The 72089-nt window shown below is 42.4% G+C and overlaps 3 protein-coding genes and 1 long non-coding RNA gene across 4 annotated transcripts in view; all 4 read right to left on the bottom strand.

Moving 5' to 3' along the window:
• Nucleotides 1-9756, bottom strand: part of capn9 (calpain 9) — a 13002-nt gene extending 3246 nt beyond the window's left edge. Inside the window, exons 1-13 of the mRNA XM_072703854.1 lie at nucleotides 9437-9756; nucleotides 8217-8286; nucleotides 5705-5823; nucleotides 5347-5480; nucleotides 4648-4816; nucleotides 4028-4111; nucleotides 3314-3399; nucleotides 3151-3228; nucleotides 2606-2766; nucleotides 2044-2207; nucleotides 1656-1864; nucleotides 1079-1115; nucleotides 39-119 (exon numbers count right to left, since the gene is read on the bottom strand). Of these exons, the coding sequence (XP_072559955.1) occupies nucleotides 39-119; nucleotides 1079-1115; nucleotides 1656-1864; nucleotides 2044-2207; nucleotides 2606-2766; nucleotides 3151-3228; nucleotides 3314-3399; nucleotides 4028-4111; nucleotides 4648-4816; nucleotides 5347-5480; nucleotides 5705-5823; nucleotides 8217-8286; nucleotides 9437-9634 (1590 nt within the window). The 5' untranslated portion in view covers nucleotides 9635-9756. The remainder of the gene's footprint in view (nucleotides 1-38; nucleotides 120-1078; nucleotides 1116-1655; nucleotides 1865-2043; nucleotides 2208-2605; nucleotides 2767-3150; nucleotides 3229-3313; nucleotides 3400-4027; nucleotides 4112-4647; nucleotides 4817-5346; nucleotides 5481-5704; nucleotides 5824-8216; nucleotides 8287-9436) is intronic.
• Nucleotides 9757-16181: 6425 nt separating this feature from the next.
• LOC111850749 (uncharacterized) lies at nucleotides 16182-18275 on the bottom strand. Its single transcript, XR_002839872.2, has 2 exons — nucleotides 17955-18275; nucleotides 16182-17485 (listed from the first exon to the last, which is right to left on the bottom strand). It is a non-coding gene; the product is annotated as an uncharacterized lncRNA (long non-coding RNA).
• Nucleotides 18276-21685: 3410 nt separating this feature from the next.
• LOC140577543 (proteinase-activated receptor 2) lies at nucleotides 21686-29218 on the bottom strand. Its single transcript, XM_072703864.1, has 3 exons — nucleotides 28491-29218; nucleotides 23486-24993; nucleotides 21686-23009 (listed from the first exon to the last, which is right to left on the bottom strand). The coding sequence occupies exon 3, from the start codon at nucleotides 22852-22854 to the stop codon at nucleotides 21946-21948; it is 909 nt and encodes a 302-aa protein (XP_072559965.1). The 5' UTR covers nucleotides 22855-23009; nucleotides 23486-24993; nucleotides 28491-29218; the 3' UTR covers nucleotides 21686-21945.
• Nucleotides 29219-30898: 1680 nt separating this feature from the next.
• Nucleotides 30899-51073, bottom strand: ifngr1 (interferon gamma receptor 1). The gene is made up of 7 exons (XM_023824936.2): nucleotides 50835-51073; nucleotides 38264-38384; nucleotides 37930-38108; nucleotides 36899-37077; nucleotides 34057-34213; nucleotides 33501-33634; nucleotides 30899-32077 (listed from the first exon to the last, which is right to left on the bottom strand). The coding sequence occupies exons 1-7, from the start codon at nucleotides 50914-50916 to the stop codon at nucleotides 31721-31723; spliced, it is 1209 nt and encodes a 402-aa protein (XP_023680704.2). The 5' UTR covers nucleotides 50917-51073; the 3' UTR covers nucleotides 30899-31720.
• Between the last annotated feature and the right edge of the window lie 21016 nt (nucleotides 51074-72089).

Below are 72089 nucleotides of genomic sequence, written 5' to 3'. Positions count from 1 at the left end.
TAATCACATACACAATGGCCTGTATGTGTGTGCCTTACCGATCCAGCGATCTGCTGGAAGAGCTTCCTCAGGCCCTGCTCCTCCTTGGTCTCCTCCGCAGGTGCACTTGGCTTAGGGGGCTGGAGCAACAGAGAAATAGGCAGACGTGGGACTCCTAGAAGGGTCCGCCATTATCAAAGTGGCTTAGGGGGCTGGAGCAACAGAGAAATAGGCAGACGTGGGACTCCTAGAAGGGTCTGCCATTATCAAAGTGGCTTAGGGGGCTGGAGCAACAGAGAAATAGGCAGACGTGGGACTCCTAGAAGGGTCCCCCATTATCAAAGTGGCTTAGGGGGCTGGAGCAACAGAGAAATAGGCAGACGTGGGACTCCTAGAAGGGTCCCCCATTATCAAAGTGGCTTAGGGGGCTGGAGCAACAGAGAAATAGGCAGACGTGGGACTCCTAGAAGGGTCCCCCATTATCAAAGTGGCTTAGGGGGCTGGAGCAACAGAGAAATAGGCAGACGTGGGACTCCTAGAAGGGTCCGCCATTATCAAAGTGGCTTAGGGGGCTGGAGCAACAGAGAAATAGGCAGACGTGGGACTCCTAGAAGGGTCCCCCATTATCAAAGTGGCTTAGGGGGCTGGAGCAACAGAGAAATAGGCAGACGTGGGACTCCTAGAAGGGTCCGCCATTATCAAAGTGGCTTAGGGGGCTGGAGCAACAGAGAAATAGGCAGACGTGGGACTCCTAGAAGGGTCCCCCATTATCAAAGTGGCTTAGGGGGCTGGAGCAACAGAGAAATAGGCAGACGTGGGACTCCTAGAAGGGTCCGCCATTATCAAAGTGGCTTAGGGGGCTGGAGCAACAGAGAAATAGGCAGACGTGGGACTCCTAGAAGGGTCCCCCATTATCAAAGTGGCTTAGGGGGCTGGAGCAACAGAGAAATAGGCAGACGTGGGACTCCTAGAAGGGTCCCCCATTATCAAAGTGGCTTAGGGGGCTGGAGCAACAGAGAAATAGGCAGACGTGGGACTCCTAGAAGGGTCCCCCATTATCAAAGGCTCCATGCGTTTCCTGTGGGTTTACAGTACTTACTTCTGGCAGGTTGGCCTCAATGGAGTTACCCATTTCCCTGTGGAGTGAAATTAGTATTTTTATACTGACTTTTTACCCACAATGTAATATATACTTGACCACACAGACACACAGACACATGTTTGTACTAATATCTTTGTGGGGACTGTCCATTCATTTGTATGGGCAAAACCCTAATCCCAACAATGACAAGCCTAATCCCTATGCAGCCCTAACCTAAACCATAAACAAATTGAGTTTCCCTTGTGGGGACTAAAAATGCCCCCACAATGTCAAAATAACAGGTTTTTATACCACAATGTCAAAATTACAGGTTTTTTTTCATCACATTGTGGGGACATTTGGTCTTCACAACAGATGGTATACATAACCCTCCCCCCCAACACACACCCACATACACACAGGGATGCCAGTTATCCTCTGCATGTCTTTGGAAACCAGAGCACCTGGGTTAAACCTTCATAACACAACAGAGTCAAGGTGAACCTGAAGCCCTCGACCCTGGAGAGGTGAGGTGTTGCTGCTACCCGCTAAATGAAATATGACCAGTTACTGCACTACAGCTACTGAAACGTACAGACAGTTGACTTTGGTCTCTGAGAATATCCTTATCAGGAAGTCAGCCTCGAGATGGGGCTGGAAGATGGTTGGCACAAGCAGATAATTCCCAGCGGGCAACTGGAAGCGTTGGGAGAGCTCTCGCACGTTGATGTATGACTTGCTCCGTGCTTTAGAGGCGTTATAGCGGAAGAAGTCTTTGTCAACATGATCCTTGCCATCAGGACACTGCGAATGATCCAAATTTAGCATTAAATTTCAATGAAATGCAAAACCTCTAAAAATACAACCTATCAACTAAAAATATTTTGCTCAAAGGGAAAACTTTACTTGATGGAGCATCATCCTTTGACTTCAGTCTACTACTGACAGGTCTGCAGTTTTCTGGCAGGAACAGTAGGAGGTACCTCATAAACCGCAAAGCCGATGGTCTCCAGGTCGAGTCCTTCCTTCCGTAGCTTGCGTCTGTTCTTCTGCATGACAGCGATGATGACATTGCACAGGTCTTCATTATCATCCTTATCAGGGTCCACCAGGGTCAGCTTGAACTGAGGGTTTGTCCAAAATGTGTCTGGAGCATTTAAAATGACATTATTAATTGCATATCCAAAATGCAGTTATTTCACTCATTCTTCATTTTATGCATAAGTCATGTTTGCATATATCCAGTGATCCAAAATGCGCTGTATGTGATGAGTTTAACCACTCGAACAGACAGCAATTGATGCACTTATTGTGTGAATGTAAAATTAAGTCTTTAATTTACTAATTAAGGCAAGGCTCCCCTGAGAGAAAATAATGGACAGAATAATGTTCTTTTTATTAGACAGAAAGTTCCACAGACTTCAGCAATCATAAATTATGGAAGCTGAATTGTTGATTGTTTTATTCAAATTCCCTTGTTAATAATGTAAGAATAGTACAAATTCAGTTGACATGTCAGGCTCTTTGAAAGAAGCATGACCTCACCGATGTAATTGCGGCATCCTCCAGCTGTTGATCCCCGAATCCAGTTTCCCTCAAACACCTTCACCTCCCATTTCTTCTTGGTGCTGTCAGACAGTGAATCCGGCGTCAGGTTGCAGATCTCGACTCTGTCATAATTGTTCTTGAAGTCATTAAACTCCATCCTGAAATTCAGAGACAAAAGAAAATGAAACAGTACATATAACTAAAAATACCAAATTTCTAAATGCCAGAACTGTACCAGAAGTAAATGATAAACTAATTCATCTTTTATACTGGCTTGAACAGGAAACTGTTTAAAATGTGCAGAAGTGTATAAGATACAGTATATATGGCACACTGCTATTGAATGGTGCTTATTATATAGTTTATAAACATTTATAACATTAATAACTATTAATTATAATTAATTATCATACATAATTATTTATTATTCATTGTGTATTCTTAGTAAATTGATACTTGAAGTTTTATTGATAATGATTCATGTTGAGAGCTAGTCATCTTTACGCTGTTAATAATGCTAATATGATGTTAATCTGATTTACCAGAATTCTCCATCATCCGTGGCCCTCTCCAGCAAGCGATTCTTCTCGGCCTTGTCAATTACATTCCACTCAGATGAGCTGGGAAAGTGAAACGGTGTCACATTGCGGCTGTTTCTGGTGACAAGACACGGTAAGACAAACGGAGTAGCTGAGCGCCCCCTACTTGTCACTCCATGGCCCGTTCCACTCCACCTGTCCCCAGGGGTTTCTGATTCGGATTAGCTGAACCACTCTCCCACGGAATTTTACCTGCAGTATTTACAAAACAATGTTACTTATCATCAACTTCAATGTAAAGGAGAATGTTGCACATGTTTGTTTGTGTGTGTGAAAGCTTCCTTGAGAAAAATAACCCCTTTTCCCCAATTTAAAAGTGGAATAAAAGACAATTTTATGGTCGAATGGGCATAAATGAACAAGAAAAGGTGAAATGCCCAGGCCAGATGAGTGTGCATCTGTATGGGTGCTGCTCTTTGTGAAGAAAGACTGTACAGTGCTGGCTATGGGTGCTGCTCTTTGTGAAGAAAGACCGTAGAGTGCTGGCTATGGGTGCTGCTCTTTGTGAAGAAAGACCGTAGAGTGCTGGCACATTTCATTCAGTCCATTCAATTTCTCTTAAGCTGCATTCAGATCATTGGTAGATGCTACCTTGCCACGTGTTCAGTGGTTTTTACGATTTCTTTTTCTGCTGAAATCTCAGTTTTAGACATACACTCAGTCAGCTTCCAAGCTACACCAGCTCTGCATTACAGACCCCATTGTTGCTTATATTCATACCAGAACGAAACATCGTTAATAAACCTTTAACATTTATATATATATATGATATGAATATCTGATCGCCATTTTAAACATTAAGCAGTGCAGTGTCCCATACCTCTTCGAGCCCTGTGATAGAATAGGCATGCCCCTTAACCAGGCCTGTGGATGTCTGAGCCTCGGACTCAGCAGAACTTGTGATCTAGGGTGACATTACAAGGTAGTTATTAAATGTAGCACCATTTCCTGGAGAATATAATGATGGAACGTTGAATAAACAGCGAACATATAGAGCACAGCTGTAAACAGTGAATGTATACAGCACAGCAGTGGACATATACAGTTTAGCAGTGAACAGTGAATGTATACAGCACAGCAGTGGACATATACAGTTTAGCAGTAGTAGTTTTTGCTGTCTGCTCATTTGGTTTTATGCCTTGAGAATGAGTGACTAAGTGTATTCTGGGAGGAGACGCCTGGCAGCATTACCACAGTATATAGGCTGGATCATTTTTTCATGTTAGGGTTTGCATCTACAAAGTTAAGGACAAGGTAACTATTTAGTAATATTCGATAGTATTAGACAAATTCAGTTTGGGTAATGCAGACAGTGAACTGAGGTGACTCGAAGGCGAGAGCGCCTGCCTTCAATACTCAAATGACTAGATGTTCAGCATAACTCTCCTCCCAAAGCCACGGCTCAGCTTTATCCAGCTAACATCGATATTGAAGCCTTACGTCGATTGAGCAGCCCATCATGGAGCCTCGTCGCAGGGCCTTCTGCAGGATTTGGAAGAGCTGTTCTGGGGGGCTCTTGGTCTCGTACACTTCCCCCACGCCACCGCTGAAGTCCTCCAAGGCCTCCAGAGTGCTGCCGCCCTTCAGGGCCTCATAGCTCCCATTCAGCCTGCAGGGAGCCAGAATTTATTTACATCAATTATGAAATCCTATGTTCAAATGCACTGATCCAACACAATATGAGCCTGCCTTTCCGCTAACCAACACATAGTATGAATTTTCATGTGGCTCCTTGATGGTGGAATGACCCACCCACCCACATCCCGTCATCAGAATCCCCTAATTTTAAGAAATGCCCTAAAAATAATCTGTCCCAATGACACATCAACTATTCCTCCAACCACTGATCACTGTCTTTATCTGTGATCCCTTGTCTGGTATCCATGGTGTCTTAGCTGGTGTCAGTGATCACTTAACTGGTATCTGTGATCCCTTAACTGGCATCTGTGATCCCTTAACTGGTATCTGTGATCCCTTATCTTGTATCTGTGATGCCTTAGCTTTTATCTGTGATCCCTTGGCTGGTATCTGTGATCCCTTGGCTGGTATCTGTGATCCCTTGGCTGGTATCTGTGATCCCTTAGCTGGTAAATGATTCATTTTAACATAAATGTTGTTGTCTTTGTAATTTCTACTTACTTAGCATAGGCTTTCTCCAGCAAGGCGCTCCAGAACTCATTGCTATCAGCTGAGTGAAGAAAAATCAGGCGGCTTCGAACCGTGGGTAACCTGTCATCAACGACCACGTCCAGCCATTTGTTGTGCTGCCAGAACTACATGAAGAGAAGCATCTAGGTTGGCAACTGTGTTATAAATATACTCAGTTTTTGAAAAAGCTTGTTGATATATGGAGCACAGTTACAAATACAAGCTCAAATTGATCAATAACAACACTGCTATCGACTCTGAAAGATGCAGTGTGTGAAATATGAAACAGTAATCTCAAACACCCCACTGTCCACTACAGTGATATATAAACACTGCGCAGGAGCTGGACCTGGAAGTGGAAGATGCCAGCATAGCCCTGGTCGAAGTTCTGTTCCGGAGGAACGACTCTGGTCAGTGTTTCCTTATGAAGGGTCATTGAGGCCACAGCAGCCAGCAGCCAGCAGTCACCTGCAATGCAAACGGCCCACGTTGGTCACACTCAGTGCTGCAAATCTGGCAATATGGATACTGCAGCAATTCAGCAATGCCAATAGATGATTTTTGGAGAAAAAATATGTGAAAAATGAATCGGTTACGTTTTTTCACAATTCTTGAATTCCAATTCAAGATCACAGATTTACAAATATAATGCATTCTGAAAGACATTATCTAGAATGTGACAGACATAGTGCTAAGTCAAAAGAACATAACACCAGCACTGAATCAGACTTCATTATTGTCATTTTCTATTACAAAAAGTAATTTCAAAAAACATCACTGTCCCCCAAAGTCAGAAACAAAAAAACTTTAATATAGGTTTTTTTGCAATGTCCTAGAACTGATTAATTACCTACATTATACATATTGAAGGCCATTCAAATTGAAAAAAGGAATAAAATGTATTGTTAATAATATTAAATTAGACTGCAAATTGAAACTTTTACAAAATTGTTCATTTCTTTAAGTGACATATGACATTCAGAAATGTTGACTGAAGAATCAGTTTGGCCTTACAGCAATTTTGTTTTGTTGATCACTTTTTAAAACTTCAGTGAACATGAAAAGTATGTGAGTAAAAGTTATTATTTCCATGCACGTACTATTCATGTACTATCACAGAAGATAAGCTAGATCATAGATAAGCTAACAATAGCACTGCTAGCATTCATGTCTGCACTTCCCAAATACCAAAAATTCCTAAGTCAATTTTTCACTAATTGATATTTAGATTGGCCTATATATACAGGTGTGGAAAAAATTAAGAGACCACTCTGTATTTTTAAACAAATCTGCATTTTTAAAGCCCTGTTTAATCCTGATTCTGCGACAGACAGAAGTACTCCAGAATAAGGTGATGCAGGAGACACTGGGACCAACCATAAACCAGCCAGATAAAGGGCAAAAGTGACTCTCTAATGCCAGAAATGACCTTTTCTCATGAATCAGAGGATGACAACAAGTGACCTTCAAAAGGAATGGGAAACATTAAGTTGTGTAAAGTGCACTGCTAGGAGAGTTCATGTCAGGCTCCTAGAAGCATATATATACACTCACCTAAAGGATTATTAGGAACACCATACTAATACGGTGTTTGACCCCCTTTCGCCTTCAGAACTGCCTTAATTCTATGTGGCATTGATTCAACAAGGTGCTGAAAGCATTCTTTAGAAATGTTGGCCCATATTGATAGGATAGCATCTTGCAGTTGATGGAGATTTGTGGTATGCACATCCAGGGCACGAAGCTCCCGTTCCACCACATCCCAAAGATGCTCTATTGGGTTGAGATCTGGTGACTGTGGGGGCCATTTTAGTACAGTGAACTCGTTGTCATGTTCAAGAAACCAATTTGAAATGAATCGAGCTTTGTGACATGGTGCATTACCCTGCTGGAAGTAGCCATCAGAGGATGGGTACATGGTGGTCATAAAGGGATGGACATGGTCAGAAACAATGCTCAGGTAGGCCGTGGCATTTAAACGATGCCCAATTGGCACTAAGGGGCCTAAAGTGTGCCAAGAAAACATCCCCCACACCATTACACCACCACCACCAACCTGCACAGTGGTAACAAGGCAGGATGGATCCATGTTCTCATTCTGTTTACGCCAAATTCTGACTCTACCATTTGAATGTCTCAACAGAAATCGAGACTCATCAGACCAGGCAACATTTTTCCAGTCTTCAACTGTCCAAATTTGGTGAGCTCGTGCAAATTTTTCCCTATTTGTAGTGGAGATGAGTGGTACCCGGTGGGGTCTTCTGCTGTTGTAGCCCATCCGCCTCAAGGTTGTGCGTGTTGTGGCTTCACAAATGCTTTGCTGCATACCTCGGTTGTAACGAGTGGTTATTTCAGTCAAAGTTGCTCTTCTATCAGCTTGAATCAGTCGGCCAATTCTCCTCTGACCTCTAGCATCAACAAGGCATTTTCGCCCACAGGACTGCCGCATACTGGATGTTTTTCCCTTTGCACACCATTCTTTGTAAACCCTATAAATGGTTGTGCGTGAAAATCCCAGTAACTGAGCAGATTGTGAAATACTCAGACCGGCCCGTCTGGCACCAACAGCCATGCCACGCTCAAAATTGCTTAAATCACCTTTCTTTCCCATTCTGACATTCAGTTTGGAGTTCAGGAGATTGTCTTGACCAGGACCACACCCCTAAATGCATTGAAGCAACTGCCATGTGATTGGTTGATTAGATAATTGCATTAATGAGAAATTGAACAGGTGTTCCTAATAATCCTTTAGGTGAGTGTATATACAGTATACGGTTACATTCCACCAAATTACACGAAATACATATTTTAAATTTATTCCGTGATGTTGCTTTTGTCCTTCAGACAGACGTGTCACTCACCCAGCTGTCCTTGGCAGATGTCAGTCCTGTCAGCTCCACCCAGGATGAATTTAGGGTCTTTACAGATCTCCTGAAATAAAATTAGACAACAGTGGTTTTAAACAACCTTTGGTTATGCCTTTTACTGCACATATGGAATCATTTTTATAAATGCCATGATAGCATCCATCTATCCATCCATTTTCTGAAACTGCTTATCCTGTTCAGGGTCGTGGGGGGTCTGGAGCCTATAGGCACAAGGCAGGGAACAACCATGGATGGGTCACCAACCAATCACAGGGCACAAGGCAGGGAACAACCAAGCATGGGGCACCAACCAATCACAGGGCACAAGGCAGGGAACAACCAAGGATGGGGCACCAACCAATCACAGGGCACAAGGCAGGGAACAACCAAGGATGGGGTGCCAACCCATTGCAGGGCACTCATGATAACATATTTGTGTATTTTCCCAGAACACGGAGGAATCTGAACAATCAAGTTCTGTGTAAAGCAGGTCTTTCCAAACGACTGGGAGCAGCAGAGGTATCTTTGAGGGTGTGTGAACATTCTTTGAGGTCAATCTGACAGAAATGTTGTTTGCAATGGAATGCACCGATTCAGAAGCCAACACCCCAAATGGAAAACAAAGGAACGGCCCTTGATGGAACCTCCTTAGCAACTATATGGTGAATTTGTGTGGGTTTTTCCAAAGTAACAAAATCTTACACAGGAAGTTAAGAAAAAAGTGATCTCTATGCGCCCCCTGAGGAGAGTACACAATAAACACACCATAGCTAAACCATCTTCTAACCGCTATCGGGAGCCTATCTCAGGCTGCACAGTGCTCAAAGCAGGGGGGATTTGGAATATAAAATGTATTGTTATTTAGTATGTATAAAACTATATTGCTTTACAAACAACTGTTTTAGAACAAATTGTTATAACTTGTGAATGGATGTTTACTGAAGAATTAGTGTCATGTTTTTGAAACCAGCTCTAGTTTCAGTCAGTGCCCTTTAAGTAGCACTGTACACTACTAATTCATACAAAAGGTCATAGAAATAAATCTGATTACAGAGTGAAATGGTACAGGTGAATGACATGGTTTCATTGCACATGATTAGAAACCATTGTGTCCATTCTGTAGCCTTGGCTGTATATTGTACATACTGTACAGCTGGGCACTTCCTTTCAGAATAGTATTAGTCCTATAATTAGGAATATTGTACAGTACATACCCCTGGACGCTTCCATTCAAAATTGATAGGGACTTGTTCACTGTAGAAAAGTGACGAGTCGCATGCTGGAAAGTCGGGGTCTTCAAACAACTTCTTCTTTTGCAGGCACTCCTGTCGTAGCTGTTCGAATGTCTTGCCATCCGACTGGCTGCTGATGGCTGCAGTGGGTTTAGGGCCGCCGGTGGGCTGGTAGGGCATCTTCGGAGCCCACTGGGAATGAATGTACAACCTGAGAACGTCTGGAACCCGAGGCAGACTGCTGGCAGATCGCTGGCGTCTCTGATTGCTGCCAGTCAGACAGGTCGCCACTTAGCCGTATGACTGCGCCCACATCTAGCAGAACAGGTTTTCCTTCTTGACTGAGCCATCCAGTATAACGAGGTACCTCCCACGGCATTGTCTTTAGGTTTGTGTGACGGAATCTCCACCAGATTCCTTTAGAAACTACCCTGCAGGGGTTTGTGTGCGATACCCTTCAGGATTATATTTTCAAGACAAAATTTGTGTAAATGCCTGTTAATACAGTATTTCTCCTTTAATTCAATTACCAACTAAATTAAACATCCCAAATGGGGGAAAAAAAGCACAATAGGCATATTTACCCAGATAAACAGGTTAACATTATCCACTTTTTGGATATAAAACAACAAAGACAAGTAAGATTCAACACAAAGTTACTCCTGCCCTTCCCCTAAGTGTATATACACCACAGTTTATTTAATCCACCCTTAATCATTTAACCTTACTATAGCGATCATTTGTCAAAATTATTATTTCTGCATAATTTAGTCCCCGGAGCTATAGAACTGTTGTGTGTGGGCAGGAGTATGGCTGCATCTACAGGGCAGGGAGGAGAGTGTCAGCCAATCCATGGTCCAGCTGCTTAAGATGCTTCAGGGAAAGGAGCCTGCAGCCTATCCCAGGCAGCACAGGGCATGAAGCAGGGCAGCACCTTGGGTGTGGTGCCAGTCCATCGCAGGGCACACTGTGGGTGTGGTGCCAGCCCATCGCAGGGCACACTGTGGGTGTGGTGCCAGTGTATCGCAGGGCACACTGTCGGTGTGCTGCCAGTCTATCGCAGGGCACACTGTCGGTGTGCTGCCAGTCCATCGCAGGGCACACTGTGGGTGTGCTGCCAGTCTATCACAGGGCACACTGTGGGTGTGGTGCCAGTCTATCGCAGGGCACACTGTCGGTGTGCTGCCAGTCTATCGCAGGGCACACTGTCGGTGTGCTGCCAGTCCATCGCAGGGCACACTGTGGGTGTGCTGCCAGTCTATCGCAGGGCACACTGTGGGTGTGGTGCCAGCCCATCGCAGGGCACACTGTGGGTGTGGTGCCAGCCCATCGCAGGGCACACTGTGGGTGTGGTGCCAGCCCATCGCAGGGCACACTGTGGGTGTGCTGCCAGTCTATCGCAGGGCACACTGTGGGTGTGCTGCCAGTCTATCGCAGGGCACACTGTGGGTGTGGTGCCAGCCCATCGCAGGGCACACTGTGGGTGTGGTGCCAGCCCATCGCAGGGCACACTGTCGGTGTGCTGCCAGTCTATCGCAGGGCACACTGTCGGTGTGCTGCCAGTCCATCGCAGGGCACACTGTGGGTGTGGTGCCAGTCTATCGCAGGGCACACTGTGGGTGTGCTGCCAGTCTATCGCAGGGCACACACACTGTAGGTATGCTGCCAGTCCATCGCAGTAGAATCAGTGTCATGGGGGCAGTGGGGGGACGGTTATTCACAGGCCATGCCCCCCAAAATTAACCATTGTGCCCCCCTCCCCCCCAAACACCAACCACCAATATTTTATATTCATTTTATTTTTTTGAAAATGTTTTTCCAAATACAAATAAAGCCAGGGGCGTGGCTACGGATCAGGATAGGAAACTGACTGAGGGAGGAACAGAAAAGAAACAGACATACGGAACAGGAAGGGCTCCGGGTTGCCAGGTTGGGTGTAGAAGAGGTCCAGCTTGTTTCAGTCAACTCAGCATCCCTGGATGAATGAATATATGCCATCCATTTTCTGTACCCACTTGTCCTATTCAGGGTCATGGGGGGTCTGGAGTCTATCCCAGAGGCTATGGGCACAAGGTAGGGAACAACCCAGGATGGGGTGCAGACCCATTGCAGGGCAAACTCATACCCTATTCAGTCACACAGGCACACCTACGTGCAATTTGGTAACTCCAATTAGCCTTGTTTTTGGACTGTGGGGGAAAACCGGAGTCCCCCGAGGAAACCCCATGATGAAATGGGGAGACCATGCAAATTCCACACAGAGTCACAGCAGGTACTCAAACTGTAGTCCAAGAGTGAAACATACATATTCACGCCACCTTCTGCTTTGGTTTGGTTTGTTTTATTAAAGTGAGTTATGTTCTGCACACAGTCGCCATTTCATTGTTCATTTGGTGAACACTTAGACCTGTGGTCAGGCATTTTTAGTGCCTCCTCTCCCCCCTAGTTGAGGTTACAATTAAAACAGAGAAGGCCTTGAATATGTATGTGTATGTTTGTGAAGTTATTGTATCTCTTTTTGGATTTAATGTATTATACTTTAAAAGGCAACTGAAATAATTTGTTCTTCATAGTGTCTTTTTGGAAGAACTTCACAGATTTTGTATTAGAATATCTTAGCAGAGATGCTCCAGTTGTAATGCTTGGTTCCCCTGTTTGTACTGAATGCACTTTGTAGACGGTCTCTAGCAAAGGGCTGCACTTCAACTCTGGCTTATTTGTTTCACGGAAAATGCAGCATCAGTACAATAAAAAATGAACATATCAGCCACCATACAATGTTGTAGTACAATCTGTATTTTCTCCTGAAACAGAAAATGCAACTTTAGTGATTTTTGCTGGTGTTGTTTCAAAGATATAGGGGAGGCAAAGCTGAATATCAAGCGAATATCCAATATAAAACCAACTTTACCACTGTATAAAACCAGCTTCCAGTGCCAGTTAATCCTCTTTCACATGAATTCCAGTTTGAACTGAACTGAGTCTGTCCTCTACCATTATGTTTGTATTGAATATCGCTGTCCTAAATTCAATAAGGATTTTATTGTGGATTTTATTGTTTTTTTTTCTTTTTTTTTTATCGGAGGTTACTGTAAAGTATGATCAGTTTTAAATTGCTGGTGATTTTAACATTCGTGTTAAAATTAAAATGTTTAATTTTTTGATCTTATTGCCTCTTTTAGTATTGTTCAGTCTGTGACTGGCACGACGCATGAAAAGGGCACACTTTAGACCTTGTTTTGTCATGTGGACTACCTGTAACTGTAAATGATATCTGTGATTCAGCTTGTATTTCTGATCATTTGCCTGTACTTTTCACCATTTCGATCCTTTATTTGAAAGACAAAACCTCTGTCCCTGCACATCACATTCGCATGATAACCCCTGGTACAGCACCACTGTTTTGTAACTTGTTTAATGAATTGAATGTGTGTGATGTAATGGCAGGCAATCTTGCCTTGGGTGCCGAGGAGGTTTTAAACTATTTTGATTCCGTTGTTCCCTTTAGATCTAAGCGCACTAAAGCGCTTACTGAGCCAATGCAAAATTATTCTATCCATACCCTCCAATGTGCTTGTCAAAAAAAAAAAATTGTCTTCACATTTTTAAACTAATTTTACGCGAACACCTTATATGTCTTCTCTCATTTCTAATGTTCATGAGCCTCAGGTTCTGTTTATTCATTTTAACTCCCTTGTAAACCCAGTTAATAACTCTCCTGTGGTGCCATGATCCATCCTTTGCGATTCATTTTTAAACTTTTTTATTGACAAAATCTCTTCTCTTCGGCCAAAAGCTATCATCGCTGGCTCCACTGATTTTGCGCATTCTACTCATTATCTGAGCTCTTCGGTCTTTAATCGGTTTGAGCCTGTATCCTTCTCGTCAGTTTCAGGCATAGTAAAACGGCTGCGGCCTACATACTATTCCTTTGATGGTATTCCTTCTCGCCTCCTTAAAGATGTTTTTGATACCATTGGGCCGATTGTACTTGCTTTGATAAATGCCAGTCTCAGTTCAAGGGTTGTTCCATCTGCCTTTAAACACGCTACAGTACAACCTCTTCTCAAGAAGAGAAATTTGGATCCTTCGGTTTTGTCAAACTTTAGACCAATGTCTAAGCTACCTTTCCTATCCAAGATCTTAGAGAAAGTGGTTTTTAATCAGTTACAATCATTCCTTACTGCAAATGAAATCTATGAAAAGTTTCAGTCTGGCTTTAAATCGCATCACAGTACTGAAACTGCCCTCCTGCGAGTTACTGGGCTGTATACTTTTTTTACTGTATTTATTCCCACTGGGGTCTATATTCAGAAAATATAATATTGCTTTCCACTGTTTTGCAGATGACATACATATTTATCTGCCTCTAAGTCTAAACAGGAATGATTGTATTCAGCCATTGTTCGATTGCTTGAATGAGGGTAAATCTTGGATGAGCAGTAATCTTTTCAACCTCAATGATAGTAAGACCGATATTATTATATTTGGCCATAAGCGTATTGATTGCCATTCTGGTCTTTTGGGCCCACTTTCTCCTTAGCTTTGCTCATCAGCATTGCATCAGGTTAAGAACCTAGGTGTGACCTTTGACAGCGCTTTAAAATATGATAATCAGGTGAGCTCTGTCATAAAAACAAGTTTTTACCAATTGAGACTTATTACTAAGGTTAAAAGTTCTCCCCCTTAAAGGTCTCAAGAGGGTTATCCATGCTTTTATAACCTCCCGGCTAGATTATTGCAATTCATTATATTTTGGAATTGATCATTAGCAAATTCATTGTCTGCAGTTTGTGCAAAAAGCAGCAGCTTGCCTCCTCACTGGTAAGCGTAAGCACGACCGGCCAAAGCACTTACATCATCTTGACAACTTCTGCTCAAAGTCCCAAAGACTAGGCTAAAGACCAGAGGCAACCGAGCCTTTGGGGTGGCTGCCCCTAGACGTTGGAATAGCCTACCTTGGCATGTTAGATCTGCCTCGACCCTGGAAATTTTTAAATGTTGTCTTAAGACACATCTTTTCTCTGGCATTTAATTTAGGATGAGTTGGCATAAAATGCTCGGAGTCTGTTCTTTGTTTTACGTTTCTTATTAAAAATATGTACAGTATTAGCCAAATCTTGGCCTCTGCCACGTGCCTGCGACTCACCCATGGCTCCCTGCAGGCCCCCGCCATGTTGGTCCAATATAGATTCTGTAGCATCTGAGCCAGATGATGTGAGATTCATCATTAAAGCAGTGATTGTGCTGCAGGACCCGGAGAATGTGCCTTCTGCAGTGGCAATGATGTTTGGACTCATTTATGCCCTAAACTTTCGTTATCCTATAAAGTTCCAATACACGTTTTGTTGTGCTACAAAGAAATCATAATGGAATTGAAGGGGGGCGAATTCTGCCATAATGCTCAGAGCTTGAAGACCAAGTTTCAAGACTGAACAGCACACACTACTGCTGTTTGCAGACTTGGGTTAGCTTGCACCAAGTTTGTGATCAGTCCAGCTGTATGTTTTCCTCTGGTTAAAGCTGCCTTTTTTTCTGTTTTTACCGAAGCACTTCAAAACTGCTTTTCCTTTTTTTTTAACCACTTTATGCCTGTTATGTTTTTGTCTGATTTTAGCCGCATTTAGTAACACATAATGAAAATTTGTGTAAAGATCACACTAAAATCTGTGCTTGTAATAGAGTCTTTTAGCAATTTTCTACATTTGTATGTTACTCACTTAACATTTATTAAAAATACACTCAACATCAGTAAGTTGTCTGTGGTTTGCTTTTTGAACATTCTCCTGGTTATGTGTAGAAAGTCCATTTTACCTCTTTTAGTGACTTACCAATTTTTTTCAGTTAGTAGAAAGATGCCCTTAGAGGTTTGATTTTTGTAAAAAAATAAATAAAAAAAAAAACTTGCTTTGCTGCCCTTTACGGAAAATCACTGCCACCAGTTCTTTGTTCATCTGTTCATATTGGACAAGTTATGTTTGAAATAAATATTTTGTGAAACGGAACTGTTTCTTTGATGAAAATGGCTGATTTTCACAAATAAACAGAAAAATTTTATGAAAAGTGTGATGCATCAAAAAACCAAAATGATCTGAACACGCAGCTGGACATGATACAAAAAGTAACAATGAAAAACCTCAAAAATCCCTGTATAATTTGCGTGAAAAGATTAAGTCAGGCTAACAATGTTTGAGTGTCATACTGACAGCTCTGTAGAACACTACATATTTTTTATATCTCAGTGATTTAGCAGGAATCATGGTTTGTCATCTATTACTCTAAACAAACTGAAAGTATAAATGTTCAGTTATGTTAATTTTACAATGCTTATGCAACAGTTTTACACACAAAAAGGGGCATTTATATGAAATGTTGTCTTAACATGTCAATATAGTAGAAGAACCTATTCCAGAAACTGTGGGCCCAAGGCAGAGAGTAACCCAGGATAGAGCACAAACTCATCACGGGGTACACTTTGGGATCTCCCGATAACGTCAGGGCATCTATGGACTGTGGGGGGGTGTGGGGGGTGGTTGAAGAAACCAAGAGAAAACCCCATGATTACATAAGGAAAACATGGAAACTCCACACACATGGAAACCCGGCAGAAACTGGAACCCAAGTCCCAGAGGTGTGATGTAACAGTGCTAACCACTGCAACACAGCAGTGTGACATTTTCTGACATGGACATTAAAATATACTGAAAGGAATACAACAATCTGCAAATTGTCATTCAGGTAAAAGCACATTTATTAGCTTTAACATTTCCAGCTGATCCATCCAGTATGTCTAGAAATTGTAGAAGTCGGTGAGTGTGGAAAAAGTATAGATTACAAGGGTAAAATATTACAAGAGAATGTTTTTAAAGCAATAAAGTATTATAAACTAGACAAGATAAAAGGTAAATGTAAAATTCAGATTCAACAATAGGGCATCTCAATTTGCTGATACATGTATGAATACATTTGCTTACTATGTAGTTTCTGCATCAGATCTAGTTGTGCTCCATCCAAATACCCTCCTGAAGCAGGGGAAGGCCTCCAGTGTGTCTCTGGCTCCCTTTCTCATGAAAATGTACAGGAAGGGGTCCACAAGGGGACTGAGACGCACCATGGAGCGTGCAACAGCCATAAAGCAATACACTGTGTAAGTGCGCATGTTAGATATTACCAGAAAAAATGCCATGAACGTAAAGGGCAGATATAGCACAACATAGATGCCGAAGACCAGGGCTAAAGCACCAAGGATCCGATTCTTTTCTGCAACAGAAACTGAAATAGTGCTTTTCAAGGCTCTCCTTGAGCTCACATAGAAGAAGAGAAGAAATGGAAATGGCAGCAGGAATAGGGTTGCTAGAACACTTAAGAAGGTTCTGTAGACTTCTATGTTATACTCAATCACTGCATATATCACAGAAAACAACCATATGAAAATACACGTTAACACTGTGTACTTCAGGTTGCGACGGTACCGATACCAAAGTGGATGAGCAACCACCAGGTACCTCTCCAGGGAGATGCACACCATGAAGCCAAGACTAGCAACTAAGCCAAAACGGACAATGACCTGAAAAATCAATCGAGCTTTGGTAAGTTCTGGAGAGAGGAATCCAAAATGCTTCTGAGAAACAAAGTATATTCTGCAGATGATTTGCACCAGATCTGAAAGGAGGAGGTTGATGACATATAGGGGGGCGACATGATCAGCCTTGATCAAGCGGTACAGTGCATAACAGGCCAGGCTGATTGCAGGAAGGCCAATTGATAATATGATCCATGCAACTGTTTCTTCAAAGATGTCCACATAATCAGTAGTAAAGTTCAATGAGCTGGATCCATTCATTCTGGAATCTTACACGAATCCTTTGCGGATGACACTCCCTTATGAACTCTTATGGAATCCTTATGACTTCCTTGATGGACTCTTCTGCAATTTTGATGACCGTCTTGATAGATTCTTTTCACGCACACAAATGCTTCTTTTTAGTTGTTGATTTCTCGGAGTAATGACCGATTCTTTCGATATTGATACTGAGTAATGACAGACATTGTGAAAAATTAGAATGATGAATTTCATTTTTCATAAAAGCCTTATACCATAAACATTAAGCATTACATGCAAGTTTAATTTTTATTAAACTCTTCCTCTTCAAAGTCCATGAAAAATTTATTAGGAATCATTAAAGTCTTATGGTGTGTTTTAAAATAATGATCATGTTAAAAGTAATTAGAATTATGCTTTTTAATAAATTAACATCTCTTTGAAGTGCCGTACTAACATACTCTGTGCCATGTACCGTAGTTGAAAAACGGTACTTAAAGTAAATTTGGAGCAGGACAGTACATTTTTACACAACTTTTGAGTCAAATAGCTAGCTTAAAATATCTTGCTTCAAATTGTAGTACTTGCCAAGTCCCACCTAGCAGATAAACATAAAACCTTTTTCTAAAGGCAAACTGTCCGTATCTTTATTCTTTAGAGAATGTAAGTTACAGTTACCTGGTTAGGGTGTTCCCCATTGGCTGAAAACGAAATTGGTGTGAAAAATGTATTTATAAAAACATTCACAGGAGAAAATCTCACATTTCTGCGCAGGAAATCAGAGGCTGGAGCAGTGACCAGAATGTCGAGGTATTATGACATCCTTTTTATCTTCCCCTTTTTCAGGCAGAGTTCCCCTCTACACTAAGACATTTCATCATTCACACTCAGGAAGTGTTGCCTGTAAGTCTCAGTGTTGCTTGTCATGAAAAGGCCAGTTTAGGACAGTTTGGCTTTTTTTCCCCTGACTCAAGTGCTACCTTTCAAATTTATATATATCTTGTCCATGTTGAGACTGCATTGGACTAGCTGGTATAGAAAACACCCTGAATTTCTCAACCTGAATTATCTCCACCTGAATCTCACAAATCGAATTTTCAAGGCCTGTGTTTTACATTGTTAACTTGAATTTTTATTTTTATTGAATTTTTATTACCACACAATTCAAGTTCAGGCAATAAATTCAAATTTCGTTTCTTTAATTCAAGTTTGAGTTCTTTAACAGAAGTTCAATTAAACATATTCAAATTCTGGTTCTTGTATTCACATAATTAAATTAAAGGTTCAGGTTAGGACATTAAAATCTGGGTAAATAAATTCAAATTTGGTTTTTGGTGAGTCTGGTTTGACACCATATCAAACCGCACAGGCAACAGAGTAATCATAGTATTGTTAGGCCATTGAGCAATGCCCTTAACCTCAACTGCTGTGGGGATGCTGGCTGGCCTTACTCTCTGACCCCTACTTATATTGTAGAAAATCATGTTTCCATATTTCTCTAGTTGTTCTTACCTCCTGTTTGGACCTAATTGCTGCTGCTTATTGAGTTGAACCTAATGACTTAATGGGGCAGGTTCTATATGCAACATCAGTGATATAAACACCTTGTTGTTGGAAACATGGTTGCTGCCTCAGAGTCAGCTGGATCCATCCATCACCATAACCACTTAATCCCAACCGGGGTCACAGGGGGGACTGGAGCCTATCCCAGGAACTAGGGGCGCAGGTGGGAATTAACCCTGGGCAGTTGCCAATACACCGCAGGGCGCACACACTCGCACGCACACAATTACAGGGCCAATTTAGACTCGTCAATCAACTTGCCCTGCATGCTTTTGGACCGTGGGAGGAAACCTATGGCCTGTACTACGAAGCGGGGTTACTGGCTTATCGGGGTAACTTGTCGGATTTAAGCTACCACAGTTTAAATGGACTTCATATTCGTTCACTTACATTTTGATCAGATAGGACTTGTATCTGTATTGTATCTGTGATATCTGACAGCACTGCACAATAAATACCTTGTAGCGTATTCAAAATGCAGCTGCTCAAATTGTCAGCAGGAGCAGGAAGTTTGAACATAAACCCCTGCTCTTAGTTCCCTGCATTGACTTCCTGATAGGTTTAGAGCTGACTTCAAAGTGCTCTTACTTACATATAAGGCACTGAAAGGTCTAGCTCCTGCCTACCTGACAGAATTACTTAAAGTTTACTAGCCACATTGTCCACTCAGATCACAGAATACATATTTCTTTGTGGTTCCACATATAAATAAAGTGACAGTGGGTGATAAAACAGTCTATAACAGGGCCCCTATATTGTGGAATGGTTTTCCAGCCTATGTTCGGGATATCGATTCAGTCTCAGTCTTTAAATCTCGACTGAAGACCTACTACTTAAGTTTAGATTACCCGCAACCTAACACACTGTAACTATGGCTGCTGGTGCTGCTGTACCTGCCATTTTTATCTACTATGCTTGTCCATTTATGTGCCAATGCATGTTCTTTTTTTTTTTTTTTTTTTTCCCCCCCTGTCGTGTCCGGCAGTTTAGCAAGCAGGATGTTAGTCTGGGTGCTTTATTGTGCCAACACTTTTATTTTGCCAAGTGGAGCTTCGGATTTAAGCTCCTCTTGTTACTTGAGGTATACTCTTTATTAATCGGTTATATGTCATTGCGCCACAAAGCCGGAGCTGACAGGGGGGGTTAGTGGGAAAAAAATAGAGAGAGAAAGTGAGAAAGGAGAGAAAGGGGTGAGAGACAGAGGAAGTAGAAAAATAAATAAATGCATAATAAAAATAAAATAAAGAGGGGGGTCAGAGAGAGAGAGAGACAGGGAAAGAGAAATATACATAAACAGTAGAACAAAAAAGAAAGAGTAATAAAAGGACAGCTTCTGCATCTTACTGCTGGACACTATCATCACACCAGCTGCTGTATCTGAAAGACAAGATCCAGGGACACACACAAACAGTATACACACAAAGAAACCAGTGGTACTATTATGACATGGGAATATGCTTGTGTCAGTATCTGCTCCTGGAATTAAATACGTTAATACCAGCGGGAAAAAAAAAAATATATATATATATATACACACATACATACACACACACACACACACACACATACACATATATATATGCATACATATATATGCACAAGCAGACCACCAGGAACACTGTCTAAATATTGTTGTACCCGTATCTGCATCTAAGAGGAGGGAGTGGAAGCCACACACCAACTTTCACACATACTCTCACACACACACCCATACAAGGAGAAAAAAGGGGTGAAATAGGGGATGAGAGCCCTAGGCTCTCCTGTGTGTGTGTGTGCGTTCTAAGTGTATGTGTGTTGATATGAAAGTGTGTGTATGTGTGTGCGTGTGCATATGTACGTGTATGTGTGTGTGTGTACGCATACGTGCATGTGTGCGTGTACGCATACGTGTACGTGTGTGCGTACGCATATGTGCACGCGTGTATGCCTGTGTGTTGTGAGTGCATGTATGAGTGTGCAGGTTAACATGGAATGATTCCCAGTGAGTGTGCGAGGCCACAACAACGCCGCCCCGGGGCCCCCAGACGGCCAATGCATGTTCTGACCACCCATGCTCTCTGCTTTCCCACATGTCTGGGTGGGACTTTGTCTTGATCTTTGATCACAGCTTATACTTAGCTTTTAGCAAGCAAGTCCACTCTTTTCTGTTTTCAGTAATGCTATTATGCCCAGGGGGGGGTCGGGCAGCCAGTTGATCTTGGACCCCAAGAGTAGGGTGACCACCTAATCCATGTCAGGAGGGACACTATGAGCTACAACAGGATTTGTAAACTACCATTTCATACATTTCAATTAAAAGGACCAGGATTTCACTTAAGCACTGGGTTCTTGCCGTATGCTGATTGGTCAGTCTCCTATAATCATGCATATGTGTCAGTAATGTTAATGCGAAACAGCTGGATGAGTCTTTCAATCTAGGAACTAACCAAACATTTTAGCAGAGCACAGAATCCTTTCAGCTTTAAAGTAGTTTGTAAAAGCTGAAGTAGCTCATAGTGTCCCTCCTGACATGGATTAGGTGGTCACCCTACCCAAGAGTGTTTTTTTTCTCCTTACTTGGGAGTTTTTAGTTCCTCTTCTCCATTGTCATCTGGCTCTCTCTGTTTATTTTTTTTCCTTCCCTTTTCCATTCTGTACTACTCTCTCTAACAATGTTTAATGCATCACAACACATCCAAGTAAAGCACCTTGAAACGACTCTGTTGTGAAAGGCGCTATATAAAAATAATTTGGATTGAATTGAATTAATATAACAGGAAAATAAGTAGTAGTATGATAGTATAGTTATGTGTAGTATAGTATGGTTAGTGGTATGATGTCATAGTGTAGCCAAAATGGATGGACAATGACTTTTATTTTTTATTAGAAGAAAGAAAATTGACAGAAAATTTACATCACTTCCAAAACAAGCTACACATGTCAAGCAGAATGTTTTTAAAAGAAAAAACTTAATAAACAAATGAACAAAAAACTAAACTTTAAAGACAAAGACTTTGGAGTACAATTAAAATAGAAGGGATCTCAAAATGGTAGTTTTTTGTTTGTTTCATACTAGGTTACAACAACGAAGAGGATTAAAAAGGCAGGTCAATAGTTCCTGTATTTGCTAGATTCTCATTTGGATGTCAGTCCCAGTTGAAAGTGTACTTCGAGTTTCTGCATCAGATCTAGTTGTGCTCCATCCAAATACCCTCCTGAAGCAGGGGAAGGCCTCCAGTGTGTCTCTGGCTCCCTTTCTCATGAAAATGTAGAGGAAGGGGTCCACAAGGGGACTGAGACGCACCATGGAGCGTGCAACAGCCATAAAGCAATACACTGTGTAAGTGCGTATGTTAGATATTACCAGAAAAAATGCCATGAACGTAAAGGGCAGATATAGCACAACATAGATGCCGAAGACCAGGGCTAAAGCACCAAGGATCCGATTCTTTTCTGCAACAGAAATTGAAATAGTGCTTTTCAAGGCTCTCCTTGAGCTCACATAGAAGAAGAGAAGAAATGGGAATGGCAGCAGGAATAGGGTTGCTAGAACACTTAAGAAGGTTCTGTAGACTTCTATGTTATAATCAATCACTGCATATATCACAGAAAACAACCATATGAAAATACAGGTTAACACTGTGTACTTCAGGTTGCGACGGTACCGATACCAAAGTGGATGAGCAACCACCAGGTACCTCTCCAGGGAGATGCACACCATGAAGCCAAGACTAGCAACTAAGCCAAAACGGACAATGACCAGAAAAATCAATCGAGCTTTGATAAGTTCTGGAGAGTGGACTCCAAAATGCTTCTGAGAAACAAAGTATATTCTGCAGATGATTTGCACCAGATCTGAAAGGAGGAGGTTGATGACATATAGGGGGGCGACATGATCAGCCTTGATCAAGCGGTACAGTGCATAACAGGCCAGGCTGATTGCAGGAAGGCCAATTGATAATATGATCCATGCAACTGTTTCTTCAAAGATGTCCACATAATCAGTAGTAAAGTTCAATGAGCTGGATCCATTCATTCTGGAATCTTACACGAATCCTTTGTGGATGACACTCCCTTATGAACTCTTATGGAATCCTTATGACTTCCTTGATGGACTCTTCTGGAATTCTGATGACCGTATTAATGGATTATTTTCACTCAGACAAATGCTACTTTTTTTGTTGTTGATCTCTATGAGCAAAAACAGAGATTATTAAAAATCAGAATGAATTTCCTTTTTGCAATTGAATGGAATCCTATCCTGCATGTTAATATCAAGTTAAATATCTGTATATTCTCAATATTTCTACTATAAATTGTTCAAAAATGCTACTGTTCAAAGTTTAACAGTTGTTATGAATGAGTAAAGTTGCAATGTGGGGTTTACAATTAACATTTTTATGAAGAGTTGTTGAAAAAGAACTGCTTGATATCACCAAATATTGTATCACGTACCCAATTTAAAACTGCACTTAAAATAAATCTGAAGCAAGACAGCAGAACAACTCGAGTACATAGTAAAGGTGAGTACCTAGTAAATTTCAGTATATAGTTTACTATGTTACATTTGTAATACATGCAAAGCCCTAACTAGTAGAAATACCTAAAACTTATTTTTAATGGAAGTTAACCTATTATTATCTTTATAAAAAAAAATTTAAATTTACCTGGGAAATGGCAAATTAGGGTTCAATGGTCTCCTTTTCTTGAGAAAGAAAAAATAAATAGTCCGATTGTAATAATTCTAAGAACATTTAATGAAGAACAATCTTGTGAATGACAATGCAAGAGCACAGAGTGATGAGATGCAGACTTATATATGCTCAGCTTCCTTTTTCCTCTTCCTCTACCAGGTTCCACTTTGCGCCACTCAGGCATCATCACACACGCGCAGGAAATGCTGTCGAAACATTTCATGAAAAGACCAGTTTAGGAAAGTTTGAGATTTTTATTTGAGCAAAATAAAATAATAATAAAAAAACATAGTGATCACACATTCAAAACTGAATGTTAAATGGTTGCATGTAAATGAAGGAGCTTGTCAGCCTTTTTTTCCCCACTTCGTCCTTGTGCTGTATTTGAGGAATTACGGTAAAGAGGGTAGTACGTATTAACTACAGCTGTGATTGTCTTTTCGGCTTAGGGCATTGAGTAGTAATGGCTGTGTTAGAAGTTGCAGTGTTTGTAGTTATGCGCTGTTGGATGTACAAGTAAATGTTACCCACATACATCTTTCTCCTGCATTGTCTGTTGTGATTCATGGGGATTATGACAGTAATATTTTGTTTCCAAAGTTAAAACTAGCTTTGCTCTTTACCTCACATTCGTAAGCAGGTGTGCATGCATGGGGTGCTTTATGGCTATGATTATAGCTGATACATGGTTAGAGCCATAGAAAGAGACACACATCAATGGGTGATAGAGCCAAAGGAAGAGGGCAGAGAGAGAAAGAGAATATATTTTTTTGCTTCACAAATTATCTTGTGATTAACATGATACATATTTATGCCACCTCTCCTGGAGCCGACACCTTATCGTGATGGAGGGATTTGCCAAATCCAAAGATCCCTGGAGCTAATTTGCCCGGGGCTTTATGCCCCTGGTAGGGTCACCCAAGGCAAACAGGTCCTGGGTGAGGAACCAGACGAAGTGCGGCTCACAAGACCTCTAATGAAGAAAAAAATATTGGAACCATGGTTTCGAATCCCATTGAACTTGATAGCACTACGGATTGTTTAGCGTCTACGCTTAGTTCCACCTTAGATTAAATTGTTCCTTTAAAAATAAAAAAGATAAAACTGCTCCACTTGCGTACTTTAAAACAAGAGACATGGAAATTAGAACGGAAGTGGCATCAAAATAAACTAGTGGTATTTGAACTTGTTATGGATCGGCGTCCGGAGAAGCAAAACAAATGCCGTGAAGTCGGGGGGTTTATTCAGCAAACACAGGACATGATGCAGAAACAAACATCAATGACCGGACAGGAATGAGACAGACACGGAAGCACTAAATACAAGAGCCAATTAACAATGACTATAAACAGCTGAGAACACCGGGATTTCACATGAGGTAAGAAGGGCACATAAGAGGACTGGATGAGCAGGTCATAACAGAACCTCCCCGGCGCGCCAATGGGACCAGAGGGACAGCACAGGACAGCACAGGACAGGACCTGGGGAAAAAGAAGCAAAAACATCAACAGACCATGGGAAACAGGATCGACACGCAAAACAGGGACCAAGACAACAACCAGGACAGACAGACCAAGGGGAACATCGAGAGACACAGGGATACTAAAAAGAGAAACAGAGAACCCAAGGAGGGGGACAATGGAGGGACAACAGGGGGAGTAAAAAGGGACCAGGAGGGAACAAGGGTGGCGCAAACACAGGGGACCCGGAGAAAACCCCGGCTGGCAGAAGGCGGGAACCGCAGGGGCAGCAGTCAACCACGAGGCCGGAGCAGGAGGGACCCTAGGCAACAGTGCAGAGGAAGATGGAGGGACAGACAGAGGGGATGAGAAGGGAGGCAAAGGGGACACGGGAGGCAAGAAGGGAGCAGAAGGAAACACCGCAGGAGGCAAGAAAGGAGCAAAAGTCGCAGCAGGCGAAGGCACAGCCAGTGAAGGCGCTGGCGACCGACAAGATGGAGCAGGGGGCACTGTAGGCGACCGCCGAGCTGCTGGAGGCAGGGGGACCGCAAGCGACCGCCAAGCAGGTGCCGGAGGACCCGTAGGTGACCGCCGAGCCAAAGCCAGGGGGATCAAAGGTAAGCCAGGGGGTAGGGCAGGTGGGACCCGACCCTTACGCAAGTGCCCTCTCCCCCTTCTGGACATGGAGAGTTGAGGTCCAGGCCGGGATCTGCCACACTGGGGCAATGGTGGGGGCAACCCACCAGAGGGGCTCACCGGGGCAGTCAGAGATATTCCCGAGGGATCCCACTCAAGCTCCTCCCCCCCCCGGAGATGGAGGAAGAGTGTCAGCCGAAGGTCCAGGACCTCCTCGGGGACAAGGGCAGGGGCCATGGGAATAGGGGCAGGAACAGGCTCCAGGGGATCAGGAACCACAAAGTTGTTCTGTTAACCTGCTATATGACTGTAGGGTCGTGTTTCCACAAACTGTGCTTGCTTTGCAGAACAGTATTTCCCGTTTATGGTTACTCATTTAAATCTGGTCATTGCATTTCCATAATTACATTCTGTGTGTTACTATTCCTTTATTTCGTGTTTGTTGTTTATGTTAGGTGTAATGTCTGTCTTATGTTAGTTGCAGTGTTAGTTATGAATAAATGCATGTCTTTTACACAACTACAGCCTCCATTCATTGAGTGCTCACAGTAATCTCTGCTTCTGTACGATCTGGCTACTATACTCTGAAACCTCAAACTCACCTGAAATATCGCGAGACTCACTCTCATCGGCCGTGAGGGGAGCTTCGCTACCAGTCGTTTACATTATCTGGTGATGCAGCTCGTTGGATGAGCCATCTAACCCAGGTTACTAAGCGATACTGGTAATTAGTGAATCCCTTTTAAGTCTCACATTAACAAAGTCATGGGGATACCGCAATTGAGTTTGGAGGAACCAACCATCCGGCATAACAATTAGTTAATAATCAGCATTAAATAATAATTAATTAAAATTTAATTTATTTCGAAACATATTGGTGGAGATATTAAAATTTACCTGAGCTAATAATTCCTACACCTGCGAATCAATATAAGTGGCTTTTATTACCAGCATGGACATGTGGCCACAGAAGGTGACCAAGGTGTTGATATATTTTGGGACAGCAACAATCACTTTGGGGATAGCACAGCAAATGGTGCCTTTCGTGTCCCTTCCCTGTTTGGCCAGCAGGTGTCGCTGGCCATCCTGTCTTTCCTTATCCCTTGATTGAATTATTAGTTTCATCTGTTGTCTGTTTTCCTTACCCATGTTAATTAATCTCACCTCCCCTGTGTTAGTCTTGTTAGTCTTAGAATTTAAGTTCCTGTCTCTGTTCATTTCGCTGTTGGTTTGTTGAATGTTAGTTGTTCATGTTTAGTCAAGCTTGTTGTATGTTGCCTGCCTCCCTTATCCTAGCTGTTTTTTTTTTTTGTCCTAGTCTATTTGTTATTTGGTTACTGTTATTCCCCTTTTGTTTATTGACCCCTCGTGGTCTGCTTTTGTTTTAGTGGTGTCCCTAGTGTTATTCCCTTTTTAATAAACACCAGTGTTCCCTGAGCCGCACGTGAGTCGTCCAGTATTTCTGTTCTGGCCTGCACCATGCCACGCCATCGCCCCAAATCCGCTCTGGTCCATGACAATACTCATCGAAAAGTGTGACATCAGACACCATCTAGAGAAGCCAATCTGCTACTGCAGCAGCCATCAGACTGACCAGACCAAAAGTAAGTATACCCACCTACAGAGATCTGGCCACTCCCCACTAGCTGTACCTCAGAGAGTGCCACCACCAAATTTATGAAGCTCCCCCGACAGCAGAGAAAGATTAGGAAGTTAGATCAGGTGTAAGAGTATAAGGTAAAATATAAAACTGGAAAAGAGTCATAACCTAGACCAGCACTAAGAGGAGCTGGAAACAGTTACCAGGAGAAATGCGAAATGTTAGAGTTGAGCACAGATTGTAGGACATTCAGATTGAGCAGGACTGAGCGGGAACTGAAAACCGATTCACTGGCCAGCCTCAAACCCATGAACTGAGGGTTATAGCCTTTATATCACACACTCAACCCACTGAGCTATGTGGCAGTTTAGCTAACAGGTAAAACATAATAGGGGCACACTGGAGCTCATGGGCAAGATACAGGGGGACCGGATGACCAACAACACCTGCTAGCCAAACGGGGAGGAGACACGAAGGACACTGACCCTGACACATGTTTTGTTTTGCTGGTACATGGATCGTTTGCTAGTGTTTAGAGTAAGCATTTTAACAGACTCTAGCCTAGCATTTTAGCAGCCTCTAGCCTAGCATTTTAGCAGCCTCTAGCCTAGCATTTTAGCAGCCTCTAGCCTAGCATTTTAACAGACTCTAGCCTAGCATTTTAGCAGCCTCTAGCCTAGCATTTTAGCAGCCTCTAGCCTAGCATTTTAGCAGCCTCTAGCCTAGCATTTTAACAGACTCTAGCCTAGCATTTTAGCAGACTCTAGCCTAGCATTTTAGCAGCCTGGATCCCTGTTTCATTAAGCATGTCATACTTCAATTTCCCACGTGTCGTTACAGTTGTGCACACAGACTCTTGTATACATACTGCATTTGCCTGTGGACACAGATAATCAGCACATGTATGAAGCAGTGATACTCCACCAGACCAGCAGATGGCAGATGTATTACAGCAAACACAAATACAAGCAATGTTGTGAAATGGATAAACTTTTATGAACAGTTAGACATGTTACAGTTAGACAACAGTAATGTTGGATACAAATGCACAAAAACACTAAAGTGCTTTGTATACATAATGTGGTACAGGACATATGAAACAATATATTTCTATCACTGCCTGTAGAGATTCTCATCTCATCATCATTTATTTCCAAGAATTCATGCACCGGAATACGTCTAATTGCACCTTTAGTGACGAGTTATATATATGCGGGTACCTCTGCACCTCCTCACATACTGTAGCCACTTATCAAAAGCGTCCACAGCAACAGCTACTCACCTTCTTCTGCCGCCTACTGGAAACACCCAGTCAATTTTCTTGCGTGAACCGCCATGCAAAAAATCTGTTAGACCCAAAATCTGGGCGGCACGTGAACAGACCGGCAGACACCGCTGTTGACAAAATTCATCCCACTGCACACAGAGTAAGAATTCATAACATTGCAGACTTCCATGTATTTCTGTGGCCACTTGCATAGAGCTAGGGGTGTGAGAGGTAGTGTGAGAAGGCAAGCAGAAGGCAAACCTTCAAGGGGATGGTGAGCTGGTGAAGGGGGCATTCTGAATGCATTGCAATATCCATGCATCCATCCTCCCCCCCATCCATCCAGTGCTGAGCTTCCCTCTGCTTGTTCCAGTTGCAGTTTTGGAACGAATGAGACTGTCCCAGGCAGCACAGGCCACAAGTCTGCATTACTCCTGAAATGGGATACTGTTCTGCGACAGGGCACACATTGTCTGTTTCATCTGCTGCTGTGCTACCAGAATTTCCTACTTGGTATCAATAGGTTTTTTCACACTGAAGTTCTGGAATCTGGTCCCGTTTTACAAGGTCTGGGTCTGTCTCAGCCTGGAACTTTCGTAGCTCTTCCCTACTTTTGTGTCGATTTCACATCATACCACAGGAACTGGGACCTTTATGCTAAATAAGTACGGGAAAAGCAGAAACCTCATAGGTTTAACTTCACATGTTTTCATACGAAACTAGACCACCACACCAAAACACTGGAGGATAAATAAATCATTTTGTTAGTTATTGGGGGAGATCAATTGAAAAAAAATTACACCCTTTTGCTCTGCTGCTTCCATCTCTTTTCCTGCACTTCTGCTTAACTTCCCAGTTAACACTGGTGCTTATGGACACCCAACCAACAAACCATTGCTGTAAGCACCTCCCCAGTAGTTCAAACAGAAAAGACTCAGGCTGTGTTGAAATCCAGGGGCTGCATCCATGGAGGCCAAATGCGTCAGCAGTGTGACAAGGCTGTCCCATTTCAAAGGCTCCTTCAAATGCTGTCTAGAAATGCCGAGTCACTAAGGATCCACCTAATGGATCCTTCATAGCCCAACATATCCCAAGATTCACTGCGCAGAGTGGGTATTTTCCAGCTCGGTGATTGGAGCGCTGCTTTGTGACTCAAGGGTTAGGGTGAGAACAGCCCTTATCCTTTTGACCAGACCATCCTATTTGACAATGCATTCTGTTCAGCCTTTGAAGAGTGTAACCTTTGTAAAGGCTGCATCCTTTGAAGGCCCCTGAATTCAGACACACACTTAGTCTGGAGTAGGTACTAAAAAAGGGTTCTGGAGTTTGCCTCCAACGAATTACAATCAGGCTGAGTTCCTGCGGTGTGAACACGACAAAAGTCCCTGGTCAAGTTGTTTTTATGTTTCAGCAAAATACAGTGAAACTGATTCAATAAGCAAAAGATTTTTAAGGCTGCGCTACATACAGGTCAGCTTTACAGAGATGTACTAACATCAAATAATGTAGTAACTGATAAAATAAATCACTAAAATTACACTATAAAAATGACACATAAACAGCAGTAACAACAACAAAGTGGATGGGATGGAGATCCTTAGGAAGGCAATAATGAGAATGAGAATTTAGTCTTCAATGCCAATACAGAGATAAAAATTAGCAAACCTGATATCAGGCAATATCATTTTATATGGTCAAAAATTAAACACACACCAGTAGTTTTAGTTAAACAATACTTTACTGACTGATGTGATTATGTCAATTTCTCAAATTCAAATAAACAGCAGAAACTCAATTCAAGTACAAAACAAACCATTTATAAGCAACCAGATAACTTCCTGTTAAAACAAATAACATGAGTTCATTAAATTTTTAACTCACATTAAATACATTGTTTGTGAGACTATCCCAGAAAGCACAGACACACGCACACACACACTCACATTACATGCCAGTTCAGCTTGATCACTAACTTACAGTACTGTGCAAAAGTCGTAGGCAGCCAAAGAAAACAATGTTTAAGTGATCTTCATGTCAAAGTGATCTATACCTGTCAAAGTGTGTTAGCTTAGCCATTTCAAAACTTCACCCTAGAATTTGCAGCCACCATCCAATACAGCCATATGTTTTTCTGACTCAAGCACTAGCACACCTTGCATAGCTAATCAAAATCTCACTGTCTTTTCCTAATCAATTAAATAAGTTAATTAAATGAGCTGGTGGTGAAATTTAATAAATACATGGAATGGATGAGGTGCCCCTGAGGAGAGGTTTGGGAACTGAAGCTGTGTTCATCTATCTATCTAACTATATATCAGTAACTTAGAACACATGACATTCTAGTTTTTATTGTTTTACTCTTAATTTCCATATGTTGTGTTTTTTTGTTCTGAGCAAATGTGTACTTACTACCCAGATAAATAGTCTGCCTAAGACTTTTGCACAGTTCTGTACTATGGCCAGCTATAATGCAGGAAGCTCTGCTTTCCATCCTCTCCTCCAGTAAGAGACAGATCTCCTTTACCAGTGGGTTATTCTACCAGTTCCAAATGTAGGAGCTTCACTGCATTGTCTGCAACTGTCCCGGGTTTAAATATAGAGATCAACATTCAGTGTTTATAATCTAAGAAATAAGGAAATTACAATAGAAAATGAATGAAGAGAAACATAATATATAGGAATACATGTATAAACATTGATAATGTCAGTGGAAGAGTACTTTTTAAGTGTTTTCACCTTAACGGAAATTCCACCAAGAGGTCAGACAGCATTTTATTCATCACCAGATGATGTACACATATCAAATGTAAACCGTATTACATGCACAGTGAACAGAGAACTGGTTATTTTATCGGTTTGCATTGAAAATTTAGGTATAATAATCAGCTTAAATAATCAAGCTTAGAAAGGGTGTTCACTTCTTAAAATATAATAACATAACTATATTTCTTCATGAGAGTCCCCAATAACCCCCCTCCCCCCAAAGGTTCACATCCCAGAATTGCCATGGATACCACGTAATCTCACTACTAAAATGACAGGTGCTTAGTGGCATACAGTACTGTATATCAGTATGAACTTCAGACCTGTCAAATTACATAGATCTGAGGCCATTCACATTTTCGACATAGTTAAGTGCATAGTTAAGGATTAAACTTACACTAAAGGCATCAGGCGGAGTGAGCAACTTCAGAAGGCTGAACATCACTGATTCCAGCCTAGAGGATGCTCAGAAAGCGACATCTTCACATTTCAAAGCAGCCATAACCAGTGACCTTGTCCCCCGGGCTCATTTCAACATCAAGCTGGTGCGGCCTGTCATACCCACACGCGTCCATTTCTGACTGGCAGTTACTTGATTCACTCAGCCGGTCACAGTCTTCAAGAAGGCTGTGCACATTCGCTGATTCTGCGCTCCCGGTCATCCACCCTGGGCCGATTTTGAAGCGGCCATTCCGGGGCAGGACAGTGGTCTGCAGTTGGCCGCTGTGTGTCTCCTCTGGGACGCTGATGCGGGGCTCTACAGACTGCACTTTCTGCACTGACACACTCTCCAGTTGTATGATGTTGCACTCAGGCCTTTGGTTAGACAGCACAAAGGCCTGTAGACACAATGCATTTATGATCACATTCAGAAATCAATTGAACTGTATTGGAACTATTTCATTATACTGTAGATGTCTGTTTAGACATTCAAAAAAGAAGTAAGACTTAGACATAAATAGATAATCCAATAACACTTTACTTAAGGGGGCACAAATAATGTAGTATTATGCTATTAGTTACGTATTAATTAACCATAAACTAATTCTACTACTGAAGGAACAACTAATGTATAATGTATAAGTTAAATACTGATCCAATGTTTACTCATCACTAATGATTCATGACATCTTTTAACTGAAGTAGCGAAAAGCTATGCATCTATTACAATCTCATTTGTTCAAAGTTCTCTCCTTGACTTCATCACTACTGTTCTGTCACAGTAAATTCCTTAACGCTGTCATGTTTCAGGAAGATAAAATTCCCACTGATCTGGTTTGGCAGTTTCAGCATTCTCCTGATCATAGTCTGTTGGTTTCCTCCTTTTAATATAATCTACTCCTAGTCACTGATCTTGTTTTCTACAGAGTGTGAACCTGTAGGCCTCACACAGCCTGGCCGCTAGGGTGAGCAGCATGACTCTAAAAAGAAGGACATCTGTGTCCAAAAACGAGGACTGAGGCTCGAAAGAGAGTCTCAAAAGAGGCTCAAAGCTGTTCAGTTATGGTGGTGGTTGGGGGGGTTGTGTGGGTGGGTGTTTCACATTTTTAGGGAGGGGGGAAGTAGGAAGGGAACAAGGAGGACAAGGTGGCTAGGAGAAACACACCCAACAGCAGTCTAGCAAAGAGCTGGAAAAGCAGACTGTCCAGATGAGTGGTCACCCTACAGGCCGCAGAGAAGGACATGCCACTCAGAGAGCTACACCCTAAATTCACTGATTGCCTCTATCTGTGCCTATGAAAATATTTGTGAAGCACCTTGTGCCATCTTCATCTACTCATCTGACTGCAGCTAGGAGCAGTTTTCTGCAAGCCTATGAGACAACATTCCATTAGACTCTAAGATCTGAATGGCGCATTGGCGGTTAGAGCATTTCAGGATTAAAAGGTCAGATCTAACATTAGGACTAGATAAATAACCGGGCCATGGAAAAAAGTAATGCTTTTTTCAGAAACACAGGTTAAAACATCATTTTTGAAGACCTTAAATTCACTGATAAATCTTTTAAACTCAGGTTAGAGTGGAAGAGAGCTTTATTTTTTTGTTTGTTCACTGTTGCTATAAAAATATTATTCAAACTATTTTTTTCAGTCGACATAGCAAAAGTTGACTTTAATATACAGAATGGACTACAAATCACCAATATTAATATACCTACAGTACGCTAGCATGGTTAGGCTTAAGGGGTTGTGGGGGGTCACGGTTAAATATAGCACATTCCTTGGAGCATAAATCAGTTTGATAATTGCCAAAGATACTTACAAAAATTTTCAGCTCTTCAAATTTCAGATTTGATGTAGTTTTGTTCACTTTTTTGAACATTTTTATCCCAGTCATGATGACCACAGCAAGAACCAAAGGAACCAAAAACAACAGGAGATGCCACCTGTAATAGCCTGTAAAATCAGACCAGTGGATGGCATTATAGTCAAGAGGAACATTATTAGACAACGGAACAATGATTAAGCTGTCAGTTTGAGACGCCACTATGACTGAACAACTGAAGAAATATCCTTAGCCTATGCATTGTGAGACAGAAATTAGAAAATACATATTTATAACACTGTACTGACTACACCAGATTCTGATTCGCATATATTAGAAAATATCCCAGAGGGGGGGTTATTCCACAAAACAGGATTTGCCAGATAGCTGGAAAATTTAAGACAAACATGAAAACTGTTCAACTGGAAGAGAGGTAAGTGGCATTTCTATTGAGCAGTCCTCGCATTTGCCTTAAGTTATCTGGCTAAGGAAGAAATCCTGCTTTGTGGAATACCCCCCAGGATAGGTAACATATATAAACACTAATTCTTACTAGATTCGGGTTCCTCGTGGCTACATATTGACTCTGAACTTCTGACGACAGTATTCTTCAGCAGTCCATTCAGGGTGACACAGTACATCTCTTTCTTCTCTGTTATTGGAATGATTGCATGGCATTTGTTCTCCGTACAATTATATGTAAATGTACTCTGTAGTGAAATATATCCAGATATATCCATATGTTACACTAGAGCAGACTTGATGAAATACACACAAAAAAACAAAATTTCTAAGTCTATATAGATAAATATCCAGTTATCAGTGTACAAACAGCATACACATGTTACACATGGATACCAGTTTGTAGAACATGAAAATGCACCCAGATTTTCATTGTCAAAATAAATGGGTTAATTATTTTACTTAACCATCGAATCACCCCATATGATTATTCAGTAGAAGCCAGTACTCCACAGAGTGCACTATGGAAGTAAATTAATGACAAAAGTCGTTGATGAAAAAAAAAGTCTCCAATAGCACCTAAAAAAGTCGATAGTCGCTTTTTTGAAAACGTGTCGTTAGAAGGGTCTAAAAACTCGCTAAATATAGCGACAAAGTCACTAAGTTGGCAACACTGGACACAGTTCTTGCGTGGGCGGGCTTTTTCAGGGACGCGTCCCCATTGGCTAATAAGTTTTTGACTGACAGGTCAGTGCCATGGACATTTTTAAGTTAGCTAACGTTAATTAGGTAAAAGCCAAATTACACAGCAAAGCTTAACTTTACTTCTAATTTAGCACAATAAAATGTATGGTGCAGCACAAACAACATCAACATTTACACTGTTTATCTTGCTGTCGGATCCAGTAAAAATTAGTTAGTGGGTAGTGAATGTCCAGTCCCGCTGTTAATTAAAAATGTCCGTAAATTTTACTTTTGAGATAACATTTCTTTTGCTTCAGTTAGTTTTTTTTTCTCTCGAAGTTTTGTTTTTGCTTGATGTCAAAAACGTTTTGCTTGATAATATTGGCACAAATCCGATTCCATACAAATGCTTGTGTCCAGGGGCGGATTAACGCACAGGCTAGATATGGCTTAAGCCTAGGGGCCCCACGTGTGCCAGCCTGCAAGGGGGCCCCCATTGGCGCGGAGGGGGGCGGGGTTGGGGGGCCCACAGACTACTGTAGCCTAGGGGCCTCTGTACACCTTAATCCGCCCCTGCTTGTGTCAGTAAAAGCGTTTTAAAAAGGTGTTTTATTAACTACCATTAAAAAAAATCATTTTAGCTTGATAGTATAACTAACGTTTTATTACTTCATCAATGTACATGCAGCTTGTTTTTTCAACTATGACCGTATGTTTCGCTCGTTGAGAATTCACTGAAACATTTTATTAATTAGGCCTATATATATTTTGGTCCATGTTTTATTGATTATTGCCATATATAAAATATGTGGCTTGGTTTTAAAAATTAATCTAGAAAATCATTCACATTTCCCTTGATAGTATGCCTGAGATGTTTTATTAGATTATTAATGTATAGTCAGCTCTATATCGGCACCAGACGTTTACATCAATAAAATACTTTAACGAATGTTTTGAAAAAGCTGTGATTGGATTACACGTAGTTTAGCCTAATTATTTCTACAATTAGATACATATGTCATGTCGTATTGCTTAACATATGTCAGTTATACAACCAAGCGAAAAGTTAATGATTTAATAATTGAAAACATTTGTAAACTTATTTTGTTGGTGTGAAGGCTTTGCAGCAGCAGTAAGGGTGAACTTAAAACTTGTAACTTGAAACTGCACGATTGGTTAAACAGCTGAGCGACATGTTACAGGGGAATGGAATCTGGACGGGGGACTCACAGTGATAATGTTACCATGTAAACAAATATTTATATCTTAGAAGTTAAAGCAACACAAAGATTTCAACAGCACAAATGATTGAGACCGGTTTGGTTAAAATCTGAAACATATGGGGGGGGCAATTGCATACAGGTTCACTCACACACACACACGCACGCACACACACGCACACACACACGCACACGCACACACACACACACATACACACACACATAAACATTTGCGTTGACATCTTTGTGGGAACAGTCCATTCATTTCTACAAACAAAACCTTAATCCCAAATGTAACCCCCTACCCAACCTTAACCATAAGTAACCAAACAAAAAACAACACTTTTGATTTTTAGTTTTTTGATTGCAGTTGCAGATTTTTATAAAACTGTGTTTCCCCTTGTGGGGACCAAAAAAATGGTCCCCACAATGTCAAAATAACAGGTTTTTATCACATTGTGGGGACCAATATATACATGACCCCCATACACACACACACTACAGGTAATATAGAGAGATGCTCAACTAGCCACACATTCTAGGACTTTGGGAGGAAACTACAGCACATGGACACAAGGGCAGCATGCAAAGTGGGCACAGAGCAGGGGTGGGACTCAAACCCCTAACCCCGGCCAGTCGGGGTACCACCTGAGCTACCCGGCCAATAGGGGTACCACCTGAGCTACCCGGCCAATAGGGGTACCACCTGAGCTACCCGGCCAGTCGGGGTACCACCTGAGCTACCCGGCCAGTCGGGGTACCACCTGAGCTACCCGGCCAATAGGGGTACCACCTGAGCTACCCGGCCAGTCGGGGTACCACCTGAGCTACCCGGCCAGTCGGGGTACCACCTGAGCTACCCGGCCAATAGGGGTACCACCTGAGCTACCCCCACTAAACAGGCAATGCATTAATTAGCAATTAGAATTTCTATGAATTATGAATTAATAATTTGTTAGGTACTATAACAGTATATATGTAAGATATATATATATATATATACAGTATGTTCTCATGCGGTTACGTTACCTTGTCGTTTATAACAACGTAATACACAAACTTTTTATGCTTGTTGTATTCTGCAGGTGCTGTTTTCTCCAGATGCTGCAGGACAGATGCTGTTTTGTAAAGCTGAAGCGGATGCACAAAATGCACCATGATCTTCCCACCCTTAATGGAGAGCTTGACAGCAGGGAAATCCAACACACCTGACACAAAAATGAATGTGATGTGTACTTCACAAGCCAGCTTCAGTTCAATTCAAGCTCTTTACATTACAGGCTAAAACACCAAAAGATCCAAATTAATTATTCTGCAAAAGCATTTCGAACATTCCTGCTGAAGGTGCATTCAAATTCAAACAAATTCACACCTCACTACTAATAACCATAAATCTTGCTAGACAGGTTTGACCTCAAAAAGTTTGGTGAATCAACATCCGCATTTGACACCCTCCAGAGGAACTTCTAGTGACCTTTAGACAGCAGACAATGAGAAGGATTTACTGTGATGCTGTGACTTTCCTTTGATGCCATGACGTTACTTTCCTACATTGATGCAAATACCTTACACCTGTTTTAATTGTCTTGTGATACCTTTGATACAGTGTGCTTAGATCATTATAGGCAAAGAAACTGCTTGTTTCTGGACTTTGCTTCAGGCTTGAAAGTTGCACACATTTACATTAAGAGCTGATAGTGTTAACATGGCCACTCTCACCCAGAATGGCCTGGGGGTAACTTCCTTTTACACAAACTAATATATGCCCCCAAACCTTGTGTATACAGATTTCAAGAAAGAAGTAAAAAAAAATTAAGTAATTATTATATGCATTTATCATACAGTCAAATCACAGAGACACAGACACAAATGTTACATTAATTAATTCATTTGTTCATTCATTTATCAGACATCACAAATGGCTTCTGCTAATTATTGCAGTTTTCAATATGTTGTTAGTCATAGTGTCTTATCAATCCTCTATTCACAGGATTCAAATAAGCTGTACAGCACAAAGAAACAGTTTTTATTTGGCAGGAATAATAACTTATGACACTTACACTTCACCTCTGATGGCATATACTTATCGAAGCTAAACGTCTCAGACGACTCAGCAGCAGATTCCTCAGTTCCATTTGTGGCGTTTACTTCCAGGTAGTAGCTATTCTCCACCGAGGTGATCAAGGAGGAGACGTCACAGTGATGGCGCGTAGTGTTAATTATGTTAGGGTCGCCATTCCTGCCATACAAAGAGTATCACGAGATACTGAACCAGTAAACACTGATGCTTTACTGACGTTGACATTATTTTGTGATCTGTCACATGCTAATAGAAATCGTTTATGCAGACTGAGAAGAAACAGTTGACAGTGTAGATGACAAGTGTAAACTCACTCTAGTTCCCTGTTAATTTTCACTTTGAATTGAGTCCCTGGGGACGGCTCCATGTATTTCCAGTGTGCGGTGACTGTGAAGTTGTGGCAGCTCATGGTCAAATTGAACGGAGGACTAATTGCTGGAAGAAAAAAGAAACGTTTTGTAAGCCATTTGAATGACGGATGAGTGAAGAAAATACAGTCAAAGATAAAAGTCAGTATTTAGCCTGAGGCTTCTGATTTTTTAACTTTCTATAAAGATGAAACCTTGATAAAATCACAAATCTTACAATGATGTGTACAAGTAAACTCAGCACCCCATCAGACAGGAGTGAAGTGTCCATCTCTACTAACTGCCAAAATCGAATAATTTCACAAACTGACTTGCATATTTGCATTTTTACTGCTGTCCTTCAATACAACCGACATCTGCTTCAAATTGAAGGGTTCTGAGTTAACCCTTGGAAGCCTGAAACATGCAAAATGCGTTGATTTTCGCAACAGTATTAACACTATTGTCCCCAGTAGGTTAGTTATCAAACTCCTGGAGCTGGGCCTCAGTAATCCCAGGGAGTTAGACTCGGCCTCCACCTTTCTCCAAGGCTGACCCTCAGCACCGGTGTGCCACAAGGCTGTGTGCTGAGTCCCCTTCTATACTCCCGATACACAGGGACGGATTATGGGTTGTGTGGGCCCCTGGGCAAAACGTTCGCGAGGCCCCCCCACCAGCACCACCACCACAACCACCACAATTGAAGGGCCCTTGGCAGCCAAACGCCCTCCCTCCATGTTTCCATCAGAGGCCCTATAGGGTCAGGGGCCCTTGTAGGCAGAGGATCAAAGAATGTAGGCCCTCTAAAATAGACAAACGAAAATATATTGTTGATAAGTGTTGCAAATTGTTTTGGGCTAGGGGCCCCACGGGCCCCCTGCACCCCAAGGGCCCCTGGGCAGCGGCCCCGCTGGCCCGGTCCGTAATCCGTCCCTGCCGATACACATACGACTGTGTCACCACACATTCAACAGTGGTGGGGCTGATATCAGGCGGGGACGAGACAGCATACAGAGATGAAGTCTACAAGCTGGTAGAGTGGAGCACAGCAGACAACCTGTCACTGAATACCAAAGAAATCATTATAGACTTCAGGAGACAGTGAGGAACATTCTCCTCTTAACATCAGAGGAGAGGCAGTGGAAAGGGCTTCCAGCTGCAAGTTCCTGGGAAGCCACATCACTGACGAAGTCACACGGACAACCAACTCCACTGCTTTGCCAGCTGCACAGCAGCAGACAGATGAGCGATACAGAGAGTCATCAACGCAGCCCAAAAGATCACAGGACTTCCTCTGCCCTTACTGGAGGACATCTTCAGGACATCCTGCCAATGCAAAGTCTGCAACATTCTGAGAGACACAACTCACCCCTGCCATCACCTCTTCCTGCTACCAACAGGGAAGTGCTACAAGACCCTAAATACCTGGGTTAAGAGGCGCAAAAACAGTTTGTTTTTTTTTCCACAGAGCCATTACCGAACTGAACCTCAGTCGGACTAAAACTAAATAAGACACTCTTCATTCATAATATGAAGTAATTGTGTAATATTCTGAAAAAAAAACTACAGAATAACTGGGATTACTGTGCAATAACTTGCCAAAACTATGCACATCAATTCATATGTATAAAAGATGTTCTTTTTAAAAAAAAAAAAGTGTTTTTTTTTTCATTTTTCCTATGATGGCTAGATATATCCTCCTGAGACCGAAGGAAAAAAGTGTCCTTCAGTTTTAGGTTAATTGTGCTTTTCTATGTCTTTGGAGGAAATAAGACATCTTTTTTCAAATTTATTTTAATTTTTAATTTCACAGCATGTCCTCTTTAGTGTACAACAGGAATAAATACACTTCCTTACATCACTGAAAAGATATATGCAAAAACAAAATGTCCACTGCAATGGACATAAATGAATGGGTGGGGGACTCAGAAGGATATGCACATCCTAGGGACCGCTCTGCAAATGCTGTTGTGCATGAAATGTGCAATGACAATAAAGTCATTGTATTCTATTCTGATGGCAAGTAAAGCTTCACTTCAAGACTTTGCAGTATAGTTCACATAATAGCAATAATTATTATTAAACAGGATAAGAAAAATATATCAAAAATGTTTAATAAGTATATTTCAGAGGTGCCAATCACAAATGATTTCCACATTACAAGCAAAATGCAGCTGTCTCAATTATAAACACACACAAACTGTGGAAGATGGGAACGCCATGTGAAAAGAGAACTTTAATTTTGAAGTAACTCGAACAACACAGTATTTGGTAACACTTAACATTAAATCCACCTTCATATTGCCGTTATAATGCATTTTTGGATGCCAGTCCATCACAGGGCATAAGGCAGGGGTACACCCTGGATGGAATGCCAGTTTGTTACCGGACTCTCACATGCACATGGTCATGTAGTAAGGGGAATTGAGAAATGCTAATTAGCCTAACTGCATGGAGGGTTCAGTGGAAATGAAAATGACATGCGGAGAACATGCAGACTCCACACACACAGAACAGAGGTGGGATTAAAACTCCCAACTCTGGATGTGTGAGGCCACCAGGCCCCTACTCTCCTCAGAAAGGCCTGCGTTACCATAGCTCCCCCCAAATCGCAAAACAATATTCATGTTCATGAAGGAGGGTCAGTTACAACACTACGGCCTTGTAACGTGTTTCCCTGAGGGTGATACGGTTCGCAGGATCCTCACATAGCACCTGGTTGTGGCAAATGGGTGGTCATTTCTGGAGTGTGGGACTGGACCACGTGTCTGCCTGGGGGTGGCCAGTCGGGATCCCGATGATTTTTGCCATGTGGTGGTGCGGCAACACACTGCATCAGCGCATGCTCCCAAACCTGACCTGACCTATCCACAGCTAGGTCAAGGGAGCAGCAGTCGAACCATGTATGCCCAGACCTCCCTTTCCCTAGCACCTCCTCCACCAATCCACCTGTTTATCTCCTGCTCCCTTCTTCCATGTCTCGTGAACAAGACCCTAAGATACTTAAACTGCTTCACTTGAGGCAGTAATGCATCCCCAACCTGAAGGGGGTGATCTACCCTTTTCCGGTCAAGAACCATAGCCTCAAACTTGGAGGTGCTGATCCTGATCTCAGCCTCACACTCAGCAGCATTCCACCCCAATGCATGCTGCAGGTTACAGCTTGATGAAGCTAACAGGACCACATAATCCAAAAAGCAAAGACGTGATTCTGAGGTCCCCAAACTGGAACCCCTGCGCCCCTTGGTTATGCCTAGAAATTCTGTCTGTAAAGGTTATGAACAGAATTGCTGACAAATGGCAGTTCTGGCGGAATCTAACACACAATTACCAGACTGAAACACTCTCAAATATCTATGGGAAGTTCATGTACAAAGTACATTTCCACCTCCTTCATCCATCAAACAAATGGAGGCTTTTCTTGATGAAGAATAGCTCAGTATCCTACGACACAGTACTTGTATGACAGCAGTCAAAGATACACTGAAGCTTTTCTGAAGATGTACAGTAAGGTGCCCTGACTTCTTATTAGGTCTTCGATATTAATATTTGTCTACTCTGTGTGTGTGAATCTTACGGTGATCTGCCCTTGTGTGATGTGTGGTTGGCAACTATGTCTCTATTTTGAAGATGCGTCACATAAAGAAACTTGTCTTTCTAGTTAACAACAGATTATGCAATCATTTCTGTGCCAAGGTGGATTTAATAAATGGATCGGCAAGATGAACAGTTTTGTTCTAGTGCATCTCAGTAAAACCACTGAATAGTGTAACAAATCTAAGATCTAAGAAATAGCATGAACAATAATGACCCAAGAACCCAAAACAAAATACATAGGAAAAAAAAGACAAGACCCTGTTAAGAATTAATCAACAACCACATTTTGTCCCCTCATTTACCATGTCATGAGGATTTTGCCTTTCAGAGAAAATTTGATGTTTTAGATGAAATACCTTTGTGCTCCAGATTCTTGTTAGGACTTATTCATAGGATTTAGGATATTTCATATTTTATATTCATATTCGGTGTGATCAGATTAAGATGAGTGTGTGTGTTTTTTTTAAAATATAACTTTATTGTATGATGTTACAGTATAAATACAAACTATTTTTTACTAGGAGTACATTCATAAGAATAAATATGAAAAAAATACAGTATAAGGCAAGCACTAAAGTCCATAAACAAAACAATCATCCTTGGATGAAATAAAAAAGTACAAATGAATTATTTCAAAATGAAAACCATCATAACATAACCATTTCAGTGTCTCATCAGACATTGTTAATTCCTATGTGTTTTTTGCATTTATGATTAGTAGAAAGGGGTGGCACAGTGGTGCAGTGGACTGGGACCAGGGTTCAAGTCTCCTCTAGGGTTCCGTGTGTGGAGTTTGCATGTTCTCCCTGTGTCATCATGGGGTCTCCTCTGGGTACTCCAGTTTCCCCCCACAGTCCAAAAACATGCTGAGACTAACTGGAATTACCAAATTGCTCATACAGTAGGTGTGCATGTGTGAGTGACTGGCGTGTCAGTGTGCCCTGCAATGGGTTGGTGTCCCATCCTGCGTTGTTCCCCACCTTGTGCCTGTAGCCTCTGGGATAGGCTCTAAACCTCCTGTGACCCTGAATAGGGTAAGTGGTTTCAGAAAATTGCTGGATTAGTAGTAATAATGATTGTGGTTGCACCACCTGCCCTTTCAAGTTCATTTCAAATTAAACAGACATTTGCATGGACATGTGCTCAAACGCTTTTCAAATTACAGTACTGAACTGTGTATAATTCAAAAATGCTATAATCAGTATAGTACGGTACATAAAATATAGCTTATTGTAGTTTCGCTGCTGCATCTTGGTGGCTTGTGTTTTTTGCGGTTTATCATAAGCTTTCATAAGTCTATATTTGTCATTGAGAGAAAATAACTTTTTCCCGTCATGCTTTCAGTGCCCAAGTAGCTAGCCAGCAACAGATAGCCTTACTTTGCCTTGGGGTAACTTATCAAAGTAAAGTTAAAAAATGAAATACTATCATTTTACTTTTTTCCATATGTTGTCATTAATAAATAAAAAAAAACAAAATTAATACTGCAAGCAGACTGCTTGATTGCTATAACCAAATTATTTAAACAGTATTTGTACAGGATTAATTCTGTCCCTAGATTTGTGACTATATAAGTGGTTGATCATTATAACCATGATCATTATAAACAGTTTCCATTGTATTTTGATGGTTTTTCATGGGTTGCACCAGTTAACATGGAAACTGTGCAAAATGTTTCAAACATGGAATTAGAAATGAAATTTGATTTTTTTTTTAACTTACTTAAACACCAATTTTTTTGTATTTTTCTTACTCTGGTCATTTATTCTGACAGGTGTACCAACTGACATTTTTGGACTTGTGTGATGAAAACATGGAAACTAGGCCTATGATGTTTGAAAGTTTTGAAAAAAGAGGTTTCGTTTTATTTATTAAAGGATTTTTGGATGTGGACAAAAAGAATGCATGTCCTTCACCTGCGTATCATTTCCTTAGATTCCCCGTATTCCTCCAACAACAGCTCCCGCTCTGCTGAGGGTGAAGGACTACGCTCTTGCTTTCGTCATTTTCGGCAGCCAATCATACACTTACTGATAATGGTTTCCTGTGTCGACATAATGTGTGTAGCCTAGTCAGTGTCCTTGGGAGCACACATTTAATCCATCTTGGCTAATCTGATTCTCTAATGGCTTTGAAGAACCAAAATAGCCGGATAACCATATCCACGATTAGACAATCCCGGAGGAATCCTCTGATCTTGGATGTTTTAATGCACATATGAAGAAATCCCCCAGGACCAATACTGGGTTACATTAACACTTGTCTTGTCTTGTCACTCCTTGTCAAAGCCTTGTGTGTTTCTCTTGTGTCCCTAACCACCACATACAGTACTTCAGTGGGCTGAGTGTGCAGCTCAGGCTAAACCTGCTGGTTGTGGGTTCAAGGCTGGCTTAATACTAGACACACAGCCACGAGGCAGCCCATGGAGCAGGGGAAAGCAATAAAAATTAAGATGCTCAGCCTAGGGAAACACTGAAGAAAGAACAGAATGACCTGCTAGCAAAATTGGGAAATGACAAAAATTACAGCACAAGGAAGGGACTGATCCTGACAAAACCCCAGATTATTTTAATCCTTGATTTTTCCACTGAACTCATCAACTCAGGAAAAACTAGGTGATTGATAGGAGATTCCAAGGGAACAAGTATGGAAGTCCACCCATCTTCGAATGCATGGCCATTAGAGGGTAGCCTGGAGTCTGTTTCAGGATGCATGCGGAACAAGGCAAGAGACATGTTGGTCAGGAATCTAATGCATTATAGGGCGCGCGCACACACACACACACACACACACACGGCTGCACACATTTCACTTAAGTGCATTTTTGACAATTTCAATGTAAATATAAAGAAAAAGGGCTAATTAATGTCAGGGTTTCATGTGCTGAAATTATTGCTCGAAGTAGCTGGTGCAAATGAATAATACAGTTTAGTGATAGCCACGGCATTAGGCATTGTGTGTTGTGAACATACAAAGAGCATGCAAAAAGTACAAAACAAAAATCAAATACCAGTACCACAACAGCCTTCATACAAATGCTAAGACAACTCTTGTCTTTGTTTGTCATCGTTGTCGAATGTAAACAAAAAACAATGGGAATGACTTGCTTGACTTATTGAACTCTCCCAGTCCATTTCCCAAACGAATTATGCTGTGCCGAGTTCATCAGGCACAAGGCAAATAAATCCATAATACTTACTGGGGTCAGAGTATATCCCCCTCAAACTAACACTCATGTGGCTGAGCAATTGTTAGCTGACAGGATTATAGAAGCTACTGTAAGTAGGACCATCCTGAACTAACCTTAGGACTGACATCCCCAAATAAAATCCGTCCATGAAATGCCTCTAGCACAGCTACTGCACAATGATGCATATCAGGCATATCATACCAGTGACCATCTCTCCCTGGTCACTGGGGAGCTGCAACCTTCAATGGTTCTGCTCAAAACTGCCAAGCACGTTAAAGTGCCCAAAACTGCCAAGTGCGTTAAAGTGCTCAAAACTGCCAAGCACGTTAAAGTGATGAAAACTGCTAAGCAGATGCCTAGGCACGCTGGCAATGATGTTCGCCTAGGGCGCCACATCGGCTAGAACTTGATCAACCACTTGTCTGGATTTCGTCCGGACAGTCTGGTTTTCCAGCCCTCTGTCCGTACTGCTGCTGGGTGTCCGCCTGTGAGTTCCCTATCCTTCTTTTCCCCTCCCTGCCTCCCCATCAACAACTAGCAACACTCTCCCTCAGCCCCTGTCGTGAAACACCCGCACCCACATATACATCCCCCCCAACAGCTGTCCATGGGTGTCCTGCTGTTTGAGCTTTAGTTCTCCTGCTAGTAGTCACCCAAGCCAGGACCAGTACTGCTGATGTGGCAGGATGAGAGACACTTGCGTGGCAGAGATCGCCTCACGTCTAGAACAAAACATGAGAAAAGCTCAGAATGAGGCGACGTGCCTGGTTCACAAGAAAGTCTAGCCAGCAGCTCCTCTATCTTCTCATCGATCTGCTCACATGCCTCAGTCTCAGTCGCCTCGCCCTTCTGATTACACGAAAAACCTTTGTGCTACAATGAAACAGCCTATAGATAGGACAAAAGATAAAGGCGGGTTCACCACTGTGCTCAGCAGCTTATGACATATTCAGTATGAGGTCTTCAGTAACAATGACCGAAAAAAATACGCCAGGGATGACTACCAAGTAAGCCAAGGAATCAAGTCTACCAAGTGGTAATGACTGAGCAACTTTTCAAACTTTCCTTAAGAACAAACGGACTCCTCCCAGGGCTGACATTCAGCTACCTAGCCAGCTAAAAATATGACAATTCAAAGTGTTATTTTTATGAGCTGTATTTTTTTAACTATTACAGCTACTTGACCCAACTATAGTTCATTGGACAGCTCAGACAGAGTACTGTCATTGTATGGTCAAATTTAACTTTTCCATAACTCTAAGTTTCTTTTCTCAAGGACAAAGTTCATCTCATGAACTGCATTTTTAAAACTACATTCAGTTATTAAAAAACAATGACTGGAGAAACAGGTCAGTTTTCTATGAAAAACATATATGTATAAAACCTTGACCTGTTACTTGATCCCCTCCATGAGATAAACATTTTACGTATTTAGCAGAGGCTTTTGTCCAAAGCAATGTACAAGTGAGGCAAATAGCACATTGGTCAAGGAGTCAACTAGGCACAAGTACAGGGAGGCTGAGCTTCCAATAAAGGAGCAGGTACAAATATAACCGTTATTGGAGCAGGAGCTGCACAGCAACTTTTAACAAAGTAAGAACCTAATGAAATTAATCAAGGACCAGAAGTACAACATAACAGCATCACAAAGATGTTTCTAACACCAAACATCAGTGGGACAGTTTCCTTAGGGTGCATCCACTCTGATCAAATCACCATCTCCCCAACTCACAAACTGACTCTGCACCCTCTTTCCTAGTTCTCCACTGCTGTCAGTGGCCAATTCTCAGCAAGCCTGTCCGCCAAGTCTCGTGCGAGTTGGAGGCGTGTCCAGCAATGCATCATATCCTATGATGGCAAATTGCACTGCATCGCAATAGGGGTGAATCGTATCTTATCACAATAGTAGTTGCTTCGTATGTATATTTAATGTATCGTATCATTGGCAATGCATCGAGATGTGACTCGCATCACTTCAGAGATGGAGATGCACATCCCTAACACAATCATATGGCCAACTTTTGGGGGAAAAAAATGTAGCCTGTGGGTCATGTTTGGATTGGGGGCTGGTAGTGACAGCCATTTTCCTGTCCTGTGGTTCCCTCACTCTTTTGCTTGGGCGCAGTTATGCAGTCCTGCTCTGCCGGTGTTGTTAATTGGGGATTAGGACGGGCATTGATTGGGCCACCTATATATCACGTAGTTAGGAACACGAAGGTACATGGGGTCCTCGCGGCAGCAGGGTATCTGATGCAGTTTGTGGTGTAGCAGCATTTGGGCCGTCTCTGCTTTCAGGTTTATATGGCTGTGCTGCATTGCTAGTTGCTGTTCTCTACAGTGTGAATGTGGTGCTGCTCATAGCTTATTTATATGTATTTTGTTTTCCTCTAGCCTGTGCGCTATAGCGTAAGTGTAATGGACACTATGTGAAATTGCTCTGTATGCCACAGGCTAGAGTGGGTTTATTTTTATTTGTATATTTTTCTTTTATCCTTGTCAGCTTCTCAGCCCTCTTCCTGTATCTTTAATTAACCTGGGCGTTGGTTGTACAGGGTAGCTTAATGCGTTTAAGGGAGATCACACTGGAAAGCTGGGTTCTCTAGTCTTTTGCAGTGCCACATAGTGTGAGGTTCTGTTGTCCTTACCACTTAAGGTACCTGAGTATGGTGAGGGTGGCAGGGTGTTGGATTGAAGTGTACACTAGGATAAGTGTGTTTGCACAGTCACGTACGTGTGGCATAGAATTCCCAGCCTCCCTCCAGGGTGTCCACCCTCCCTGGGTTCAATAGGCCTCTGCCCCAATGTCTTAGTGATTTTGTATTTGCTTACTGTCTTTTCCCCACTATTAAGGTAGTGACCTACTTAACTGGTGCCCAATCCAGCTACATGAGTGTTTATTAAAGATTGTATTTTTATATTTTTGTAAAACCTGTGTCTGTATTTATTTAAGCGTTGGTCCCCTTGCTCTGGCACTTTTTTAGTCAGTGAATTGCAAGGGGTGGCGTAGTCCGATACATTTAGGGGTGCCACAAAAAGTACTTGTGAAAAAGACAATTCAGTTACATAAAACGCCAATTTTTACTAAGCGAATTTGTTTAACAAAGTGTTTTATCTAAAAAGCTTATTTGTTTAAAAAATTTGATAAGGTAATTAACTCGTGCTTTTTACTACCAGCTTCACAACCAGCAGCTTAAACCCCAGAAATAAGAATCACTTCAGTGTTGAATCATGTGATGAATCAAGTGACACTAACATTGGGAGAGACTCTCAACCCACAACATATATGATACTGTCCACAAGAAACAAAATTCCTGTCATTCTGATGCAGCTTTAGGTTGATGTTTCCAAACATTTTCCTTCACAACTGAAAAGATTTGACACAGAGCTTATACAGTACATAAGGGTATCACTTATAAAGAAATAATTTATGGAACATTTATAGAGAATTTAAAGAGAATTCAAAGTCATTTTGTGATATCTAGTTCAGGCCTGTTTACTAAAGTCATTAGGGATTTTCATCATGGGGTCTGTGAAGGGCTGAGGTCCGAAAAGAGGCTGCAGATGCATTTTGTAAATTGACAAAATGTCAGCATTTGTACCACAAAATTGTACCAGGTAGGGCTTCCTTTTGTTTTCAAAACTAGGTCTACTTCAAGGGTTAACAAGTTTTAAGATTTCCCTCCACACACCGCTGTACTGAAGGAGTCTGACGTTCTCCTCCGATGTCTATCTCTGTAACAGAACTGCCACAGTATGTTTTTTTGTTTATCAGACTACCATCTGTAGTCTCTAGACACTGTAGTGTGTCAAAATCCCAGCAGGGGTGGCTGTTAGATGCTGAAACGACCATGTGTGACACAGACAATCAAGACACACTTACACTGTTTACATCATGCGGCTTAGCCATTGTAATCCTCAGTGAAAGAGTAAGCAAACCTCAATACTGCATGGTAGTCTGATAGCCAAATACAGCTCTTGGGAGGAGTTTTAGGGCCACTATTAATAAAAATTTTAATATAAAACCTCAAGAATAAAATCATAACTTTCAATATTAAAGATTAAATTTGCCAGAATAAAGGCATAATAATTAGAGAATAAAGTGAAAATAAAGTAAAAGTTACGAGAAAAAAGGCATACCTTTTGAGAATAAAGTCGTAATTTGCTAAAATAAAGTCATAATAATTCGAGAATGAAGTCATAAAGTTGCGAGAAAAAAGTCAGGCGGGGCGTTTTTAATGACAGAATTGTGAACAAGTGCATGACAGAGGGAGAAGGAACTCTAAGAACTTACGGCTGTAGTTCAGGGCAGATTCTTCTGAGCACTGGAAAAACCTGACAGCTGACAACTATCAACGTGTATAAAATGGAGTACTTGCACACTCCATAGGACATGCCTGCCACCATGTTATTACTGCTGAAAGGATATTAGCTATTAACACGTACGATTTGGCACAAATCACGAAATTGTTTGAAGCGCAAAAATAATCGGTGTGTCTGTGTACTGGACATCACAATTCTGTCATTAAAAACGCCCCAAAAGTTATTAAAGCCAGAAAACTGAATATCGAATATTGAGCGGTTTGAGACCCCCTCATTTTGTCACGCAAAGTCCTTACACGATTCTGAACCTTTTCGCATAGTTTTGAATGACTTTATTCTTGAAACATTGCAGGTTTTTTTCTCGCAACTTTATGACTTTATTCTCGAATTATTATGACTTTATTTTAGCAAATTACTACTTTATTCTTAAAAGGTATGACCTTTTTCTCGTAACTTTGACTTTATCGTCACTTCATTATATGAATGTATTCTGGCAAATTACAACTTTAATCTTGAAAGTTCTTTATTCTCGAGGTTTTATATTTTTATTTTTATTAATAGTGGCCCTAAAACTCCGTCGTAGGAAAGTGACTGCAAAATTAAATGAATAGGTTCCAGTTAACTATAGTACGTCTGTCGAGGAAATGTTGAGTAAGTGAATTCCTGTGTACAGTGATTCACAGCCAAAAGCTGCCCTTTCTGAAATTTCCCAGTTCAAGTAAAACTCGTTTCTGTTTTCATTCAGTACAACTTCCGTACCTATTAAGCAGAAATATTTATATATAGTATACTATGAGAAAAATATTAACTTTCCTCAATTAAATGTGTGTGTATATAATCTCTCAATTATATATTAAATAATGTATGAATGTAAAACATCTTATGTACATACATATAATCTAACAACGTATTGAAGTCAGCCAATTGAAATGAGCAACTTTAATCACTCTTTTATGGACATGTTTTATCGGCATGCGCTTTTATGACTTGGCGTATAAACCTTTGGACATTAGATTATATGGCCCGGGGAAACGCGTTAGTTTCATGTTAATCGAATAAAAGTTGTGAACAGAAGAATTCTGACGGATTTTACATTCGAAAACTTTAGAATGTATCTAAAATGCTCTAAAATTTTAAACATTCATATGAAATAAAATTACAAATCTTATAAATGATAACAAAAAGGTCGTTCTTACAGAAATCATAAGAGCATATTGTTGCTTACGAGATCAAAATATAATGAACTTATTTTTATAAATGAAAAGATTTGTATAGCCACAATAAATAACATTCAATAACATACTTGAATCACAGTGTTTCTAGAAACTGTACAGAATAATAAAAATATCACGGCAAGATTAACAAAAGTTTTAATGTTTAATTCCGTACCCTATAGACACCAATCTAAAACCACAAAATAGATTTACTTACCATGTGAGGTATTCTTTCCAGTCAACATAAGAAGCATAAATACGGAAGCAATGAAAGACGTTTTGATCGAACAGAGAATCATATTTATAGAATTGTATTTGTTTTTAAAAAACTGATTTAGATATCTGCTTAATTAAAATAAAGACAAAAACATATTTAAAATATTTAACTTGAGGAAATCACGTCTACAAAGGTATAAACCGGATTTCAGAGAAGTGCGTAAGTGTTAATAAACGTGAGTTACAAAGCAAGAAAAAAGTCCTCCCTCCTGTCGTCAACTCAGATGAAATTTCAAAATAAAAGTCTGACAATTCTCCTCGTACTGTATATGACATGTTTTGAAGTAGGCTATATTACTTCAAATATATGAAACGATAAAACCATGTAACGTTTTGAAAATAAAACACTCTTCTGGTTGAGATGACCCTACTGAAATGATAAACAATGAATATAAGTTAACTTAATGGAAAAAAAAATAAAATATCTTGGGAAGGTGAGAATATACAACTCCAGTGATCCGGGATTTTAAGGATCAAATTCTGTTAATTAGTAGTTGTGGCTAGTGAACTTCTCTCACCACAAATATAAACTAATAATTATATAGTGTAATCAGACTGGGGTTAGGTGGTGCAGTGGTTATTATTAATACCTCACACATCTGGGACCTGAGTGTCCACCATATAGCTCGATGTGTGTGGAGGTGGCATGTTCTCCCTGTGTCATCCTGGGGTTTGCTCCAGGTATTCTGCTTTCCCCCCACAGTCCAAAAACATGCTGAGGCTAATTGGAGTTACCAAATTGCCTGTAGGTGTGTTGGTGCCCCATCTTGGGTTGTTTCCTGCTTTGTGTCCATAGGCTGTAGACTCCCTGCAACCCTGAATAGGTACTGAGAATGGATGGATGGACATTGACTTGACATATCCTTATAATAATGCATATATAGGAGAAACCAGCCATGATTAAATAAGGGTCATGAATATTGTTTTGAGATTTGGGGGGAGCTATGGTAACGCAGGCCTTTCTGAGGAGAGTGGGGGTCTGGTGGCCTCACACCTCCAGAGTCGGGAGTTTTAATCCCACCTCTGTTCTGTGTGTGTGGAATCTGCATGTTCTCCGCATGTCATTTGCATTTCCACTGAACCCTCCATGTAGTTAGGCTAGTTAGCGTATCTCAATTCCCCTTACTAATGTGAGCGTGTGTAAGACCGCTAACAGACTGGCATTCTGTGCCCTGGGATGAGCTGGCATCCCATCCAGGACGTGCACCCCCCCTCCCCATGCCCTGTGATGGGCTGGCTGTTGTTAATGTATATTAATGCTGTTAAGGTATGTTACAATGTTAAGGCATACTTACTGTATATGCTGCTTTTGAATGTTCTATGAATGTTGTCTGTGAACCCCTCTGTCTTGTGTTCAAATCCCACTTCCTCTGTTTTTGTATTTTGTTCCTACAGTTTCTTTTATATCAGTTTAGTCCTGTGATTTTGTATTCAGTTTATGGTTTCTTGTTTTGAGCCTTAGTTTTGTTTGATCAGTTTTTATTTTCCACGTGTTTTTCTGTCAGTGTCTTAGTTTTCTCTTCCCAATCCCTTGCTTTAATTATTAGTTCCATCTTTGGCCTGTTTTCCCAGTCTTTGTTAATTAGACTCACCTGCCCTGTGTTAGTCTGGTTACCCAGTTTAGTTTCAGTATTTAAGTCCCTTCCTCAGTTCAGTTCCCCAGTGGTTCGTTGATTATGATTGTTGATGTTAGATGTATGTCTGTCCTGTCTGCCTGCCTGCACCCATCTGTAATTAAAAGTGGTTGTGGGAGGAATTTGATGAGGCTATGGAGATGGACTTTCAGTCGGCCTCAAAAAGGTTCTGGCAGGCTGTCAGGTGACTCAGGAGGGGGAAGCAGAGCTTCACCAATGCAATTTATAGCAGATGTGGAGAGCTGTTGACCTCAACTTGGGATATAGTCAGGCGGTGGAAGGAATATTTGAGGAACTTGGAGGAAGTAGATCTGAAAGACTTAGAGGAGAACTTGGCCATCTCTGGGGCTGAGACCGCTGAAGTAATGAAACAACTATTTGCTGGTAGGGCTCCGGGGCTGGATGAGATTCGCTCTGTGTTCTTGAAAGCTCTTTATGTTGTTCGTCTGTCTTGGCTGACACACCTTTTCAACATTGCATAGATGTTTGGGACAGTGCCTTTGGATTGACAAACTGGGGTGATGGTCCAAATCTTTAAGAGGAGGGACTGGAGGATGTGTTTCAACTTTAGGGAGATCACACTCCTCAGCCCCCCTGGGAATGTCAATGCCAAGGATTAGTTTGTTGATTAGTCGAACCTTGGATCCAGGAGGAAAAGTGCGGATTCCGTCCTGGTTGCGGAACACTGGACCATCTCTTTACCCTCACAAAGATACTGGAGGGTTCATGGGAGCTTGCCCAAACAGTCCACATGTGTTTTGTGGACTTGGAAAAGGCATACAACCTTGTGCTTTGGGTGGTCCTCTAGGGGATACTCCAGGTGTATGAGGTATGGGGTCTATTGTTGCAGGCCATCAGATCTCTGCATAAACAGAGTTTAGTTTGCATTGCCAGCAGTAAGTCAGGTTCATTCCCAGTGGGTGTTGTCAGGGTTGTTCTTTGTCATTGATTCTATTCACATCTCTTATGGATAGAATTTCTAGGCGTAGCCAAGGGGTGGAGGGGGTCCATTTCGGGGGTCTCAGGATTGCGTCTTTGCTTTTTGCAGTGATGTTGTCTTGTTGGCATCATTAGGCTGTGACCTGCAGCCAGCACTGGGGCGGTTTGCTGCTGAGTGTGGAGCAGGACATCCAAGTTTGAGACCATGATTCTCAACTGGAAAAGGGTAGATTGCCCTCTCCTGGTGGGGGATGTGTTACTGCCTCGAGCAGAGGAAACAAGTATCTTGGGGTCTTGTTCACAATTGAGGGGAAAAGGAAACAGAAGATCAACAGATGGATCAGTGCAGCGTTGGCAATAATATGGATGCTGTACTATTCTGTCTTGCTTAAGAGGGAGCTGACCCAGAAGGCAAAGCTCAATTTACCAGTCATTATACATTCCTACCCTCACCTATGGTCATGAGCACTGGGTAGTGACCAAAAAAATGAGATTGCGGATACAAGTGGCCAAAATGAGCTTCCTCCGTAGGGTGACTGGGCTCAACCTTAGAGACGGGCTGAGGAGCTCAGCTCAGACATTTTTGAGGGGCTCAGAATAGAACTGCAACCCCTCCGCATCGAAATTCAGGTAGTTCGGGCATCTATTTAGGATGCCTCATGGACAGCTCCCTAGGGAGGTATTTCAGGCATGTCCAACCAGAAGGAGACCCCAGGGCAGACCCAGGACATGATGGAGAGATTATGTCTCTTGGCTGGCCTGCAAATGCCTTGGTACTCCCCCAGTGGTGCTGGAGGAGGTGGCTGGTGAGAGGGAGTTCTGGGTATCCCTGCTAAGACTGCTGCCCCTGTGACCCGACCCAGATAAGCAATGGAAGATGGATGGATGAATGGATGGATGGATGGATGGATGGATGGATGGATGGGCTTTTTCTTTGCAATTCTGCTTTAAAGGCCAGCATCCTGGAGTTGCCTTTTCACTGTTGATGTTAAGACTGGTCTTTTGTCAATACTATTTAATGAAACTGCTAGTTGAAGACCTATGAGGCATCTGTTTCTCAAACTACACCTTCTAATATATTTATCCCCTGCACTGCTCTGTGAAGGGAGTAATACACAGTATTTTATGAGATTTTATGAGTCCGTTTCCTGACAGTTTCTCGCATGGAATAGCCTTCATTTCTCAGAACGAGAATAGACTGATGAGTTTCAGAGGCAAGTTCTTTGTTTCTGACCATTTTGAGCTTGTAATTGAACCCACAATTGCTGATACTCCAGCTATTCAACTAGTCCAAAGAAGTCCAGTTCTACTGCTTTTTTAATCCGCACAACAATTTCCATCCGTGCTAACATAATTGCAAAAGGGTTTTCTAATGATCGATTAACCTTTTAAAATGATAAACTTGCATTAGCAAACACAACATTCCAGTAGAACACAGGACTAAATGTTGCTGAGAAATGGGTCTCTGTACACCTATGTAGATATTCCATTAAAAAACTGCCTTTTCCAGCTATGATAGTGATTTACAATATTAACAATGTCTATACAGTATTTCTGATGAATCTGATGTTATTTTAATGGACAAAAAACTTGCTTTTTTTCAAAAGCAAGGACATTTCTATGTGAGCCCACATTTTTGAACAGTAGTGTATGTATACTCAGTGACAAAAAAAGTTAAGCACCCAGAAGTAATGGTTTGATTTGAATGTAATATGGCACAGGTACAGACCAGCGATAGGCATGTAAATGATTTGATTTGCAAGGAGCTGGCAAGTCTAGTCACCAGACACAGAGGATGCCTCGTAGGATTGTTGTATTGTGCAGCAAGTATTACAGAGCCTCCTGACATCTGCACCTGCCATCCGGACATCCTGCATCGTGTCTCGACCAAAAACGGAATACGGGTTCACCATCCCATGCGTGGGCTGCCATTAATACCAGGTATTTGAAGTGATGCCCTAACCAGGAAGCATGGACTGATGACGACTAGTGGTACCATGTTCAGTGATGAATCTCGGTTCGGCGTGTTCACATATGGCAGGGCCAAGGGGAGAGGACCAATCCTGTCAATGTTGTGGAGAGACACACTTGTGTTACTCCCCAGCATCATAGTGCGGGGGAGGTGCAGGGTATGACTTCAGGTAATCTCCGGTAGTGATGCGGGGAACCCTGACGGCACAGTGCTACATCAGTGACATCCTGCATCCGTATGTCTTACCCCTCCTGAGACAGCACCCTGGTACAGTCTTTCAACAAGACAACGCCCGTCCACTCACGGCATGTGTGTCTATGGACTGCCTGCGTCATGTTGAGGTCCTCCTGAGGCCAGCCAGGTCCTCTGATCTTTCGTACAAAATTTGGTTGACGAACAGAGTCCTCCACCAGACTCCTTTTTTTATACTAGTGTAGCACCGGCCTGGTGCATGTCCCAGCATGCTCTGCATGCAGTTGTAAATAGAATTACCACAACAGGCATCCAACGAGCACCAAACCCAAATAGATGGGAAAAACAAGGTTGTCAGATGTCGAACATGCACACATGGTAGAAGATTTACATACGCTAAATACACATGAGGATCGGACCGGGTACACACAAGACACGGGCAAACACACGCGCCACAATAGGGAAATGCAGCCATTAACATTAACAACAATAACATTACAAGGTTTAAGGACTGTTAATAAAGAGCATGATTTCCCTGCCAAGCACGTTCAGAACTCCGGATTGAATCCTAAAAAGTTCGGGTTCTGATCGAATTTTTTCCCATAAAAAAACAATTAATTGGTTCCCGGCCACAAAAAATTACACACAAATATGTTTTTTTTAGCATTTAAACACAAAATGAAGCGGATAAAACAAGAAGAGCATATACTGTACTAAACACATCTAAGCACATATATCAAAACAATAATTTGTAAAGCAAGAAAATAAATGCATCCAATGTGTAAAGTAAAAAAAAAACCAATGTGTCCTGCCCCGATCGTCCGCTCCTTCCGTGTGCCACGCCCCCTAGTTAACCCCGTGTGGAATCCCCGTGTGATCAGCTGTTTCTAGTTGTTGTCATGAGTCCTCTGTATTTCATCCGCGTTTCAGTTTGTTTTCCCAGTCCGGTCATTGTATTGTCCGTCTGCGTTTTGCCTGCCTTACCTGTAATTAAACCCCGTATTCCCCGATACCCTGACGTTTGCGCCTTTGTCTCCATTCCGTCCCCGCTCGGCATAACAATATTATTATAATTAAATGTATTAATGGTTTATTATTAATATCAAAATAATTAATAAGAAACCTTTATTTTAAAATGTATTTTATTATATAATAATAATTACTGTTACTGTCTATCATTGTCTAAATGTATTTTTACTGTCTAAATATACGTATTCAGCTTGTGTAAACATGGATGATGTTATCACAGCGAATGCGATGCAGAAACTGAAGCGTTACCCTTTGTTTCCACAGATAGACATGCTGCGTGACTCATTTCCCCGCGCATACAAGTTATCTTAGGTCGGCGTTCACGGTTTGACTTCTGAGATTCATATCGAGTACTAAGTAATTTTTTTCCGAACTGGTTGGTTCGACTTTTAAGAAATTCAAGTTCTAATGCGTTGGAGAACTGAGGCACCACTGTATTTGCTAGGCTTGTGAACAAATTAATCGAATTTCAATGCTTTCTTATGGGGAAAATTGCCTTGGTTCACGTACAAATTGGTTCATGACCACTTTCCTGGAATAGATTGTGTTTATGAATCGCAGGCACCACTGTAATTGGCTCTTTATTTTAATACTCATTTACTCCCTTGAGTCTTTTTTGTAAACACTATCTGACTATACAAGTTTAGAATGCATACAGTGCCACTGGCTTTCCTCTCTAAGATCTGATCACAATCTGGTGCCACTAACCTCAACTTGTTTGCCTATTGTCTCACGTCAACCAATGACTAAGAGAGAAATGGTTACTTGAGGCAATTGACACTTAGAAGGACTGTTTTGAGATTACAAATTGGGAGGAACTGAGTGCGCCACATGGTGAAGACATCAGCAGCATGACGGAATGTATCTTAGACTACATCACGCTCTGTGGGAACAGCTGCTTCCCAAACAACAAGGCCTGGATCACCAGCAATCTGAAAGAACTGCGGAACAGGAAGAAGGGGACCTCCAAGGCGAGGAACAGAAACCTGATAAGTGTCCGAAAGTGAAGCTGAGGAAGAACAAGAAAGCCTACAAGAGGAAGCTGGAAAATAAACTTGGACAGGACAGAGCGAGAGATGTATGGACTGCCATGAAGCAGATAACTGGCTACAGAGTCAAAGGGAAAATGACAGTCAAGAAAAGTCAGAAAATGAGGGCAGTCTGGAAAAGGCAAATGAATAAAATGTGTTTTTCTCAGGGTCAGTACAATGGCTCCCTCCACCTCCACCTGTCCGGACCTCACTCCCTCCACACCCCCACAGTCACCTCCCCTCAACACAAACTCATTACTTATCACCTGACAACTAGCCAGGTTAGAAGACAGCTGAAAAACCCCTCTATTAATTGTGGAAGCTCAGATCTTTTGATGTGTGCAACATACATCCATCCATCTATCCATCCATCCACTTTCTGAAATCGCTTATCCTATTCAGGGTCATGGAGGTCCGGAACCAATCGCGGAGGCTACACACAAGGCAGGGAACAACCCAGGATGGGGTGCCAACCCATCACAGACCTGTGTGTGCAACAAGTTGGAAATCCTTTATCAGTTTGTCTTAGCAAGTACAGTTTTCTCTGTGGTGGTTTGCTGGGGGAGCAGCACCATATAGCAAAAGACAGAAAGCGATGATAATAATAAACTAATTAGAAAGGCCAGCTCCGTTCTTGGCTCCACCTTAGACCCCTTTGAGTCAGTGGTGAAGAGGAGAATAATCAATAAACTGCTCTCCATGCTGCTTAACAATTGGAGCACCTTGAGTAGCAGGCTCATCCAGCTCCGCTAACGAGGACCACTTCAGAAAGCGCAGATTAGCAGCAACATGCAAAGACGGGTTTTTGTGAGTTCTGCAAGTTACTCATTTAACATTTACTACAAATACACTCAGTTTTCTTTGCTAGCAAATTAATTTGCAGTATGTTCACCATTTGAGTACCAATATTAGCAAGAAAATGTCATACCTTTGATTCATCACAGTAACCTCCTCTACAAGTTATAACAGTAGTGAAAATCGACGCATTCTTTCTACAAGAGACATTAAATACTGCTCTGTTTCATGTGATGAAACAGTTAACTAATGCATTTACAGTTAAAGGACAGCCTAGAATTTAACTATGCCATCACGATACAATCAGTTAGGATGTCAGACATATTACATGCTCTTTCCGTGTTACAAAGAAATCTTGTTTTATTTGACCCGTGTTTTCATTTATAGTTGTTCACTCAACATTCCTGGTAGTTGTTTGAGGACAGAGGCGAAGGCAGGTTTCGGGGGTAATCAAAGGGGCTTTATTAAAGGAAATCACAATATGGACAGGGCAAATTAAATGGTCCATGAGGGATCAAAAGATGAGGGTTAGGCAGGAACACGAGGCACAGGACATACTTATGCGCACAAGCATGTAGCAACATCAATGACCAGACTGGGGAGCACGGGACTGGGAGGCGCTCTTATACATCACTGATGAGGGGCAAATGAGAGGCATCTGGTGTGACTCAGAACGAGAGATAAGACAAACGATCAACTGGTGTGGCTCGTTAATAATACTAGGGAGATAACGAGCGGACAGGAATGCAGGACATGACAACTGGCATGGCTGCTGTAAGGCAAATGTTTACATCATACAGTACGTATGTTCTATGTATTTTATTTTTTTATTCATTTATTTTTTATTTAATACATTTGTTTTCTTATTCATTTGTTGTCTCGTTTAGGTTATTAGTAATTTTTCAGGATTTTGTGCTGTGTTCATGGGCCGTATAGGGCATATGGATTTTCTTTCCAGAATGGTACGCTCTGTTTACTGCCCACATGTTCTGTTTGTATAATTCGTGTGCAGTGATAAATAAAGTCTTAACAAAAATACAAAAACATCCTTATTAACTTCAACAAAATCCAAAGCAGGGTGCCCCAAACAATGACAGATTTTCTGCTGAGTGATCCCAGAGAGTCCTGGACTGTGCACTGCTTGACACAGCGGAACAGGGGGATTGGGTTCTGCTGACTGAATGGGCTTCGGGAGGAGGTGTAAGAGTAGAGGTGGAAAACAGGGCAGGGAAATTGGAACAGGAACCAGGAGACATCAACCAGGATACAGTTCTGAAAGATAAAAACATAAGATAACCACAATAAAATTCCGGTTCTACAGCTCCGCAGCCTCACAATATCAGCCAGCTGTAACCACAAACATGAAGGCAAGACACTTGCTGAGCACACCCATGACATCTGTGAACAAAAAAACCACAGTGCTGCTGATGGCACGAAGGAAACTATGGTCAACACCCAGAGATAAAACAGAGAGATTAAACCCAGAACCACAAACTAAGGTATGTGCTGAAGTACTTGAGATATGTCACGTTGAGAAACATCACTCTCTGTTCCTCTCTGTGTCTTCCTCTGCAGCATATTGAAATGAAATGGTGGTGCTTTGTTGATCCCTGTGGGGAAATTGTCCATTTGCCTATCTCATCTAACTCTCCATGACACATGAGAGCAAGCTTACCAGCAAAGGACAGCCATTTGCAGTGACACCCATGGAGCTGGAGGTTAAGGGCCTTGCTCAAGGGCCCACAGATGTGATTATTCTGCCCTGGCTGGAGCAGGCTGGGCGGGGCTTGAACTGACAACTTTCCAATCACAGGAACAGAGGCTTAACCCACTGAGCCCCATGCTGCCCCCTAGTGCAGAGCTCCTCGCTTCTATACCTGCCCATTCCCTCAGGTCTGCAGGTACTGGCTCTTCCAGTGGTGCCTTGCTTTAGGTTATCTTCTGTGGGTCACAGGACATTCATTGTTTTAGCTTCTAAACTTTGGAACTCACTCAAGCCTCCATGACGTATCCTCTATCTCCGTTTTTAGGCAGAACTTATATTAGTTCATGGTATACGTTTCCTATATTCTTGAGAAAGGCACTATATAAAATAAACATTATTATGATAGTTGGTATCTATGAATAAAAGAAGGTTTCAGTTAAGAAAAAAAATCCAGTCTTTGACAACACAAAGACATAAAGGTCAATTGGTCAGGAAAATATCAAGAACTTTAAAAGGTGCAAGTGAATGAATGAATGAAAGATAAAACCAGCTCTGTTGAGGACACTAATAAGAGTTGGGGGAAAGATCATGTGACTAGAGCCAGCAGCCTCAGAAACAGCCAAATAACTGCATCTCCAATTAAGGCCAAATAAAGGTATTCAAGAGGCAGACACATCTTCGTGTCAACATGTGATGTTGATTTTAATATCGCACATCGCCTTGCCCAATACTATAACAGCCCGTTTTGAATTCAGTAAAAAATGCCCCACCTTGCATTCTAATTCTGTCATTCTGCGCTCAGTTTTTCACACCAGTTGAAAATGAATACAAGAAATACCATTCACTTTGGGAAAAAAGAGGCACATCCAGCATCGACTGTTCTGAGCACACTGCATCAGTCAGGCCTCCATAGCAGCAAAAAAGGTCCTCCAATGCAGCAAAGTAATCACTACTGAAGGAGATTACTAAGAGGAGCATTCTGCAGATATACAACATACAGATACAATATATATTATATTGTAGCATCGAGCAGACCGAGGCATCGCGGGAGCAGAGAGGGACAAGAAGACTTGCTTGCTGGGGAAAACACGCTCTTTAATAGCAGATATAAAAAGGACCACAACAGGCACCCAACGAGCATCGGACCAAATGCACAGATGGGAAACACAAGGTTGTCGGATGCCGAGCTGTAAGATGCACACACGGTGGAAGATTTACACAAGCTTATAATATAATATAGTAACATTATATATATGTGTATATATGAATCTGAATTTTCTATGAAGTGTGCTAAATGTGCAGCTGTAAGTCAAAGACATGTGCAGTGTCACAAACACTTATTAAAACAGAGTGTGATCAAAACAAAATGCAAATACAGTTTGCATAATAAAAATCAGCAGAAAAACAATAGGGATCCTGCAGCTATGCTGTGTGGACCCCTAACAAATACTTTTACAATGGCTGAGTGATATGCGTGTTTTTAAAGGTTACTTAAAAATGGTTACTGAGCCCGTTGAACTATTGCTTTGAGGTACTGTTCCAAAGTCTTGGAGCCATCATGGAAAATACTTTATCAGCTTCGGTTTATAGTTTCGACTTTGGAATAGCAGGTAAGTTTTGGTCATATAAAGCCGTTTAATGGGATACGAGCATTTTAGATACAAACTCCAGAGCTAGATCATTCAAGGCCTTAAAAGTGATCAATGAATTGGAAGCCAGTGAAGTGAAGCCAAAATTAAGGTAGTATGCTCACAAACATTTGATCTTGTAAGTGGTCTGTGCAATATCTGCAAAATATGAGGACACCCTAACCTTCGCAATATTCCTCAATTATTTTTATGATGTTCACAATTTAAACTGGAATGAAAAAGCACCCCTGGTTTCCTGTACCATGGTTTAATATGATGTGCCAATGAACCTAAAGCCTGCTTCATATGAACTGTATTCCATTGTCGGGCAATGACTAAAATCTCTTTTTTTATCAGTTTTAAGATGAAGAAAGGTATAGGACAATCCAGTTTCTCACATAATTAATATAAGCTAGAAGAACTTATAAATTTGACAGAATATTTGCATCCAAAGACTGGTATAGCTGTAAATTATCAAAATAACAGTGAAAAATAATGTTATATTGCTGGATGACCTGCCCAAGAGGGAACATATATAGAGAAAACAAAGTTGGGCCTAAAATGGAGCCGTGGGGTACCCCACATGTAAGCATGGAAGGAGAGGGAACTTGCCAACAGCAACTGCAACAGATAGATATGAAGAAGACCAGGCCAGTGCAATTCCTGATATTCCCACCCACCTTTTTCAATCTACTGATCAGGATGACATGACTGATAGTGTCAAGTGCGGCACTTAAATATAGGTGAATTAGCACAGAGATATTCTCAGCATCATCATTCAGTAAAATGCCATTTGTAACCTTGAGGAGCATCATTTCAGTACTGTGTTTTTCTAAAACCAGATAAAAATTTCTCAAAAATAGTGTTGTTCTGAACTACCATTAATATCTGTATTGCAATTACCTTTTCTAATACTTTAGATTAATAGGGACAAAAATGGGAAATATGCCTATAATTACAGTATTTGAATCAAACTGGTCAAGGTTTGGTTTCCAGTGCAAAAGCTGTACCACAGCGGTTTTAAAGTCTTTAGGAACCACACCAGTGGCCGAAGAACTATTCAGAATAGATAAAAGAATTGGGGTTACTACATCACTGACATCTTTGAGCAGTCTAATGGGTATGGCATCTATAGGACTAGATGGTGATTTATGCTGAGACAATATTTCAATGAACTTTTGTTCTTAAATCAGCCTGAACTCAATAGGACCTTTTCTGTCACGTCTGAAGTAGCCAGGAAAAGTAAAAAAAACTCCAGAGGCAGCCATAGTAAAGGAAATCCCCTGACGGGTACTTTATTACGGCAATTACAGGGCAGCTCGGGCTTATGACAAGTGACAATGCTATGACTGGGGAACATGTGACGGAGGAGCACATATAAATACTGTTAGCAAGGTGTACAGTTAGATACTGGTAGATAGGTGTGGCCATAGCAATAAAAATATAACAATGGAGTAGAAATAGTTGGTCTCTCCTGGAACCGACACCTTATCGTGGTGGAGGGGTTAGCGTGTTCCAATGATCCCAGCAGCTAAGTTGCCCGGGGCTTTATGCCCCTGGTAGGGTCACCCAAGGCCAACAGGTCCTGGGTGAGGAACCAGATGAAGTGCGGCTCACAAGACCCCTAATGATGAGTAAAAACATTGATCCACGATTTCCCTTGCCCGGACGCGGGTCACCGGGGCCCCCCCCTGGAGCCAGGCCTGGGGGTGGGGCTCGATGGGGAGCGCCAGGTGGCCAGGCCTGCACCCATGGGGCCTGGTCAGTCACAGCCCGAACAAGGCACATGGGTCCCCCCTCCAATGGGCTCACCACCTGTAGGAGGGGCCATAGGGGTCGGGTGCAGTGTGACTTGGGCAGTGGCCGAAGGCGGGGACCTTGGCAGTCCGATCCTCGGCTGCAGAAGCAAGCTCTAGGGACATGGAACAGACAGACAGACAGACAGACAAACTTTAATTATTCAGAAGGAACTTTAGGTATCCAGTACCTTATACACAGTATACATACACATAGGCGCACAGACCTATGACATTCACGCACACTTACATACTGCAACAGTACAAAGGAAAATAACAGGAGGGCAGTGTGCTATACAGGCCATAATGAGTATGGGGTGCCGGACTGCCTTATAAGGGCTGTTTGGTCCCTGTACACCCGGTGTCAGAGCTTGGTCCGCATTGCCGGCAGTAAGTCGGACTCGTTCCCGGTGAGGGTTGGACTCCGCCAGGGCTGCCCTTTATTACCGATTCTGTTCATAACCTTTATGGACAGAATTTCTAGGCGCAGCCAGGGCATTGAGGGTGTCCGGTTTGGTGACCTCAGGATTAGGTCTCTGCTTTTTGCAGATGATGTGGTTCTGTTGGCCTCATCAGACCGTGACCTTCGGCTCTCACTGGAACAGTTCGCAGCTGAGTGTGAAGCGGCTGGAATGAAAATCAGCACCTCCAAATCCAAGACCATGGTCCTCAGCCGGAAAAGGGTGGAGTGCTCTCTCCGGGTCGGGGAGGAGGTACTTCCCCAAGTGGAGGAGTTTAAGTATCCCGGGGTCTTGTTCACGAGTGAGGGAAGGATGGAGCGGGAGATCGACAGGCGGATCGGTGCGGCGTCCGCAGTGATGCGGGCGCTGCATCGGTCTGTCATGGTGAAGAAGGAGCTGAGCCAAAAGGCAAAGCTCTCGATTTACCAGTCGATCTACGTTCCTACCCTCACCTAAGGTCACGAGCTGTGGATAGTGACCAAAAGAGCGAGATCGCGAGTGCAAGCGGCCAAAATGAGTTTTCTCCGCAGAATGGCTGGGCTCTCCCTTAGAGATAGGGTGAGGAGCTCGGTCATTTGGGAGAAACTCAGAGTAGAGCTGCTGCTCCTCCACATTGAGAGGAGCCAGATGAGGTGGCTCGGGCATCTGCTTAGGATGCCTCCTGAACGCCTCCCTGGTGAAGTGTTCCAGGCATGTCTCACTGGGAGGAGGCCCCGGGGAAGACCCAGGACACGCTGGAGGGACTATGTCTCTCGACTGGCCTGGGAATGCCTTGGGATTCCCCCAGAGGAGCTGGAGGAAGTGGCCGTGGAGAGGGAAGTCTGGGTTTCCCTGCTGAAACTGCTGCCCCCGCGACCCGACCTCGGATAAGCGGAAGTTAATGGATGGATGGAAATAGTTGGCGTAAACACCAAAAAATGGGCACAACAGTGACATCTGCTGGCCAAACAGAATCAGGACAGGGTTGATTGAGACAGATCATGTCACTTTCCACATGTTGCACCTCACTGTAAGGCAGAGGATGCACTATAGAAGTCATAATTTTGTTAACTTTGTCAGTGAAAAAAGGAAATTTTCCACATTTCCTATTAGTATTTTAGTATTATTATTTTGTTGCGAGAAATACACTGCCCTGGCAATCTTAACAGCTAAATTGTGCAAAATGAAAAGATCTTTCAAGATGCGTGCACAGATTAGTAGCTATTTCAGGTGCCATGTATTGTCTCCTCAGCGTATGGATATGTTCACCAATCCTAGGGGTTCTCGTATGTTTTGCCCCTTACTTACATTAAAAAGGGGCAACAGAATCTAAAACGGACAGACATAGCTTACTGAATGCATCTACCCTCTGTGTAATGTCTGCCTTATCTGCACCATCAGGCTGGAGCAAGAGGCAGAAAAGGCAGGAAAAAAATTAGCGGCAGTGTCTATTCACAAATAAAAACAATGACTGATGCTTTCAGTGTCAGGGGAGATTTCAACATAAAAGGTTGCAATGCTCAGATACACAGATATCATCAATACTTGCAAGTATACCAGATGTACTGGGGCCATCAAATGCTACAATAAGTGTCCCCCCCTGGTCTGTCTCCCCACTCAATCGCCAGCCCTCGGGAATAGTATTGTATTTAAATGTTGCACACTTTATTTTTGCACATTGCAATTTAGTTTTGTAATGTGTCTTTTGTACAGTATCATGTCTTGTGTCTTTTGTATATGTACAGTGATGTCACTTTTTGTGTGTGCTGCTGTTACTTTTGGAATTTCCATTGGGATCAATAAGGTACTACTACTAATACTACTGCAGTGGATATAATAACTGTACACGCCCCGTTAAAATGGCAGGTTTTTTGTCATGTACAAAATGAGACCACGATAAATCATTTCAAAACATTTCCGACCTTTAATGTGACCTTTAATAACCTGTACAATTTAACTAAAAAAAATAAATCTCTTAGGGGAAAAAATGTAAAAAATCAAAAAGGAACAATAGGCTGGCTGCATAAGTGTGCACACCCTTAAATTAGTACTTTTCTGCAGCTCCTTCAGTGTTGCTGTAGGCCTTTTGGCAGCCTTTTATTTTGTCTTTTCATCAATTTTGGAGGCACTCAAAACATAGCTTTTGCTGTAGGATGCAACTGAATAAATGTCAGGAAAATCCTACTAAGAGAGTTGAACTTTATTTGTGGTTAATTGAAGTCACTTTAATTGATGGCAATAATTGTGTTCTCAAAAAGACTGAATGCTGTAATTAAACCAAAAGTTGCTTCAACAAAGTATTAGTTTACGGTTGTGCACACTTATGCAACCAACTTATTGTATGATTTTGCAGCACAAAGCAGGCTTGTTGCATACTAACTGAATTGTTGAATTGCTTAACATCAACAACTAATATGAATGAAATGAACCAGTACTGTGATGGCTACAGTTGAAGGATTCCCTGTAAACCACTGCTACATTACCACCTTGGCAATTGGACGTAGGTTTGCTAAAAAACTTAAAATGGAGGGTACAAACTTCACCGAGTTGACTGAAGTCCCTAGCCTTCAACCAAGTTTCAGTAAGAGAGAAAAAAAACAAGATCACTGGAAGTGATGAAATCATTTAGAATGCAGCTCTTACTGGAACCTTAAACATCGACATCTTAGCAGTTACCATCTGCCTATGATAAGAGTTCAACAATTTTATAGGGATCAAATTATTAAAAGTGACATTCCTGTTTTTCTGGCTCTCTCTCTTTGTGTAACACATAAAGCTTGATAGGGAAAAGGATGCTGAGTGGAGAGACCGGCAGAGGGGTCATTGTTATATGTTATACACTCACCTAAAGGATTATTAGGAACACCATACTAATACGGTGTTTGACCCCCTTTCACCTTCAGAACTGCCTTAATTCTACGTGGCATTGATTCAACAAGGTGCTGAAAGCATTCTTTAGAAATGTTGGCCCATATTGATAGGATAGCATCTTGCAGTTGATGGAGATTTGTGGGATGCACATCCAGGGCACGAAGCTCCCGTTCCACCACATCCCAAAGATGCTCTATTGGGTTGAGATCTGGTGACTGTGGGGGCCATTTTAGTACAGTGAACTAAATTGTCATGTTCAAGAAACCAAATTGAAATGATTCGAGCTTTGTGACATGGTGCATTATCCTGCTGGAAGTAGCCATCAGAGGATGGGTACATGGTGGTTATAAAGGGATGGACATGGTCAGAAACAATGCTCAGGTAGGCCGTGGCATTTAAACGATGCCCAATTGGCACTAAGGGGCCTAAAGTGTGCCAAGAAAACATCCCCCACACCATTACACCACCACTACCAGCCTGCACAGTGGTAACAAGGCATGATGGATCCATGTTCTCATTCTGTTTACGCCAAATTCTGACTCTTTTTTTTTTTTTTTTTTTTTTTTTTATATTCCCTCCTCCACCCCCCCTCTGCAGGGGACTGTATCTATTTTTTTTTTTTTTTTTTTTTTTTTTTTAAAATTATTATTTATTTATTTATTTTTTATTTTATTTTATATTTTTATTTACTTCCTCAAAAGAAGGAGAGGGAGGGGGGGGGACAAAGGAGAAGGAGGGAAGAGAGAGAGAGGGAGAGAGAGGAATGGAAAGAAAACAGAAAAAAAAAAAAAAAAAAACTGTTGAAAAGAGAAAGACAACATACAACATCTGTACTAATCACAACGACCATCAAACGTTAAATGTTGTTGAACAGCACACACAACCAGCCTTACAACCCATGCCCAGAAACAACAGCCGATCAAGACAGTGTGTGTCCGTGAGCACGTGTCCGTGAGCACCTGTGTGCACACCTGTGTGTCAGCGCGCTGGTGTTCCTAAGGTTTCTCCAAGTAATTGTCTAGTAGTGTGTGTGGGGAGCCACAGCCCCGCCCACCCAGGACATGAAGTCGACACGGGGGAGACCCGGGCCCCAGATATCCAGAGGCCCCCCAGGGCACGGGAACCCCAGGAGGACCAACGCAGGGACAATTGCAGCCCCCACCGAGAAAAGGGCAGAGGAGCGCTCCGGAGGGGGGCCATCCGGCAGCCACATCACAGGAGCCCCAGGGGGCCGTGGCGACGAGCACGCAGGCCCCGCCGGCGGCCGGCCACACCAGGGCAGACCGGACCCCGGGCCCAGAGATCCAAGGGACCCCCCACCCCCCAGCCAGGGCCCCGACAGAGCCGGAAGGGCCAGGCCCCGGCAGGCAACCGCCGAGAGTGAGCCAGCACACACCAGAGCATCCAGCCCCAGACATCGAGAGCCACCAACGCATCGGCGGCCGGGGGCCTCATCCACCAGCAGGGAGTGTGGCGGGGGGTAATAGAGCCTGAGATGTTATTTCAGGTGGAGTCTAAGACCCAACCTGACACATACGTATAGACAGACAGGCACACACATACACAAGCATACGTTCCCACCCTCATGCACACATAAACAAATATTCACCCATTCGCCCAACATGAAGACACAGAAATGAACGCCGTACACACACTCACACTCCCCATATATACTCTATACTCCGAGATCTAGGCACCACCGCCCCCAGAGGGGCAATCCGCCACCAGACCTCGGAGATGGATCCCTTTTTTCCTCTGGCATGGGGACAAGAAGACCACCCCGGACCCCACAGCAGCCGAGAAGCCCACCAGCCCAGACCCCGACCGGACGGCCAGCTCCTCCCAGCCCCCGGCCCCAGATGGTGAACAGAGAACGGGGGTGTGAAAAGACCCCATGCTTCCCTCCGCCCGCTCATATGTGGTGTTGGTGCGTGTTGTTCTAAAGTGCTTTAAAACAGGGGAAGGGCATGGTGCTAACCACCCTCTGCCAATCAGCAGCTGGTGTCAGCTCGGCCCCTCCCCAGAACCCTCAATGTCTATATGCAACTTAAAATTGAGAAGTGGGCACTGGCACCAGAGGTAAGGCTGAATGAACAGACCGACCTCTGGACGCCATTCCTTGTGCCCACCCCCAAGGCCCTAAATGTATGTGTCATGAGAGAGTAAGTAATGAGAGTGTCTAAGTTGTGATGTGTGATTGAGACACAGGTGGCCACGGGGGGACAGAGGAGGAATCCCCTGCATCCCAGCGACGCACCTGCACCTCAAAGCCCTATATGTGTGTTGGGGTGACGGAGCGGGAGGAGGGAAGCATTTAGGGATGGGGAGGAAAGGATCGGGGGGGGCAAAGTACCCCCCCTCTGGAGCCAGCCCCCCCGCTGACCCCCATAAGCACCCCCGTTCCCCGAAATCCACCCAGGGCGGGAGAGCCGAGGCCCATCCAGTCCGGGGGCCCAGAGCAGCGGCACCACCGGGCACCACAGAGCCCGGGGCAGCCAACCAGACCCCACCACAGAGGGAAAAACTACACCCACCCCACCATTCAGTCAACTCCCAGACTACATAAGACAACAGACACCCAGGTTTGGTCCATTCTCCTACTCTATTGGATTCCCCCCCACCCCCGCAGAGTGGATACCCCTAAGGCAGGGACCACCTGCGGGCAGATGGTAACAACCTCCCCACCAGCTAAAGAGGCCCCCAGCCCCTCCAATGCGCCGAAGGTCCCCGCGCCGGGGCCGGGCCCCAGTGCACGCGCCAGCCCACACCCCGGCGACCCACCCACCAGGACCCAAGCCCCCCCAGCCCAGCCGGAACCCCAGCCCGAAGGCAGAGCGCCCCCAGAACCCCAAGCCCGCCCCGGACCCACCCAGGAGCAGCACGGCCGCCAGGCTGGTACCCTACGTCCGCCGGCACAGGCTACCCCAGCAGCGCTGCATGCAGCCACCAGAAAGACGCCACCCAAGAGCCACCAAAGCCCCATCCAGGCCAGGACCGCAGTCCCAGCGCCGAACCCCCCCAGAAACCCCCCCCCCCCCCCCCCCAGGGAACCCCCAGACACCCCAAGCCCATAGGCCCCCCCCCACACCAACAACAAAGACCGAAGCGGGACAAACCTGCGACCCCCCACCGCCACTAGGTGATGGAGCTGATCAAAGGAGCCCAGAGAGATTGGTCTAATGTGGCGGCAGAAGCTGTATCAAGACTAATATGGTCCAGCAAACTCTCTCTATATTGGTTGATATTAAGGTTATTTTTATTTTTCCAGTTCATGAGGACAGTCTTCTTAGCAATGCATAAAGCAGTGAAAGCCATGTGGGTTGTGTTAATCTCGGTAGTGACACCATCTAAGTCACCCAACAAGCAGACTGAAGGAGAGGCTGGAATGATACATTTCAGACACTTTGATAAGTCCTCACAAATCCTGCGCCAAAACATCTGAACAGGTGGACAGAACCAAAGAGCATGGATGTAATTGTCAGGTGTATCCCCTTGACAGTGTGAGCAGTTGTTAGAAGATGTAAAACCCATCCTGAACATCCGATGCCCTGTATAGTGCACTCTATGCAGGATTTTGTATTGTATTAATTGTAAATTGGGACTTCTAATCAGTTCAAAGGTTTTTAAGCATGTCTTAGACCAGAAATTGTGGTTCCAGCTTATTGATAAATCTGCCTCCCATTTTGCAATAGGAAGGGATATTGAATCATCCATTTTAGAAAGTGTCCTGTATATTTTAGACAGTAATTTGGGGGTTTTGAGATTAAGGAATTCTGCCACCCTTGGTGGTATTTGTAATTTGATTTGAGTAGACTTGAATTTCCTTTTTACTATAGATTTAACTTGTTGATATTCTAAAAATCTATTCTTGTTAATCCCATGTCTTTTAACTAATAAGTCAAAGGGGATAAAGTCTATTTCTTCAAATATATGTTCCAAGTATTTAATACCTTTACAACTCCAATCCGGGAAATTTATGATATTATTGTTTAGTAGTATGTCAGGGTTGTTCCAGATGGGAGTACGTTTGCATGGGATTAATGAAGACTCAGTCATTTTAAGAAACTCCCACCATGCTGTCAGAGAAGAGCTGATACTGATGCTTTTGAAGCATTCATGTCGTTTAATGTTTGAGCTAATGAATGGTAGATCCGAAATGTCTATGTTATTGCATAGAGCCTGTTCTACGTCTAGCCAAGGTTCATCTAAGAAGGTATGTTTTAGCCATCCTGAGATGTTTTGAAGCCTGTTGGCTAAGAAGTAGTGGTGAAAGTTAGGCAGATCTAGTCCTCCTTTGTCCTTGGTCCTTTGCAGCGTTTTTAGGCTAATACGCGGTGGTTTATCTTTCCAAAGGAATTTAGAGATGGCGGAGTCCAGAGATCTAAACCAGTCAGGTGATGGTTTACTTGGAATCATTGCAAATAAATAATTAATTCTTGGTAACACCATCATTTTTATTGATGCAACCCGTCCCATGAGTGATATGGGCAGGGACTTCCATCTAACCAGCTCATCCTCTACCTTCTTTAAAAGTGGGATGTGGTTTAATTTAGTTAAGTCTGCCAGCCTAGGTGAAACATTAATACCTAAATATTTAATATCCCCAGATTGCAGTGGAGTGGAGGAAGAGTTCTGAAAGGAGCAGTTAATTGGAAGAACTGTAGATTTTAACCAGTTTATTGAATAATCTGAGACTCTTGAGAAAGAGTTTATTAATGTAATTACCTCAGAGAGAGTGGTTTGTGAATGCTGGAGAAAAAGTAACACATCATCCGCATAAAGACTGACCTTATGTTCCACATTCTTGCATTTGATGCCTTTAATCACTATAGCCTGTCTAATTGCTGCTGCTAGTGGTTCAATAAAAATTGCAAACAGTGAGGGGGAGAGAGGGCATCCCTGCCTGGTGCCCCTCTTGAGACAGAAGCTAGAGGATGTTTGGTCATTCGTCCTAACACATGCTGTTGGGGAACTATATAATATTTTTAACCAGTTTATGAAAGAGGTTCCAAAACCAAATTTGTGTAATGTTGCAAATAAAAAACTCCAACTAACTCTATCGAATGCTTTTTCTGCATCTAGAGACAATATTATGATTTGAAGGTTTTTATTGCACGAATAGTCTATCAGATTGAGTAATCTACGTGTGTTTGTTGATGAGTGC

This window comes from Paramormyrops kingsleyae, chromosome 20 (genome assembly GCF_048594095.1).
Source record: "Paramormyrops kingsleyae isolate MSU_618 chromosome 20, PKINGS_0.4, whole genome shotgun sequence".
NCBI lineage: Eukaryota > Metazoa > Chordata > Actinopteri > Osteoglossiformes > Mormyridae > Paramormyrops > Paramormyrops kingsleyae.
The sequence above is the reverse complement of the archived record's forward strand: the minus strand, read 5'-3'. Positions and strand labels throughout refer to the sequence as shown.

What these genes read in the sequence shown, in the direction of transcription:
- LOC140577543 (XM_072703864.1), bottom strand. Translation starts at nt 22,854, where the DNA reads ATGAATGGATCCAGCTCATTGAACTTTACTACTGATTATGTGGACATC.
- ifngr1 (XM_023824936.2), bottom strand. Translation starts at nt 50,916, where the DNA reads ATGATTCTCTGTTCGATCAAAACGTCTTTCATTGCTTCCGTATTTATG. An exon ending in TATGCCATCAGAGGTGAAGT is followed by an intron (nt 37,078 to 37,929) that starts GTAAGTGTCATA and finishes TTTTTGTGTCAG; the next exon opens with GTGTGTTGGATTTCCCTGCT. An exon ending in ACGTTGTTATAAACGACAAG is followed by an intron (nt 34,214 to 36,898) that starts GTAACGTAACCG and finishes ATTTCACTACAG; the next exon opens with AGTACATTTACATATAATTG.